The 72,089-nt window shown below is 36.0% G+C and overlaps 2 protein-coding genes and 1 long non-coding RNA gene across 4 annotated transcripts; 2 read left to right on the forward strand and 1 right to left on the reverse strand.

The window, feature by feature from the left end:
* Nucleotides 1-1,130: 1,130 nt before the first annotated feature.
* LOC123885644 lies at nucleotides 1,131-6,369 on the forward strand. 2 transcript variants are annotated; one of them, XM_045934937.1, is made up of 6 exons: nucleotides 1,131-1,581; nucleotides 2,613-2,744; nucleotides 2,841-2,899; nucleotides 2,991-4,946; nucleotides 5,348-5,471; nucleotides 5,559-6,369. In XM_045934937.1, the coding sequence occupies exons 2-6, from the start codon at nucleotides 2,636-2,638 to the stop codon at nucleotides 6,230-6,232; spliced, it is 2,922 nt and encodes a 973-aa protein (XP_045790893.1). In that variant the 5' UTR covers nucleotides 1,131-1,581; nucleotides 2,613-2,635; the 3' UTR covers nucleotides 6,233-6,369. The 2 variants fall into 2 exon arrangements, with proteins under 2 accessions (XP_045790893.1, XP_045790894.1); XM_045934938.1 differs by having other exon boundaries at nucleotides 1,579-2,161.
* A 2,154-nt stretch (nucleotides 6,370-8,523) lies between these two features.
* Nucleotides 8,524-14,839, forward strand: LOC123887499. Its single transcript, XR_006801523.1, has 10 exons — nucleotides 8,524-8,605; nucleotides 8,864-8,964; nucleotides 9,154-9,230; nucleotides 9,673-9,755; nucleotides 10,584-10,665; nucleotides 11,037-11,511; nucleotides 11,603-11,752; nucleotides 13,239-13,354; nucleotides 13,815-13,879; nucleotides 14,513-14,839. It is a non-coding gene; the product is annotated as an uncharacterized LOC123887499 (long non-coding RNA).
* Nucleotides 14,840-45,144: 30,305 nt separating this feature from the next.
* LOC123885013 (transcription repressor MYB6-like) lies at nucleotides 45,145-49,712 on the reverse strand. Its single transcript, XM_045934245.1, has 3 exons — nucleotides 49,520-49,712; nucleotides 49,244-49,373; nucleotides 45,145-46,081 (listed from the first exon to the last, which is right to left on the reverse strand). Exons 1-3 carry the CDS (start codon nucleotides 49,698-49,700, stop codon nucleotides 45,370-45,372), a joined length of 1,023 nt encoding a protein of 340 aa, XP_045790201.1. The 5' UTR covers nucleotides 49,701-49,712; the 3' UTR covers nucleotides 45,145-45,369.
* Between the last annotated feature and the right edge of the window lie 22,377 nt (nucleotides 49,713-72,089).

Below are 72,089 nucleotides of genomic sequence, written 5' to 3' on the forward strand. Positions count from 1 at the left end.
TAACGTGTACTTGTGTTATATTTTTAGCAATCCACTTTGTCTAGTATTTATATCCCAAAGAGAAATAGACGTTGCATATGACCGTTGATGAAGATAAGATTGTCTGCTTGCATTTGTCTTGACATGAGTTTGAATGTCATCCAAAACTGAATAAGAGTTTCAGTAACTTTGACTTGATGTAGAGAAGACTTTCCATTTTAAGCTAAGAGACCAGACAAATCACGTTCCTTCCTTAAGACTAGGGATAATGTAAGAAGGCTATTCTGAACCACTTGAGAGGTCGCTTTCTTTATTGGTAAAAGTGTTGATGCAGTGATTCAACCTTCATGATCAAGTCTTCACAAGAATTAAGATCAATCCAGAGATTTATTATCCTCCGACTTATCAAGTCCTGAGGTTTCCATCCTCTTAGACTAACAACTTCTGACGTTGATATCCTCTGAGCTTTATGAACCTCTGAATGGTCATCTTCTGGCATATGTTCAGAACTTATCTTCAAACTAATTCTGCATACTTACAAATAAATTTTTAGTATCTCCAATTGTACATTTAATATTTTGTTATCATCAAAACTTTAATAATCACAGGGGAACAATTAAATCTCAATTTTGTTCCAACATAGGTGAGTCTTTGAGTCTGAACGTGGCGTTAGATTGGATAGAAGAGATGGGATTAACGAATGTTATTTTTGAATCTGACTCTCAATCTATCATTAGAGCTATAATAGAGAAGAGGGAAGTTAGAAAGAACTGAGGTTTTGTGGTCCGCCATTGCATTGCGTTTGTTGAGGCTAACCCTAATTTGAACTTCTCTTAGACGAGAAGAGGTGGTAACCAAGCTGCAAATGAATTAGCTAGGTGGGCTGAATTTGAGCCCAATCAAAATTGGCCCAATAATTTTCCTTCTTGTATCCTCCTTTATATCCAAAAAGATATAGGAAATTTTCTCTCTTAGTTGTTTAATAAGATTGGTTTTTACTCAAAAAACAAAAAAAAAACATCTGTGAGTTTTTTCTTTTTAATGCGGTCTATGAGCTTATTTGAAAGATGAAGAATTCGAAAGGACATTCCACGTGTCTTCTAACAATTGGCGAACCAACTAACCAAATACAAGGAAAGAGGTGACGTCATGAAGCTCCTCGGTTCACTTTTTTCTTCATTTGGAATTTGAATTCTCATCCCTCTCTCTAGAGAGACGTTGTAAACTCTCCTATTTTAATAATCCAAACAATCCTATAAATTTTCAAATAAAAGCGTTTTTAAATTATTTTATTTATTTTTAAATTATTATTATTCAACCAAAGTTCTCATTTTATTTCTCTCTGTCTCCGTTCATAAATGTTTCAAACGGTCTCTCTCTCTCTCTCTCTCTCTCTCTCTCTAGATTTTCCCATTTTTCTTGATTCAATTTCTGATTCTTTTCAACTTCGAACATAAATTCCTTAACTACGTTGTTGTCTTTCACTTTGAAAAGGAAAAAAGAACAAAATCAAAAGACAATGTTTTTTTGGTGGGTGCTATATGCTTCTCCCTCTCTTTCACTCTACTCAAATTCGTAGCTGACCCATCTCATTCTTTCAACGTAAGTGTTCATTCTAATGCTAAAGTTTCAATCTTTTCTTCTTTTCCTTTAATGGGTTCTTTCTGTTTGGTTCTTTCCTTTCAGATTTCGTTTTCATTTGGTTACTTTATTGGTGCCACATTGCCATCATTTGTGTTATTTTTAGTGTTCTGTTGAAGTTTCTGTGTTTTGTTTTTTTGGGTTTTTTTCATTAGTTGTTTATAATTAGATTCATTTGGTTGAGAAGTAATGATTGTGTATAAGCATGATTTGTTTTCTACATATCTTTGTTTGATCATCAATATTGTATTTTACTTAGTTGCCCCTTTTCCCTTTTTTTTTTTTCAGTAGAATTACTAAATGTTTGATTTCAGCTTAAATTTATAGTATGGATCTTTAGATTTGGGTACTTGATTAGTGAAATTAGTGGCTGTGTGTATTTGGATTTATTTGGAATGTAACAACACTATCTTAATGTGAGATTTAATTGCTTATGTTGGAGAGTCCGGAGAAGCTCGAGAGAATCGGACTCACACTTGATATATCTCAACAGGTGTCAAAATCAATTTTTCTCCCAAACCTACACTAAGTGAATTTTAAGGTGGATCTTAGGGTTTTTCCAGTAGTACTAGTATTTCTTTTGTTAATTGAATGTTTTTGATTTAGATTGCACTAGTTTCCTTGGTTTACTTAGAAATGTTTATTTCTATGTTACCCTTTGATTTAATATTCCCCTATTAAGTTTCTAAAATTTCAAGTAGTGGTGTTTGAGTAACTCTATGATTTCTATATCTGTGATTAAATTTCGGGCAAAATGTGCTTTTCGTCCCTGTAATGTAGGTGAATTTGGGTTTTCGGCCCTGAAAAAAAGAATCCTTACAAGTTTCCCCTAATATCAGATACCATATTACAGGGACGAAAAACACATCTTTTCTTTAGTGATGTTTAAGTAACTCTGTGACTTCTTTACCTGTGATTAAATTTCAAATGAGGTATAATAATTCGTTGCTTGACTAACAATGTTAATTTTTCTTCCTTGATCCATTTTTAAGGTATACTGAATTCTACTTTGAAAATGGGAGTTGAAAAAGAAGGGACTAAAAGTGGAGGTAGTTTTTTCCATTTGTTTGATTGGACCTCGAAATCGCGCAAGAAATTATTTGCATCTAAGTCAGATTTACCAGGTACATATACTTCTTGTGTAGGACATGCAATAGTTTTTCTATTGTTCATTTCATTTTATCTTTTGCTCTTGCTGAATTTTTCTCATCATTTCGCAGAGTCTTTGAAACATGAAAGAAAAGCCAATCACAATGTCGCAATGAGACATCCATATCTGGTAGCAATATCGCTATATCTTCATACTCAAATGTTTATATATATAATTTTTGTTATGAAATTTGCTAATTATTACTTGTTTAATTGTTCAGGTCGATGAAGACGAAAATGGTGTAGGGGAATATGTTAGAGGAAGTTGTGATAATAGTTATGCTTCATCTGTTACAAGTGATGACACATGTGGAACACGAGCTCCTAATGTAGTTGCAAGGCTCATGGGATTAGATTCTTTGCCTTCTTCCGGTTTCTCTGATCCTTACTCGACGCCATATTTTGAAACAAGATCCCTTCAAGATTCTCAGTTTCTATATTCTGGAAAGTTGGTTGAAAAAGTTGATGGATCGTCTAGCAACTTCGTGGAGCCAAAGCCTCAAAAGGTTATTACAAGACCAATTGAAAAGTTTCAAAGAGAAGTGTTACCTCCGAAATCGGCTAAATCGATTCCTGTTACACACCATAAACTTTTGTCCCCTATTAAGAATCCCGGCTTTGTTCCATCCAACAATGCTGCATATATAATGGAGGCTGCAGCGAGAATTATTGAACCTGGATCTTCCCAAGCAAAGGCTAAAACACATATGGCGGCATCATCGACAGTCTCACTGAGGGTAAAAGATGTTAGAGATAAGTTGGATTCTTCGCAGAAGGTACCTCTAATTACGACATCTTCCGTGGCTTTTAGGACTCGAGAGCTAAAAGAAAAAAGAGATATTTCTCAAAGAACAAGCAGGGTTTCAGAACGTTCTCAAAGGTCATCAGTCGAGTCGAATGCTGCAAAGTATTTAAAGGGACAGTCTTTGAACAGAAGCTGGAATGGAACTCCGGAAACATCTGTGAAGTCTCCTACAAATGCAGAAGAAGACTTTTCTTTGAAGAATAAAGGGAAGTCTGTTTTGTCTGCCGAGACATCTGTGAAGTCTCCTACACATGCAGAAGAAGACTTTTCTTTGAAGAATAAAGGGAAGTCTGTTTCGTCTGCGGAAACATCTGTAAAGTCTCCAACACATGCAGAAGAAGACTCTACTTTGAAGAATAAAGGGAAGTCTGTTTCGCTTGCAATCCAAGCAAAGGTAAATGTTCAAAGAAGGGAAGGTTTGAGTTCGACAGGTGGCAGAAACTTGATGGGCCAAAAAGAGCATGTCGACATCAAATCGAATCAGCCACTCCCTAAGGCAAATGCTCAGAAGAATTTGCATCGGAAATCTTCTGGCCAGAATTCTTCTAATGTTCTGAGGCAGAATAATCTGAAACAGAACCATTCAAATGATAATAACGACAGATTAGCACCATCTAAGCCATTGGTTTCCAATTCACAAGGAAGAAAAGTTACGACTGGAGATTCCCCTTACGGACGACACAGAAGCTCCAGTAGTAAATCTACTGCAAAATCTAAAGTTGGATCGAGAAAGTCAGCTGTGGAGGTGACAGATAGCGAAAACGAAATTCTATACACCAGCACAAACAATTTTCCAAGAAAGAAAAGGACTACGGACAAAGATTGGAACGATAGAGTTGTCGATAATTTGTTCATCGACAAAACTCCAAAGTCTGTTAAGTCGAATCTATCAAGTAATAAACAATATGGTTGGTCTGAAGAAGTGAAAAAGAAAGACATGGATGTAGTTTCCTTCACATTTACTACACCATTAACAAGGAGCAGCAGCAATCCAGGTTCTGAGACACCTCGACAAGATGGAAAGAATACTAATGAACTTTCATTAGATCAACGCATCAAAAGAGTGTTGCTAGACGCAGACAATACAAGGTCTCCAATAGGATACAATGTAATTGGTGGTGACGCCTTAGGTATTCTTCTAGAACAGAAGTTGAAGGAATTGAATCAATTGACAAGTGGAGTTGAAACCTCTTCCATTACTGCACCAAAGTCAAATGATCAAGTAACCAACTTCAATATAGTTAACCTCAATCCAAGATCGGAGCAGAAGAAAGACCAAGATATGTCATTTACAGAAAGTTTAAGTGGTAGCCGTGGTTCTGACATGTCCTTCACCAATCTTCCAGAATCATCCTTGAAACATAAATCATGGGTATGTCGCAATCTTTTCAATTTTTGGTTGCCTAATTTATATATAAGTCATTATCTCGATCGGATCCTTGATAGCTTAGTTTTCTACATCTCCCCCCTGCTGCACTATTCTCGATCATTTGATTAGTCTAACGGTTGAAATGATAGAAGCACTATTTTGTGTTAGAATTAGCACTTTCTAAGTTTATGCAAATGTCATGTTTAAATTGAACCGAATTTGAGTTTAGTCAACAACAATTTTTTTACAGTATGTAATGTGAAACAGAATTTGCACAGCTATTAAAATCATGATTGCTAAAAGTACCATTGAAAAACCGCAACTTGTTGAATAAAATTGGTGGCATATTTTTAACTATGTTTTTCTTCCATTGAGTGAGTCATTAAACTTAAAAATGTTTGCAGGGTGATGAGATGGAACCATTGTCATTCAATTGCCGACAACCAAGTCCAATCTCAGTTCTTGAGCCTTCTTTTTCGATCGAAAGCTGTGAATCTTCGATAAGCGCAGACGTTACTAGTACAGAAGGTAGTCATGCTTGAAAAGGGACTGTAAATTTTTTTGTTATTTAATTTAATGACAGAAGCGATAATTTTGTACTGTCTATACTTTCAGGAAGCAAAATGTTTTCGTCTCTTCAAGCCCAAGAAATTCATGGCTTTAATTTTTCAAGGAAGTTCTATCCAACTGAATGTGATGCAGAATTATCTGACTCAGCTTCTTCAACATCAACTAGGACTATGATGAAGAAGCAGAATAGTACATTTTCTGTGATGAAGTTCGGTAGATCATCAAGTACATGGGAGCTAGACTATGTGAAAGAGATACTATGTAATGTTGAGTTGATGTATATCGATTTTTCACTCGGTCGATCTCACGAAGTTGTTAACTCTCATCTCTTCAACCAGTTGGAAAGCCGAAAGGGAGGTTTCAAGAGTGACGATGAATCAAGAATAGAAAGGAAAGTTATATTTGATTGTGTGAGTGAATGTTTGGATTTGAGATGCAAAAGTTATGTAGGAGGAGGGTATAAAATGTGGATTAAAGGGTTTGAAATAGTGAAAAGAAAAGATTGGTTAGCAAATGATGTGTACAAGGAAATTTTGGGTTGGAAAGGGATGAGAGATTCAATGGTTGATGAACTTGTGGACAAGGATATGAGTAGTCAATATGGAAAGTGGTTGGAGTTGGATTATGAGGTTGATGCTTATGAATTTGGTGAAGAAGTTGCTGATCAAATATTTAATTCTTTGGTTGATGATGTTGTCTATGATATGTTGCAATTTTAAACACTTTGATGGTTGATTTTGAAGTTGTTTGATTGAAATGATTAAGTCATTGTTGTTCTCTTATTGATTCATTCATGGAAGTTGGATTATCAAGTCTTTATAAATATATAGTTTTTTGTTCTTGGTGATTGAACAAAGATCATGTTTAAAAAATTTGACCCTTTCCCTTACTTTGATAGTGGGCTTTCCATAGGCCTAATGAGGCCTAGTGAACCGCTAAAAAATTTAGGCCCCTCATAATAATATATCAGTATAAATATATGACTCAAATAAATTATCAAAAAATGAACAATTTTATTAACATATGAGTAGAAACTTCAAAAAAAATTAGGTCATCGTATTAATGAGTATAAATATGAGTAGAAACATATGTCTCATAGAAATCACAAAAATAATTAGGTCATCGTATCTATAATATGTAATAAGTCAGACATATTTTCCTTTCTCTCTCATCTCCTCATTCAACCTCATTCCTCACATTTAATGTTTCTTTTGCAAAATTTATTTAGTATTACTATAAGTGGACGAACATGTTAATTGATTCAACATTTAATAGTAGATTTGTAATAAGCTAGACTTATTTGTCTTTCTCTCTCATAGAAAATACTCTTCTCTCAGCAACTCTGCTCTCTCCTTGATTTAATATTAAATGCATTAATGTCTAATAATGACAGTTTAATGTGCCACGCTCCGGTTCAAACATTTCCAACTACAACCCACCGTGCAAAATTTTCATGATATTATCACTTGCTTCAGATCGTCATTCTCAACATCAAGTTTAAGGTTGATTTTTCAAAACTATTTCTTCTGCCGCCGTCCTCCTCCACACGCATAAAACACCATCCTCCTCGCATCTTCTCTTTCTCTCACCGTTGTCTGCCTTGCGTCGTCTTCGTCATAAAATGTTCATCCTCCTCACGCGTCTCAGCTCCATCGTCGTCCTCGCATCTTCTCCCTTCTCTCGCCGTTTTCCGCCTTGCATCGTTATGGTATTGTCCTAGCTCTGATTGCTCTAATTTTGTTTTGATGAATAATGAAATTTTCGATGCAAATTCTTTGGGTTTTTTATTGCTCTGATTTCGTTTTAATGAATAATGAAATTTATCATTTTGCATTTAGTTCCTGATTTAGTTTTGATTTGATTTTCATTTAATATTATGTTCAATTGAACAAGTGAGAGAGATTTGCCACATTTGGGGAAGACCTATTTTTCCCCCTTTTTCTCTTTTCAAATTATACATAGACATGAATATACATAGACATCAATTTAGACATGAAGGTACATAGACATGAATGATACATAGACAATTAAGCATTGATTAAGCATTTTACCATGTTTTTCCAATCTCTGAAGGTGGATATACATGAATGGGATGCATCATGCTGCTTCAAAACACTCTTCTGAAACAGAGATTCCACCGCAGGTTCCGGGGAGTGCAGGCAAGTTTGTTTTCTCCTTCCTTCTTTTCTTTTTTTGAGGTTTATTAGAATTAGAATAAATAAGTCTTATGTTTTTTTAAAAATATATTGGTTTGTAATTTATTGATTAGAAATGAAATTTGATTTGATCATTTTGCTGATACATTTCATGGTACAGTAATGTTATTTGAGGAACATATACATTTTTAATCTATATATGTAGACTATATATTGACCGACAACCACAAATAATTGGACTTTTTCACACAATTTGAAATGATCTTTGACCATATTCACATTTAGAAGCTTACCATGCCATGATCTACAAGTTGTGATTAATAGTATATAGTTTAATATATGATTTTAATTTTGTCTAATACAATTTTCTTCTCAATGACTCCACTATACATTTAAAGATGTATTAGCATTAGAACTTGACCTTCTCTATGACATATTGAACTGAAGGAATACAAGGGTTGTGAGATATGAAAATACACTGATTTGTATAGCAGACTTTGTTTTCTCTAATTTGCCACAATCTAAATATTTGTCTAATTTGTTATGTTGACATGTTTGGTATATGTTAGTCGAATGTGTATTTGCAGGGATTGTATTTGAGGATTTTCTACATATGAAAAAGAATTCCAAAGCTTTTTTTTTTCCATCAAGTGAATTCTAAGAGCTATAGTTACAACAACATATTATAATCAACATTATGATAACAAAACAATCTCCATCAATAACACTTTTATATAGTGCTGGTTTTGATGGACACATGAGTTCTTCTTTTGATGGATATATCCAAATTTTGATGTTTAGTTGATATTTTGATGCTTATGTTCTTCTTTGCTTATTGGGGTTTATGTTTTCATTGCAGCAAAATGAAATACTTATGATTCCTTAACATGCTCAAAGAAAATATGAAAGTTCTTCTATTTTGTTTACAAAATTGAGGTAATGCAGGTTTTTTTTAGTCTTAATGAAAAAGAAGGCTGCTTTAAAAGTTTCATTTTCTCAACCAAGAAGTTTAGTTTTTTGTTTCATGAAGAAACTCTCGAGCATGGGCCTATTGTTGAACTAATTATTTTCTTTTTATATTACTCTTTCTCATGTGGTTTGAAATGTAAATAGTTTATAACCAAAAGGTGGTATGATAGAGTCGGTAGACACTAGATTGTACCTAATCAATTTCTTCATTGTCAATAAATATAGATAGTTGGATGAACGTGCACAAAAAAGAATGGGCTGCATGCTGCTTCAAAATCCTCTTATGAAACAAAGATTTCGCCGCATGATCCAGAGAATGCAGGCATGTTTGTTTTCTCATTCCTTCTTTTCTTTATTTAAGGTTTATTATTTAGAATTAGAATAAATGAATCTTATTTTTAAATATATTGATTTGTAGATTAATGATTACAAATAAAATTTGATTTGATATTTTATTTTAATTTATGAAATTCTCTTTTGAAACATAATAGTGTGGTTGTGTTTACAAATTCCAGGTTTAATCTACATATTGTGTTTTACTATCTGATCCAATAGACAAGGGAACATAATTGCTTGATTATTGAAAGAATAGGTATGATTATAATGATTGTTCATTCAAATTTATGTATATCTTTGTGTATCGGTGTATTTGGATTATGAATCATTGAGATTTTATAGTTCTTTTGTTGTTACTATTTTTTTTTTTATGTAAATATCTCAGTGTCCATCTTAAAATCATGTTACTTGAGAAAGATGGACATTTTTAATAATCTATATATGTAGACTGACATTTTTAATCTATATATGTAGACTATGAGGATGTAAGTTGAGTAAATGGCATAGTGAATATGATATTTTTAGCAGTTGAAATACAACATAAGAATTCAGATGTTTCTTCCATTGATTTGTTTTTTCTAATTTGCCACATGCTATATATTTGAACTTATTACCCCATTATGGTATGCTTGAAAGTCATCCTTTAGAAGACTTTGAATTTCGATCATCAACATCTCTGATATTTGCATTTTACGCAGTCATCTCTCTGATTGGCACGAAGAAAGCTAAGCAATATCGTGAGATGGTAAGTCGCTAAGAGAATCTGCTCAAGATGGTCATGGTGAGTGACAAATCGATGAAACTAATTACATTATGAATCGGAAAGCTATAAGATTGATAAAAGAAGGTATGATTAGAAAAATAGGAAACTAAGAATGTTATTTGCAAGTTTTTTCTTTAAATTATAGTTTGGTTTTGAAAGAACCTCCAATTACTTTCTTAATTGGCTATCATTGTTTAATTGAAAATTGATTCAAATTCCATGAGTGGTGGTCTTAATTGGCATAACTTGATTTCTCACCCTTACAATCTTTAGCTATAGAGGGGTTTCGTTCTTCTTTTCATCTATCAATAGTTTTATTGAAACTTTGATTTTTGTTAGTTGTTCAACTTATGTAACTCACATAGATGGTGGGATAAGGTTTAATTATTGTTTTTGCAAAATGCCGAGTGCCATGTATGATTAATTTTTTATCCACGTATTTCTAAAATGCACATTTTGTGTCAATGTATGATTGTTTTCGTCTTTATTGTTTAGGATTTTTATGATATTTTTTTTTATGGAATTATATGTGGATGGCATCCAATGGATTGTAACTAATTTCAACGGGATGAACTGATTTTGTGATCAAATGATTTTATCATTGGTTATAAAATTTGTTTTCAAACTGTCACCGCTAGGCACTTGCTCTTGGCGACCGATTGACCACGACTTTGCAGAATATTTATTTTATCTATTTAACCTGCTCGCTCAAGTTGTAGCCCAAGTATAGTGACGTAAATGATTAATAAATTTCATATTATTTTTTGTTCCTTCATATACTTATATGCTTTTTTTTCCTTTACTTGGTTAATATGTTTTCTGAATTCTTAGCTGATCTAAATGCAGAGTTCACTTCAGAAAATCAGGGAATGTCAGCAGATGTTATCCTAAAGCATTTTTGGCAACAGAAGAAGAACTTCTTGCTCTGGTAAAGAAGCAATCACAGCACAAACCACAACTAGCTTCTCCTTTTCCTTGCCGTTGTCACCTTGCTCCGTCTTATTCCTCAAATCGTGATAATCACAGAGCAGTCGCTGTTGTCCTTGCTATATCGGACGGTACAAAAAGTGACAATCGATGTTTTCGCTTTCATTTTTATATTGTTGTTGTTCTTCAGTTTTTGTTTATGTGAAGTATGAAAGAAACTGGGTTCTTGCCTTTGTTCTTGATTTTTTTGTTTCATGCATTTGTTTTTATTCTTTCAACCACAATCTTTTTAGTTCTTGCCACTCTAATTTCAGTTTTACGAGTGTTTGGAGAATGATTGTAATGTGATGTTAAATGGATTGTTTTTTACAGTATGTGTAGTGAAGGGAAATTAGTGGATGGTGCAGCAAGGGGCTGATGGTTAGGAATGAGGTGGAAACAAAATTATTCAAGAACACAGGGGAATAGAGTTACAAGTTGAGGCATTATGTTTGAGGATACTTTTATAAGACAATTAAGGGAAGACCATTTGAGGATTATGTTTTTTTTTTTTACGGGAAATGCTATTTAGCCTTTCATGCTCACATCTCAATTTATCGTAATTTGATTTAATTACTCATATTGATTAAGCTAAACTTATTTTGTTTATTTGATGTTGTCTTGATGGTATTGCAACTTGCTATTTTGATTATGCATAATGCTGTCACACTCACTATTTTGCCTCTTCAAAAGAAATCCAAACTGCACTCCATCCTAAAAAATTGATTAGGTATGCACATGGTGGCCGAATTCAATTATTTTAGAGGATCGTCTTTCACCTTCTCTACTAGATATGTAAATCATCGGGGTATTATTTCTATTATTATATTTCTCTTTCATTTCCCTTAACAGACTTCTAAATGTGATTTCTATCTTCATTAATGGAGTTCACTATGCAGGTCCCAACTATAAATATTCAGAACATACTAACATTGTTTGCTCTGAATTTTATAACTCACTCTCAAAAGGCTCCCGTACTCCCTTCCAATAATTTTCTGGAGGATTTTGATGAGGATAACAACGGAGTCGTCTATCCTATCAAGAACCAGGTGACAAGTTTTCTAAGTTGACGTGTTTCTTTTTTGTTACCGACTCTAGAGTTTTTTCCTGAATTTGTTCATTGTTTATGGGTCTTTAAACTAAGGGGGTGAACATGTAGTATGTGCAAAATGATTGAAAGTCAAATATTTCATTTATGGTATATATTGCCTCTCTGGTATTGTTTGTGCACCAATGGATTTTGCACCTCAAATAGTTGAAGGAATGTCTTGAGTGGCCTAGGATTAATTGTAAAAAGGTGGTTACAGAAATAGTATTAGTACGGGAAAGGTGTATGGCACTTAAAATGGTATATATGGCATCTCTGATTTTTTATGTGCTTTAATTTATGACGCACATCAATTTTTCTCTTCTCTCACTCTTTTTACTTTCTATCACTCCTTCTTCTAAATTTTCCGACGGCAGCCTCCCAAACCCTAAACTATTTTGTTCTCCTCCCTATACATGAATGGGATTCATCATGCTGCTTCAAAACTATTTTGGTATATATGGCCTCTCTGGTTTTTTATGTGCTTTAATCTATGATGCACCTCAAATGCTTGGGTTGGTCCCATGGCTTTTTATATTAAAGAATATTAGAAAAGTCTGCATGGCTGACAATAAAGTTCAAACAATGTCATGGTTTTGCTACATGATTTTCCTACTTGCCTAACATACTAATAATTTCTTTGCTATCTATCTATAAATATGAATAAGTCAGACCTATTCCCCTTTCTCTCCCTTCAAAAATGTTGGCCTATCAGTAACTCTGCTCTCTCCTTCATTTGGTCATCAATGTCAGTATTGCATTTACTCCTTATTAAAAGTCCAGCTATTACATTACTCACCACAAAATCTAATGGAAAAATAAAAGTCCCTTATTTTGAATTTTCTTCTTTCTGTACACACATTCTCAAAACCCTATTATCCTGCTTCAGTGCTTCTCACGCCGTCTCCCTTCTCATGCCGTCTTTCTCAAATGATCTCCTTCTCTTGCCATTGTCCGCTTACACCATATTTGTCCTCAAATCGTCGTAGTCTTCAAATTGCAACACCATACTCCTCTTCACGCAGCACAGAACCGTCAAGCAATCTCACATCGTCCCCTTCTCTCATGGTTGATCGCCTTCCGCTATCTTCAATCTCAGATTGTTGTAATCCCAAAGTGTCTTTGCCCTCACTCTGCCGACGATACAAACAAAATAGGTGACCATGTTTTCGTTATTATTAATTTTGATATCGCGATTTATTGCAGGTAGGAACTGAAAGGTAACATGTATGTATTGGGGGAGTTCCTAGAGTTTATCGCGATTTATAATTCTAAAGACAAGCATGCTTGAACTTTTCTATTTTAACTATATTTTTAGTAGTTAATTTTTCAACTTCATTCTATATTTGTTTGATGTTTTGTTTTGTGGGACTTTTAGTTTCATGTCTGATAATGCATTTAAAGTGGTTCAAATTGTCTTGGTGATACCTGCTGCAATTTTTGGATAGGTGAGTGGTGTGTTGGAGAAACCTTCCTCAAGCCATCAAAATCAGTGGTGTGTTGAAGAAACCTTCCTTAAGCCATCAAAATCATTTTTGAGCTTTACTATGCGGTTGAGTCTGAGGTATTCATGCTAAAAACTCATTTGGGATTGTTTTCTTTTACATTCACATGTATAGTGCTAAAAGAAGTTCTCTTTTATAATCCAAAATTTGACCATTTCATCTATTCATTTAAGGTCATTGAATTTTTTCTATTCATTTATGCAAATTTATTCAAACATAATTGAAGCGGTGCGTTCAATTTGTTTTCCTTTTAGAACTTTTGTTTATGTATGTATCCATTAAATCTTTGGGCTATAACCATTTATATGGTTATTTGCAATCTTTTCAAAATGGCTATGATTGTGCTTGATGATATTTCAGATGAAAAAGCCAAGGATATTATGGTCTTTTCTACCAACAACTATGCTGCTTTTATTTGGATGTATAATATTTTAGAGGATATGCTTGATTTGAATCATATGGCTTTATGGTTTTATTTTGTGTGTTTTGCATTCATGACTTTTGTTATTATATATTCAGATTTACCAATGACTAAGAAGTAGGAAAGCTTCACTTCATCGGTTCTTGGAGAAAAGGAAGAATAGGTAAGCCATATCTCTCAATCAAATGATGAAAATCTTAATGTATTTGATTGTTTGATCTTTTGTCAATAAAATTCACGTATTGAAAATAAAAAAACTCAAATCTCAAGACAGTTAGAAATAAAGTCTAGAATCTAGATGGGCTTTTTAGTAAAGATCAATGATATAAACACTAGACACAACACTAACACGAACATGTCGATGCTGGTAATAATAATTTGAAGAAAATAATTAAATATAATTACATGGACACTTGACACATGTCAGACAACAGACACAGATTCGACTAGAAGTGTTAGTGCTACACAGATTAAGATAAGTGGTTTTGTAGGATTGAATTTGATATTGAACCTATCGTGACATAAGAGCTTATCCTATATTCATCGGGGTTTGTGAAGTTGGGTTAGTCTCAAACCTAAGTAGAGTGATAGATTATAACAGTCTCAAGCTATATATGACTGTGTTTCTACAGAATTGTTGCTAGGGCACCATATCAAACAACTTATCCAGCAATAATCATTAATAAGACAATTGATAAATCCATGGCATGGCTCTCCCTGACACCGTAATTACAACACAAATCTGAGGGTAACTCCACCTCAGTGTTATTTTAACTAATTTTGTTTTGTTGGACAGACTCCAACATTATACAGGCTTCTCTGCTACCCTTTTGTTGTTTCTCTATGAAGTGGATCAATTAGATCAGATGTGTGTTTCTCTATTTTTGTAAGACTGAGTCCTATGCTCAAAAATATCTATACATATTTGTGAATGTTGTGGTGCGTCCTTATTAGTACCATATTTAAGAGTGTATTTCTGATTGACCCCAAAAACAATGTACTTATAGTTATTTACACTCATTATATGTGAGTGACTCTATTTAGTATTATTGTTATAGTAAATGTCCTCAATATCATTCTTCTGATATTAATTGCTTCATCAACATGAGTTTTATATTTTCGCTCTCATAACTAGGATTGTTCATGATTCGACTTAAGAAGGAAGATCAAACCGAGTTGAACCATTATAACAATTTGGTAAAACCGAGTTGAATTGGTATAAGAATTAGGTACATTGATTTTGAGTTTTTTGGTATTAACCTTCTTTTTAAATTATAGCTACCAAACAATAGTACAATTAATATCATAATAATTATTTGAGCATTATAAATTCACTATAATATATCTTTTGTGTAGGTGAAGTTTCGGATTGAAAGTTATTATTTGAATTGTGTTAAGTTATTTTTATAATTAAACTTAATTTAAATGTATATTTGATCTCTATATTTTCATCAAAGTAAAATTTACGTTCTCCGTTCTAAAATTGATATTTTGGTCCAAAATTAAATTTTATTTGGAATTATAAGTCATTGTTTATTTATACGCATTTTAATTTGTATGCAAATTAAAAGCTAACATTTTTAAAGACAAAACTATTCGGTGTGACTTATTAAACATTTTTTTATTTGATAATTATAAAAAAATTAATATTAAAATGTTTATTTTTGTAGTTTTATTTTTACCCGTGCTTGGCACGGGTCCGGATACTAGTTATTATGATGAGTATAAAGATAAATTATATATAAATAGTAGAAGAGTTTAATTTGTAATCTATAACAATAGATAAAAAGGATGCAAGAGTTTGGGCTGGATTTTTATTAATACCTATTTTACCATCATTTATTTGGTTGGTTATCAAACTACACACCTAATGGTAACTGATGGTTTCTCTTCCAACCCCCCTCAATTCTTTTCTACCCCTTGAATTTCTGTTTTTGTCCTTGGGGGTACTGCGGTTTATACGAACCGAAATAATATGACATGCTGATAAATTTCGGTAACCACTTACCGAAATCTGGGACATTTCGGTTCGCAGGTACCGAAACAATTATTTCGGTAAACTGCTACCGAAAATGGCCTAATTCCAGCGACCAGCGTACCGAAATCTATCACATTTCGGTTCGCAAGTACCGAACAAGCTGACGTTCGTTTTCTGTGTACCGAAAACGCTAATGTTCGGTTCGCAGTTACCGAAATGGTCTAATATTTGGCTTCGGTGAATATAAACCGAAGTTTTTTCGGCAAAAACGTTTCAAACCGCAAGGGGCAAAATTGGATTTTTAGGGGGTATAAAAGAAATGAGGGGGGTCGGGAGAGAAAATATCATGGTAACTGCATACCACAATTGTGCTACAAGCCTATAATGACACAGAGTCGATTACTATAATTGTGAAACCAAATGTGACTCTTTTGGTTTCAAATTCCACTCCTGCCATTCTTTTCAATCGACATCATAAGATCCTCTAACAAAATAAACTGACCGTAAGAAGGGAGAGACAAAGAGGGGAAGTTGTTGCTGATGAAAGACGTGGTGATGAAAAATTCTGGTTGATGCACCACATTTTGAATTTTGCACAAGTTACTTGGGTCAGTATCTTTTTTTTTTCCATTTGATTTACTATTTTTTTAGTGTTAGTTTTTAAAAGCCTACTTCTTTTCTCAAACCTGAATTTTTTTTTCTTTACCTCTATTCTCTTACACTATTTATCTAATTTCACTGAATTTTATTTAGCATCTTTTTCCAATTTTTATTTTTTAAACTTAACTATATATTACTTATTTCACGTATGTATACATATTGCTCTGCCGCTCAATGCAACCCGGTCCAATTCTTTTTAGAAAAAATACATTTTGATATACTACAATTCATTTAAGTAATTATTATTAATAATGAAATATTAAATATTTAAATAAACAAAAATAAGAAATTATGAACACCACAAACATTTTAGCAAAACTATTAATTTTGTAATCATACATTCACTACACACTTTCATGACAAAGAAAAATGCATGATCAATATGATATGATAAAGAAATTTAGTAGTATGCACGCTCAAAATATCGTTTTTTTTAACAATAATAACAATTTATTCTTTAAATAATCTAATCTAATAAAATAAAGCAATTTGTAATTTAAGATTTACTCATCAATTTTGACACTAATTAATTTACTAATGATTTTCTTTTTGTTCTTTGATTTACTTCTTCTTTATTTAAAAGATGCCATTTTATAATTTCACTTTAGTCTATCCTTTTAATTTCTTACTAGCGGCCAAACAGACGCGGACGCGTCTGTTTGTGTGATCCGCATTTTCTATTCTATTAACGTAAATAAATTGTAAACTAACCACACACTTTTTCAAGGATAAAATTTTGTGCTATCCAAATATTTTTTATGATGCAGACAAAAAAAATAGATGGTCATATATGGTTGTTCACAATAAAAAAATCAACAGTTGATTAAAACTCCAATAATAAAAAGTTCGTAAAATATATTAATCTTAAGAGACGAAAATTAATTTTTTTCCTCATAGATAACCAAACAATTCCCCATATTCACACAAAAGATCAATTCATAAATAAACAAATAATATAACAACTAAAACATGAATGAATTAATTATTAAAAAGAAAATATTTATATACACACCAAACAATTATTAACAATTATTTACATATTAAAGGTTCAATTAGTTACAATTTACCAATTATTATTGTTGGGTTTTTGTATATTGGCTACATTTTGCAAAAACATCCTTTAGCCAAATGTTGAGACATATGTGCTGACCCCAAGTGTTGTGACAAATGTTGGTACACTTTGGAACAACACCTGTCTGTGTATCTGTGCGCGCTAGCTAGCGGGTTTTAATTTCTACTCAATCTTTTGAAGATTTGATTGAAGAATTGTTTCAAGGTTTCTTACAGAGGAAGGCGCACGTGTTTAATGTGTTTCAGGAGGCAGCCAAACCCTAGTTATATTTTCTAAAGGAATTATATTTTTGGAAAATATATTTTTGCGTTTCAAAAATATAACTATTATTTTCAAAAATATATCACTGCTGCCGCAATTCTAGAAGCCCTAATTTTGTCTTGAAGCCCAAGCCGTTCTACTACTATAAATACGAAGGCAAGCATATGGTTTCAAGCATCTAAAATCGTGTCTTACAAAGCGTGTGTTTTTAGGGATTTTAGAGTGTTAATTGTGAGCCTTTATTGTGTCTCATTGATGCAAGCTTAGGACCTGAGTGTTATTGAGTTGTAAGTGTGAACTTCTCCTAAGCTTTGAAGTACGGAGATAGTTCTAGTGTGTTGTGTGGTTTGCTCGCAAGCTTTTAAGCAAGAGTGAATCCTAGTTTCATAGAAGTGTGTCTCCACCTGTTGTAATCGTTGAGGTTTATAACAACGCTGTCTGTGTTGTTAAGGTGGGAATTGGGACGGGGTCTCATATCTAGGAGTTCCTAGGTAGAAGTGTCATTGGGTAGTGATTAAGTGAGAAGTTGTAAACGGGTGAGTTTAGCTTCGAAGTAATACTGCTGATAGTGGACTTCATTCCTGGATTGGTATCCCCCAGAGTAGGCTTTAGGCTGAACTGGGTTAACAACTCTTGTGTGTTATTTACTTTACTGTTTGTATTGTTTTATGTTATTTGCTCTGTTTATAGACAAGTGTTGGCGCACCGGTAACAACATCTGTCTACAACAGATAAGTGTTGACACACCTTGATCAACACCTGTCCACTGTGTGCCAGGAATTTCAATTGGCATCAGAGCAGGCACCCTGTTCTGAATTTTAGGGTGAGCTCCAGGGAAACCATTTCTGGCAAGGATGAACAAAGAAGGAGGGTTTGTCACCAGACCACCTCTTCTGGTTGGTGCTTCAAACTATGACTATTGGAAGTCCCGCATGATGGCCTTCCTAAAACAAATTGATAGCAAGACATGGAAGGCAGTTCTGAGAGGGTGGACTCCACCTGTGATGATGGACAAAGATGGTAAACCAACTCTTGAGTTGAAATCTGCTGAAGAATGGTCCAAAGAAGAGGATGAGCTTGCTCTTGCAAACTCAAAAGCATTATATGCACTATATAATGGCGTTGACAAGCACATATTCAGACTCATCAAGAAGTGTGTTTCTGCTAAGGAAGCTTGGACAATTCTTGAGACTGTTCATGAAGGTACCTCTAAAGTGAAGCTGTCAAAGCTACAACTCCTAACCACTAAGTTTGAGAATCTAAGAATGAATGATGATGAAACTATTCAGGATTTTCACATGACCATACTTGATTTTGATAATCAATTTGATGCCTTGGGTGAAAAGATATCTGAAGAAAAGCTGGTAAGAAAAATGCTTAGGTCTTTACCTAAGAAGTTTGACATGAAAGTCACAACTATAGAAGAAGCAAAGGATATCACAGATATGAAGCTGGATGAACTGGTTGGTTCATTACAAACCTATGAGGTAGCTACAAATGAAAAAATGGATAAGAAAAACAAAAGCATTGCTTTTGTCTCAAATGCTGAGGAAGAAGATCAACAGAGTGACACAGAGTCTGAAAACAGCATCTCTGATGCAATGGTTCTTTTGGGAAAACAATTTAATAAGGTGCTAAAGAGAATGGACAAACGGTCTAAGACAGGTGCAGCTGACACTGGTCGCAACACTTACAGGAATTTCAGAAAACCTGTAACAGATGAGAAATCAGCTCCAAATAAAGGTGTTCAATGCCATGAATGTGAGGGGTATGGTCACATTAGAAGTGAATGTGGAACCTTCCTGAAGAAACAGAAGAAGGGGTTAACTGTAACTTGGTCAGATGAAGATTCTGAAGGAGAAGATACTACAAAGGCTATACATGCATTGACAAGTGTATGTACATCTGACACTGAATCATGTGAGGATGAACTGACCTTTGATGAACTTGCTGAATCATATAAAAAACTGTGTCTGAAGAGTGAAGAAGTCTGCAGAGTCTCTGAAGAGCAAAAAGAAACAATTACTAAGTTGCAAACTGAGAGAGCTGCCAATCTGTCAAGAATCTCTGAATTTAGTAGTAAATGGGAAGAAAGTTTAAAGATCATCGAGGAACAGAAGGCAACTATCATCAACTTAGAAGCAGACAAGATCAAACAACTGACTGAGATAGCCCATCTGAATGAAGAGGTAACTGAATTAAACTCTCATCTTGAGAATTTAAAGAAGCATGTTCTTAGGCTATTCAAAGGAAGTGATCTAGATGAAATCCTGGAAACTTTGCCTACTCCTAGCAGATCCAAAACAGGCATTGGGTATGAATATAAAAATGTTAATAGAATTATGGATTACAACAAAGAAGGGAAATATATGCCTGAGATAAGTAAACAACCTTCTCCAAAAATGCATGACAGGATGTCGCCACACCTGGCTCCTAGACAGCAGAGATAAGTGTTACCACATGTGGCACCACATCAGCAAAGATGGCAGAGACCTAGATTTATACCTAGACCCAGAAGCAGGTACCACTCATGGAGATGTCATCACTGTGGAAGAAAGGGGCACATAAGGCCCTACTGCTACAAATTGTATGGGTATCCAAGTGAAATTCTTCAAGAGTCTGAACCATCCATTACTAAAACAAGGATGGAATGGAAACAAAAGGATGATACAACCAATATCAAGGAGTATACAGCTGAAAGCAGTGGGAAAAGTTTGATTGCCCATACGTCTCTCAGAGCCTCATCAAAAGAAGATTGGTACTTTGATAGTGGTTGTTCCAGACACATGACTGGTGTTGAAAAGTATTTGAAGGAGGTAAAATCCTATGCCACAAGTTTTGTGACATTTGGAGATGGAGCAAAGGGGGAAATTAAAGGTATTGGAAGACTGATTGACCATGGTCTACCAAAACTTGAAAATGTTCTCCTTGTAAAAGGGCTAACTGCCAATCTAATCAGTATAAGCCAACTATGTGATCAAGGCATGAAAGTCAACTTTACAAAAAATGAATGTCTTGTCAGCAATAATGGAGGAGACATCCTTATGAGGGGTGTTAGATCAAAGGACAACTGCTACCTGTGGATCCCTCTTGAAGAAGCTAATGTATCTACATGTCTCTTAACTAAAAATGAAGAGGTTAAGCTGTGGCATCAAAAATTAGGACACCTTAACCTGAAGAGCATGAAGAGAGTCATATCTGAAGAAGCTATCAGAGGACTACCAAGTTTACAGATACAGGAAGGCAACATCTGTGGTGAATGTCAGATTGGGAAGCAAACCAAAGTGTCGCACCAGAAGTTGCAACACTTGTCCACTTCTAGAGTTCTTGAGTTACTACATATGGATCTGATGGGGCCCATACAAGTTAAGAGTCTTGGAGGTAAGAAATATGTTCTTGTTGTTGTTGATGACTTCTCTAGATATACTTGGGTCAATTTCATTAGGGAAAAATCTGAGACTTTTGAAGAATTCAAAAATCTTTGCTTACAACTTCAAAAGGAGAAAGATTGTAGTATTGTAAGAATCAGAAGTGACCATGGTAAGGAGTTTGAAAACTCTAAATTTGCTGATTTTTGTGCTGCTGAAGGAATAGCTCATGAATTTTCTTCACCAATTACACCTCAACAAAATTGTGTGGTTGAAAGAAAGAACAGAACCTTACAAGAATCTGCTAGAGTGATGTTGCATGCCAAAAATGTTCCTTACAAGTTCTGGGCTGAAGCCATGAATACAGCATGTTACATTCACAATAGAGTAACATTAAGAAAAGGTACTGCTACAACACTGTATGAACTATGGAAGAATAGGAAGCCTACTGTAAAATATTTCCATGTGTTTGGGTCAAAATGTTACATTTTGGCAGATAGAGAACCTAGGAGAAAATTGGACCCCAAAAGTGATGAGGGGATATTTTTAGGTTACTCAACCAACAACAGAGCCTACAGAGTTTTTAACTCCAGAACAAGAACTATGATGGAATCAATAAATGTTGTTGTTGATGATAGTGATACAACAAGCGCAGATCCAGCTGAAGAGACAGATGTCATCACACCTGTCCCAACACTAGATGATGATCAAACTGAACCTGAACCTGATCAACATTCTGAATCTACTTCAGAGGCTCCTAGACCAAACAAGGGACCATCTACTAGAACACAGAAGAATCATCCTCTGGAACTTGTCATTGGAAATCCAAATCAAGGAATTGCAACAAGAAGATCAAAAGAAGCAATCTCCAACTCTTGCTTCATATCCAAGATTGAACCAAAGAATGTTAAAGAAGCTTTGACTGATGAATACTGGATCAATGCTATGCAGGAGGAACTAACTCAGTTCAAAAGAAGTGAGGTATGGGATCTAGTACCTAGACCAGATGGTATAAATGTTATTGGTACAAAGTGGGTCTACAAGAACAAAACTGATGAAAACAGTGACATTACTAGAAATAAAGCCAGACTTGTAGCACAAGGATACACCCAGATAGAAGGAGTAGATTTTGATGAGACTTTTGCTCCAGTAGCCCGCTTGGAGTCCATAAGATTGCTCTTAGCTGTGGCATGCATCTTAAAATTCAAGTTATATCAAATGGATGTAAAGAGTGCATTCCTAAATGACTATCTAAATGAAGAGGTATATGTTGAACAACCAAAAGGGTTTGTAGATCCAAGTTTTCCTAACCATGTCTACAAACTAAAGAAAGCTCTCTATGGATTGAAACAAGCCCCTAGAGCATGGTATGAAAGATTGACTGAATTCCTTGTCAGCCATGGATACAAGAAAGGTGGCAATGATAAAACCTTGTTTGTAAGAGAGGAGAAAGGGAAGCTAATGATAGCTCAGATATATGTGGATGATATTGTATTTGGAGGAATGTCGCGACAAATGGTGGAACATTTTGTGCATCAAATGCAATCTGATTTTGAAATGAGTCTTGTAGGTGAACTAACTTATTTCTTAGGTCTTCAAGTCAAACAAATGGAAGACACCATATTTATCTCTCAGGAAAAATATGCAAGAAACATTGTGAAGAAATTTGGAATGGAAGGTGGTAGTCACAAAAGGACACCTGCACCTACACATTTGAAGCTTACCAAAGATGAGAAAGGGATTGATGTGGATCAAAGTCTCTACAGAAGTATGATTGGAAGCTTGTTATATCTCACAGCTAGCAGACCTGATATCATGTTTGCAGTAGGTGTTTGTGCTAGATATCAATCTGAGCCTAAGATGAGCCATCTGACTCAAGTAAAGAGAATCTTCAAATATGTCAATGGAACATGTGGCTATGGAATTTTATACTCTCATGGTAATGATTCTACACTAGTTGGCTATTGTGATGCAGATTGGGCAGGAAGTGCTGATGATAGAAAAAGCACCTCTGGTGCATGTTTCTTCTTGGGAAGCAATCTAGTATCTTGGTTTAGTAAGAAGCAGAATAGTGTGTCTCTATCCACAGCTGAGGCAGAGTATATAGCAGCTGGTAGTAGCTGCTCTCAATTGTTATGGATGAGACAAATGTTGAAGGAGTATAGTGTTGAGCAAGATGTCATGACACTCTACTGTGATAATCTGAGTGCTATAAATATCTCTAAAAATCCTATCCAGCATAGTAGGACCAAGCACATTGATATACGACATCATTTTATAAGAGAACTTGTGGAAGAAAAAATTGTTACACTTGAACACATTGCATCTGAAGAACAGTTGGCAGATATTTTTACAAAGGCTTTAGATGCGAATCAATTTGAAAATTTGAGAGGCAAACTTGGAATTTGCCTTTTTGAAGACAAATAGCAGTTACAGCATGTAATGCGTGTAACTACCTCCAATCCGCCTCTTCACTTAAAGTTACACGCTAATCAAGGGAGTTTTCATTCAACCATAATCATTACTTTTCTTCCATTCTCTCTCTCACGCTCAAAATCTCTCCAACTTCCTCATCAACATTTCTCTAATCTTTACTTCTCTCAGAAAATTTTACTCAATAATCATGTCTGACTCTGCAAAATCTTCACCAACCAAGACCAATGATGTTCCATCGCTACAACAAATGGTGATAGATGCTATTCCTCTCAACACCATACCTCCCACAAGTCCAACGATGAGGAGAAAATCAACTGCAAAGAAGGATAAATCATCACGAACAAGTACAAATCCTTCATCTCCTGCTTCAATTAAAGGTTCAAAGCGTAAAAGCAAGAAAGCGAAAGGTGAATCGAGTAAGGCGTTTACAATGTCTGAGCTTCACATTGATCCACTTTCATCGAGTGGTGCTGCAACGCCTGTCGCTAATCCTACAGTTGAGAATGTTGATACATCTGGTAAGACTTCTGTTAATTTAGGTCTTAATTTACCAAAATCTGATAAAACCCTAGGTGTAGAGACCCCTGCTATATCTGGAAATTTGGGGAAAAGTATTCATAACTCCCCTGTTGCTGTTGATGCTAATATTGGTGCTTCTACTGAGACCAATAATGATGTTGCTGATGAGTCCATTAAGAAAACTGCTCCTGAGACTCATGTTGCGCCAAGTGCTGCAACACATGGCGCTGCGCCAAATGTGGTGCCAGATGTTACCACATCCTTGGAACAAGAAAATCTGGTGGACTATTCTGAGTCTGATGAGAGTCCCCAACCTAAGGATGCTGATAAAGAGATTGCTGCTGATAAGGTTGTAAATGAAAATCCTGAGGTTATAATTGTCAATGAAACAACTGTGAGTGACAAGTCTATTCCTGCAAATTCTGAGGCTAGTGTGGCTAGGAGGACTAGAAGTAGGGCTGGTAAAGGTGTAGAGACTGCCAACACACCTGTCCAAACACCCAAACCATCTAGGGCTGGAAAAAGTACTGGTAGATGTTGGAACAAAATTGATTTAAAAATGTTTGCCCCTAAATCTATAAAGGTTTTGATGATAACAAAGTATTAATTAACAATTGGAAGGACTAAAAATTTATTTTAAGTGCGCAGATATAAGCATCATATAAGCTCTGAGTGAAGCTCAGAGGATGTGAATTCAGAAGTTCACAAGCGCTCAGAAGATGTTGGACTTCAGAAGATGCAACCTTCAGATGATGAAGTCTTCAGAACTTCTTGAGTGACTAAAGCTTCATCAACCTCTGAAGATCTTTTGGACATCTGTGAAGATTCCCTTTGCAAGTCAACTCTTCTACCAATGAAGAAAAGGACCTTTCAAGCCTGATCAGTTCAGCTACTCTTGTTTTGTCTGTCCTCTTTTGAGAACGTGGGTCTTCAGACTTGTTAGCTGAATAAGGAAAGTCTTCTCTGCTGTAGTCAAAGTACCTGAAACTCTTTCTTAGTTTTGGATACAACCAAACTGCATCAAGACAGACTGCTTGAAGACAAAAGATTATCAACTCCAACGGTTCTTTTTACAACGGCTCTTTTCTAGTGGTATATATATACTAGAAGAATCAGCTACAACAACATATACATTATTAAGGATTGAACGTGCGTTGAACAACCTCTGAACTTTGTGATATACAAGCTCTGAACCGCTATCAAGTGTTTTTGCACTTTAGTCAAATACTTTGTACTCTCTGTATTTGTTCTCTTTAGGTTCATCTAAGAGCAATTGTATATTTTCATATACTTTACTATTACTTGAGAAAGCTTAAGCTTGTGTGCTTAAGTGTGAAGTCTTAAGCTTGTGTGCTTGAGCATTGTTGAGAAGTCTCTTGCTTGTGTGCTTGAGCAGGTGTAATCTTGTGTGATTATAGTGAACTCCCTTGGAAGTGCAAGGGGACTGGACTACTCTCATTTTGTGAGAGGAACCAGTATAAATTGCTTGTGTGATCTCTCTCTCTCTCTCTATCTTGTTATTATTTGTGTTATTTATCCGCTGCTAACTTAGTTGAGTTAAGAACTTGAAAAAGTTTTAACTTAGCTAAAACACAATTCAACCCCCCCTTCTTGTGTTTTCACACCTTCAATTGGTATCAGAGCTCTGGTCTGTTACTTTCACTTAACAGTGAGACAGTAAAGATCTTGTGAGAACACTATGTCTGGAGGAGACGATAGTAGCACTAGAACAACCGGTGAAGCCGGTGAGGCCAGTGGTGCTGGTGGTGGTCCAAGAAATGCTTTTGGTTTTGACTACTTAAGTAATGAATCACATGAACATAGTGGCAATAGAAAAGCCCCTATATTCAATGGTGATGCATCATTATTTGAGTGGTGGAAGGAAAGATTGTATAGCAATATTACTGCTATTGATCATGAGTTGTGGGATTTGGTTGAGCTGGGAGTAACTTTTGAAAACTTAAATGAACATGGAAGATTGTCCATTGAGCATAGAAAGTTACTCACACCAGCTAACTTAAAGACTTACACTAAGCATCATAGAGTAAAGGACATTGTTGTTGGTGCTATTAGACATGAGGATTATGTCAGAATAGAGAACAAGTCTACTGCTAAATCTATCTTTGATTCTATGTGTGCTACCTATGATGGTAATGAAAAGGTTCAAGAGGCTAAAGCTAGTCTTTTGATAAGGCAATATGAACTATTCACTATGCAACAAGATGAAAACATTGAGACTATGTTTACAAGGTTTCAAATCCTTGTATCTGGTCTTAAAGCTCTTAAGAGAAGTTATTCCACCTATGACCATGTTCAGAAGATTCTGAGAAGTCTTCCTATTGCTTGGAGACCCAAGGTCACTGCAATAGAGGAAGCTCAAAATCTCAAGACTCTGAGTCTTGAAGCTCTGATAAGCAATCTCAGAAGCCATGAGATGGTTCTGGATGCTGACTCAGAAACTAAGAAGAAGTCCAAGTCAGTGGCTTTACAGTCAACTAGGACTACTTCTAAGGCTCTTAAGACTCAGCTTCTTGATATTGAAGAAGAATCTTCTGCTGATGGTCAAGAGGATGAGATGAATGAGGATGAGTTTGCTTTATTCACCAAGTTTCAGCAATGGAACAGATTTAACAAAAGAAATTTCAGAGGTAACAGCTCCAGAAATTTTGTCAGCAAAAAGGATGATCAGAAGAACTGCTTCAACTGTAAGAAGCCAGGACACTTTATTGCTGATTGTCCAGAAATGTCTGCTAAAGACAAAAGCAAAAGATACAGCTCAAAGAAGCAACAATTCAAGAGTAAATTGAGAAAGAGTCTGATGGCTACCTTTGAAGAGCTATCATCTGAGGAAGAAGTTGAGGAAGAAGAAGAGGCAAATCTAGCCCTGATGGCTTCAACTGACTCAGATGCAGACTCAGACGATGAATCAGAATCAGATTCAGAAGTAACTGATGAGGTATTTTCTGACTGCTCTAAATCTCAACTTATAACTGCACTTAACAAGGTCATTGAGAAACATCTCAGAGTGTTAAGTAAACAAAAAGTTTTACAAGAAAAGCTTAACACTCTGACTGAACAAGCAGAACATTTTCAAGGTCTATATCAAGAAACTCTGAATAGAGTAAATGACTTTGAAAAGGGTTGTGCTGTTTGTCACAAACCTATTGATGAGCAGGAAATAGCTCTTCAACAGTTTGTGCATCTCAACCTTGGTAAGAGCAAAGCTGCTAATCTTGTTTATAATGTCATGAGACATAGAGGAGAGGGACTTGGCTATGAATATGGTAGAACATATTCAAAGCTGAAGACCTCTGCCAAAAAGGTTGGAAAATCTTGGGTTTATTATGTTGTTCCACAAAGTAAAGAGGGAAAGAATCTTGGTAGTGTTGAAAATGACAAAGATGATCTGAGTAATTTAGAAGCTGACAGCTCAGAGGAACCCAGTTCCTCAGGATTTGGAGAAAGAAGTTCAGAAGATAGAAGTTGTTCAGAACCTGAGAACATCAGTTCAGAAGTTCTGAAAGCTTCAATATCTGAGACTTCAAATTCTGGATCCAAAGGAACTTCAGTACCTGAAGCTAGTCAATCTAAAAGATCAGAAGTTTTTAAAAGAAAAAATTCTAAATCTCAGATGGAGTACAAGACTCAGATTATTTATGATTCTAGAGTCAGTAGATATAATCAATCAGAACATGGGATTGGTGATAAATACAAACCCTGGAATCATAAACAATCCAAATCCTGGAATAATAACAGATTTCAAAAGAAAAGGTTTCAAAAAGGTCATTATTCCAAACCAAGATTTTTCTCTAACACTAGACAACATAGTAAGCATGTATGGACTAACAAGCGTGGACCCAGAAGATGGGTACCAAGAGCTGAAATAATGTATCATTCAGATTTACCAACTAGGAAAGGATATGTCCTACCTAGAGTGTGGAAACAAGTCTTATGCAAAGGAAGAAGGGCTTATGTCCTAGACCAATGGCTGACAAGTTCTCAAGTTAACAATCAGAACTTGATAAATGAAGAGGAAGAATACTGGGATGACTTTATCATTAACCTTGATGAAGAGTTCTATCGCAATGATTAAAGTTGTTTCTCATACAGCCTGCCACTCAAAGAAGTATCATGAAACACTCATGGTATCTGGATAGTGGATGTTCAAGGCATATGACTGGTGACAAACAACTATTTTCCAAGCTGACTATGAAAGAAGGAGGATCTGTTGGCTTTGGAGGTAATCAAAAGGGAAAGATAATAGGTACAGGTACAGTAGGTAATTCTTCCCTATCCATTAATGATGTTTGGTTAGTTGATGGACTCAAACATAACCTATTGAGCATAAGTCAATTTTGCGACAATGGTTATGTAGTTGTCTTTAATAAGGAATCATGTACTGTGTCTAAACAATCTGATAACTCCATGGTATTCAAAGGTCTGAGAAAGAATAATGTTTATAAAATTAATCTTTCTGACTTGAATGAACAAAAAGTGTTGTGTCTTTTGACCTTGAGTGAAGAAAAATGGATCTGGCATAAGAGGTTAGGCCATGCTAACTGGAGGTTAATCTCTAAGCTTAGCAAGCTTGACCTTGTCAGAGGTTTACCAAAAATCAAATATCACTCAAACACACTTTGTGGTTCATGTCAAAAAGGAAAGATTACAAAATCATCTTTTAAACCTAAGAACATTGTTTCTACCTCAAGACCATTGGAACTTCTTCACATTGATCTTTTTGGGCCAGTTCACACTGCCTCTATCAATGGAAAGAAGTATGAATTAGTAATTGTTGATGATTACAGTAGATGGACTTGGGTAAAATTCCTAAGAACAAAAGATGAAGCTTATGATGAGTTTAGCATCTTCTGCAAACAAATTCAAAATGAAAAAGGCTACACTATTTTAAAAGTTAGAAGTGATCATGGTGGAGAATTTGAAAATGAACCTTTTGAAAACTTTTGTGAAAAATATGGCATTCTGCATGAATTCTCTTCTCCTAGAACTCCTCAACAAAATGGGGTTGTAGAAAGGAAGAATAGAACTCTGCAAGAAATGGCCAGAACCATGATGCATGAAACAAATGTAGCAAAGTTTTTATGGGCAGAAGCTGTAAACACAGCATGTTATGTTCAAAATAGAATCTATATCAGATCTAAGTTGAACAAAACTGCTTATGAATTGTTCAAAGGAAGAAAACCTGATATTTCTTATTTTCATCAGTTTGGATGTACGTGTTACATCTTAAATAACAAAGTCCATCTAAAGAAATTTGATGCTAGAGGTTATAAGGGTATTTTTATAGGATACTCTGAACGCTCAAAAGCATACAGACTGTATATTTCTGAAACACACACTGTGGAAGAAAGTATGCATGTCAAATTTGATGACAAAGAGCCTGACCAAGTGTCAGAGCTTGTGGAAGGTTTGTCTAGATTTCAGGTATCAGAGGATCAATATTCAGATATTCCAAACTACTCAGAACATCCATTCTCTGAAGAACCTCTGAATATAATAGTTCCTACAGACTCTGAACAACAAAGAACTGAAGCAACTGCTGAACCTGATGTTGATGAGTCTGAAGATGATGAGCCCCCAAGAAATACTTTCAAATACAAATCATCACATCCAGAGGAACTGATATTAGGCAACAAGGATAGTCCAAGGAAGACAAGATCTCAACTGAGAAATGAGGAATCATTAGTTGGTCTTATCTCAATGATGGAACCTTCAAAGATTGATGAAGCTCTGAAAGATGATGCTTGGATTGTAGCAATGCAAGAAGAGCTGAATCAATTTCAAAGAAATGATGTCTGGACTCTAGTGCCCAAACCTTCACACAAGAACATTATTGGAACAAAATGGGTATTCAGAAACAAGCTGAATGAACAAGGTGAAGTGGTAAGAAACAAGGCTAGATTGGTTGCACAAGGTTATAGTCAACAAGAGGGGATTGACTATACTGAAACCTTTGCACCAGTTGCTAGGCTTGAAGCAATCAGGTTACTTCTATCTTATGCAGTTAATCATGGAATAACCCTGTATCAGATGGATGTTAAAAGTGCCTTCTTAAATGGTTTTATTTCTGAAGAAGTGTATGTTAAGCAACCTCCTGGTTTTGAAGATGTCTCAAACCCAGAACATGTTTTTAAATTGAAGAAATCACTGTATGGTCTGAAACAAGCTCCAAGAGCTTGGTATGATAGACTCAGTAATTTCCTTCTTGAAAAGGGTTTTGAAAAAGGGAAGGTTGACTGCACACTCTTTAGAAAAACAACCAAAGAAGACATTTTAATCATTCAAATTTATGTTGATGATATTATCTTTGGTTCAACTAATGCTTCTTTGTGCAAGAATTTTTCTAAGATAATGCAGGATGAATTTGAAATGAGCATGATGGGAGAATTGAAATTCTTTCTTGGAATTCAAATCAATCAGAAGAAGGAAGGAACTTATGTTCATCAATCAAAATATACCAAGGAACTTCTGAAGAAATTCAATCTAGATGACTGCAAGATAATGAACACTCCTATGCATTCAACTACCAACATGAGCAAGTCAGATGATGAAGGAAAAGTAGATCAAAAGGTCTACAGAGGTATGATTGGTTCCTTACTCTATCTGACAGCCTCTAGACCAGATATTTTATTCAGTGTATGCTTATGTGCAAGATTCCAGTCAGATCCTAGAGAATCTCATCTTACAGCTGTAAAGAGAATCTTTAGGTATCTGAAAGGAACAACTAATCTTGGACTTCTCTATAAGAAATCCAATGATTATGTGCTAAATGGATTCTGTGATGCTGACTATGCTGGAGATAAAATTGAAAGAAAATCCACAAGTGGCAATTGTCAATTTGTTGGTGAAAACCTTATCTCCTGGGCTAGTAAGAGACAAACTACTATAGCTTTGTCTACAGCAGAAGCAGAATACATTTCAGCAGCTAAGTGTTGTACACAACTACTCTGGTTAAAATATCAGTTAGAAGATTATCAGGTAAGCAGTAACAATATTCCTTTATATTGTGACAATACTGCAGCCATTCATTTATCTAAAAATCCTATCCTACACTCTAGAGCCAAACATATTGAAATTAAACACCATTTTATCAGAGATTATGTTCAGAGAGGCATTATAGATATTAAGTTTGTTGATACTGAAAATCAATGGGCTGACATATTTACTAAAGCCTTACCTGTTGAAAGATTTGATTTTATAAAGAAACATCTGAACATGTTTTCAATCTCTGAATGAAAATTCTTTTGGGCTTTTAAAGTGTAAGAGGTTATGTATATCAGAACTTATGATTCAGATCATCTGAAACACAAGCTCTGAAGTACCTAACTCTGATAGAGAATTTTTAAATATCTCAGAGGCTCTGAACTATTTAAGTGGGAAACGTTTAGTATTCACTGCTGAACAGTTGTCCATTAAAATAGCAGTTACCGAGTAAATTTCTGCACGTGGTCTACGTGTGTCAGGTAGTGGGTGGTTAATGATGATTTTTGGTATTCAACTTTCTGTCAATTAGCGTAACTTCCCAAATTTGCTATTTTCATGTTAATTGTACTCATTTAAATAAACTTACACAATACACTTGCACACTATTCACCTTCACAACCTACACTTTCATATTCTCTCTAAACCTCCAACACACTTTCTTTCTCTCTCTCGTTAGTTTTCCAAACCCAACCCTAATCTCCAACAATGGCCGGACCTTCGTCATCTTCTTCAACAAAGATTCCACCGTTTATGTTCAAGAATCTTCAGATTGTTGGGAACGAGATGGAGTTTCCTGAATCTGAACTCTGCTTTCTGTCTGAGAAGATTGTGGACTTCGATAGTTTGTCTGCCAATGGTTTTGAAGTTAAGCAGTACTTTACATCACAAGGATGGGATAAGTATTTCGACATGCTTAACGGTCCTATCTACCTAGACTTGCTTAAGAAATTTTGGATGAAAGCAAGAGTGTTTGATAAACATGAAGCAAAGAAGGAAGAAATTGCTGCTATTGAGAGGGATCCTAGTCTGAAGGGTAAAACTAGGAAGGAAATGGGCTTGCTGGAATTTACAGGTGTTCAGATTAGGTCTAACATCTGTGGGATGAATATGGCTTTCTCACCAATTCATTTCAATGCTCTCCTTGGTCTACCTAACTCTGGGATAGAGTTAGATGCTTTTGAAAAGGATACCAGATATAGAGATGATCTTCTGCATCTCATCTGCACTGACTTTAAGCTGAAAGGGAAAGTCAAAGGATTGACTGACGAGTGCAGAGTGATGTTCAAGATAATCCTTGCTTCTATCAGTCCAAGAGTTGGAGGGACTGATACAATCTCCTGGACGCATCGTCATTTGTTATATTTCCTTCTGACAAGGAAGAGAGTTAATCTTGGAGATTACTTTTTTGAACGGATTTGTGAAGCAATTTTTGCAAGTAAGACTCAGAGGAAAACTACTATAGTTTATCCCAGGTTGTTGTCAGACCTTCTATATCAAGGTCACGTGGTTCAGAACCTGCAGAAGTTCCACCCAGAATTGGTTCAGAAGAAGTTTTATCCTGAGATTCTGAATGCTAGTTTTCTATCCAAGATGCGTTTGATTGCATCTAAGCCTGTTGCTCCTCCTCAAGAATTCTCTGTTAGGCTTGAAGATCGTCTGTACATTGAAGGCTACCCTGTTATTTCTGAAGCTGATGCTGAGCATGTAATTCAGGACTACTTAGAAGTGCTCAGAGGAGAAGGTTTTATTGTTGATAGGAGTATGGTTCCAAAGGCTCCTGCAAACCAGTATAACCCTTTGAAATTCTGGTACACAGTAGACAATTGTTGTCCACGATGTGCCGACACTTGTCGCAACACTTGTCTTAGCAGTAAGAACAATAAAACAGAGCATTAAAAACATATACTGAAAAGCATAAACGACACACATAATTGTTAACCCAGTTCAGCCTAACAGCCTAATCTGGGGGATACCAATCCAGGAGGAAATTCACTATCAGTAGTATTAATTCGGAGCTAAACTCCCCCGTTTACAACTCCTCACTTAATCCCTACCCAATGACACTTCTACCTAGGAACTCCTAGATATGAGACCCCGTCTCACTCCCCTCAACCTTACAACCAGTAAGGATTTCAATAACAACAGAATGGAGACACTCTCCTTGACAAAGATGAAGAAACGCTTCAATAACATCACCACCTAGCCAACGACTAAGTTCACAATTTGGAGTTGCTTAAAAGCTTCCTCCAATTAGAATACTCAACTCATTACCTACAGGTTTCTGAGTGAGGACATAGTGACCATCTCACAATCCGAGTGGTTCACTTTACACCAACTCTCCTAGAGAGTGGCTTAAAGACACGAAACTCTTAAAAGACTACATCTTTGATATTCTATTTTAGCTTCAAGTTTCGGTTCATAATAAGGGTTAGCAGCACCCTTTATATAGCACAGCCTCGTGGGCTTTTCACAATGCTTCAGCTCCAAGAAATCTTCTAGATGCAAAATATATATTTTTACCAAATCTTTCTTTGCATCAAATATTCCTCCCATAAATATATTTGTTGTAAATATATTTTAAAATTAAATCTTCTAATCTTCTTGAAGCACAAAGATTTATTTGAAATAAATCTTTTATATTTTCTGCAGCAATCTTCACAAGATATATTTTTGAAAATAATAGTTCTATTTTTGAAACACGAAAATATATTTTCCAAAAATATAATTCCTTTGGAAAATAGAACTAGGGTTCAGCTGCCTTCTGAAACACATTGATCACGTGTGCCTTGTTGTATAAGAAACCACGAAATAATTCTTCAAACAGATCTTCAAAAGATTGAGTAGAAAATAATAACATCTAGCTGGCGCGCGCAGAACAGAGTCAGGTGTTGTTCCAAAGTGTAACAACATTTGTCACAACACTTGGGGTCAGCACATTTGTCACAACACTTGGGGTCAGCACATTTGTCTCAACACTTGGGGTCAGCACATTTGTCTCAACACTTGGCTAAAATATGTTTTCGCAAAATGTAGCCAATATACAAAAACCCAACACCCTTCTAGGAAGCAAAAGAGAAAGGCTGTAGCTCAAGATGATCTACCTAAGCCAGATCTTTTGGCTCAAAAGAAAGTTAAAGTTGAACAATCTATGGCTGAGCAAAGGACTAAGAGAAAACATGAAGAATCTGCTACCAAGGCTACTGAAGAAGCTTCAAAAGAGCCTGTTGTTGTTGAAGTATCCAGCTCATCTGAAGAGACTGAGTCAGAAGATGAGACTGAATCTGATGAAGAGACTCTGGCTGCACGTTTGAGGAAAAGACCTGCTCCTACTCCTAAAGGTAAAGGTAAGTCTACTAAGTGTGTCTTTAATGCAAAAGAGATTGGAATAGGTTACACCAAACCTCTCAGAACTGTTTTACCAGCCTCTGAAACTCCAACCTCTGATAACCCCCTATCAGAATTAGAAAAACATCTTAGTCCAGATCCTCTGAATAACCAAACCTTCACCCAGAAACCTTCATCACCTCCAAAACCTAAATCACCTCAACCTCAACCACAAAAAGAAACACCTATCATATCACCATCTGAACCTACATCACACACTCCAAACCCTGACAAAGCTTCTCCCACTAAACAACCATCTCCAATTCTGTCATCTGAACCTGCATCCCCACAACATCAAAATCCTGAACCATCTAACCCTGAACCAACAGATAATCCAATTCCTGAAACAATTCCTGAACCTCAACCAAGTGCTGAATATGCTTCTCCTAAGCGTAATCATACTTGTGCCCCCAAGCCTTCAGAGGCAGAAGTTGTCATTATTGACAATCCTGCTAATGAATCAACCAATATCTCTACCATTCCCAATCCTTCACCCTCATCATCTAACCCATTCAATAATCTATCCACTCAATTGCATAAAGACTTGGTTAGATTATCTTTGCTAAAGGACAGGTTTCTAGTTTGTCCTTCTGATGTGGATTTGGAAGTTTCAAGCATTAAGGCAAGGATTTGCAATGCTTTGGATGGTGCTGCTGAGGAAATTAAGGCTGTGGTTGGAAGAAGAGACTTGGATGTGATAAGCTTCATGAGGGAAAGTCTGGCTAGGGCTGAATTGAAAAGGTTAACCACTTTTAATCATGCTGAATCTGAACGTGCTAAGCTGGAAGCACTTGCTGCTGCTGAACAACGTCTGAACGCTTTCAAAGTCATCTGGATAGACTCCAAGCTGTTTCAGAGTCTTGAAGCTCAGAGGTCTGAGTCTGAAAGGTTAGAAGAAGCTACTGCAAGAGTTGCCCAGTTGGCAAATGAGTTGCAACCCGAGGACTTTTCAGAGGATGATGTGCTTGCTTTTGAGAATCAAGAGGATGTGCTGATGATTGACTATCCAGAGGAAGGTGAACCCTCTGATAAAGGCAAGGCACCTTTGGTTGAAGAACAAGTGCCTTTGGTTCAAGATCAAGCTCCTGTGGTGGTTAATCAGTTGCAGATTTTTCAAGAAGCCCTGAGGGAACAGCAGGAAGGTTTGGAAAGGCAAAGAGCTGCTCACCAAACATTGGAAACCAAGGTGGATGGTTTAGTTTCCAATGTGGGATCGCTGAATGACAAATTTGACCAACTCTTAGCTTTCCTTAAGAAACCCTAGGATTCTATGCACTTATTTTAAGATGTTTTCGTTTTAAGCTGTTTTTGTTTTCTTGTTATCTTCTGAACAATCTTATTTTAAGATGTTTTGTTTTCTTGTTATGTGGTTTGTTATTTTTTTTTGTGCTAACCTTCTTTGATAAATAAGAACATAAGAACACCAGATGCTTTTAAACGAAAATTTTTATTAATGATCTAACAATGTTGAGTACATTGGTAAAAAAGAAAAAGAAAAAGACAACCTAATCCTAATCAGATGGATAAAACTCAGAAGAAATCTCTGATTTCTCCTCAGCATCATCTGATGATATTTCTATGGGATCTGGGTTTTGCTCTTCTTCTTCTTCTTCTTGTTCTTCTTCTGGAACATAGCCAGCCAAGAACTCAACATAGTCAGCATCATCTTCATTCTCTTCAGCTTCAGAATCTGATGAGATGATTATTATCTCAGCATCTTGTGGTTTCTTGTTGTCTTCTTTATCTTTCTCATTTTTTTCGCGTTGTTCGTCTTCTTTCTTTCTCCTAAACTCTGCAATGCGTGAACTAAACCTTCTCATTCTTCCTAATCTCTCTTGATTTACTCGTTTTCTCTTGTTTTTACTTGAAGAAGGCATGTTAACTCGTTCACCTTTTTATAACCTTTTAAGCGCGTTGTTTTCTGTCTTTGAAATAAATTCACCTTTGTAACAACCACTCTTCTTCTTTGACTGTCTTGGTTATATAAATTTTTTTTTACTTTTTGATAATGACAAAAGGGGGAGTAGTTACGCATTAATTGATAAGTGATAAGTTTCAAAACTGAAACCACGCCTTTTATCTCGCTTTTATCCGTTAAGTTAAAAGTTGTTACTTTTAAGTTGTTTTACGTATTTCAAGGTGGAGACTAAGTTAGTTGAAACTGAAATAAATTTCATAAGTAAGGATAAGTTAAGAGTGCAATTTTAACTTAGCCTTATGAGACTTAGGGGGAGAGCTTGCAAACCTCTCACTCTGAAGAAAGATATGAAATTTGTTTTATTTCAAACCATCTTAATCTTATACTAAATTAAAATATCATGGATAAAACATAAAGTTCAGACTTTATGGAGTATCAATCTTAGGGGGAGCTTGCAAACCTCATAAACCTAAGAGAAACATGATAAGTTAATTTAACAACAATTGTCAATTAATACTGATGTTTGTCATCATCAAAAAGGGGGAGATTGTTGGAACAAAATTGCTTTAAAAATGTTTGCCCCTAAATCTATAAAGGTTTTGATGATAACAAAGTATTAATTAACAATTGGAAGGACTAAAAATTTATTTTAAGTGCGCAGATATAAGCATCATATAAGCTCTGAGTGAAGCTCAGAGGATGTGAATTCAGAAGTTCACAAGCGCTCAGAAGATGTTGGACTTCAGAAGATGCAACCTTCAGATGATGAAGTCTTCAGAACTTCTTGAGTGACTAAAGCTTCATCAACCTCTGAAGATCTTTTGGACATCTGTGAAGATTCCCTTTGCAAGTCAACTCTTCTACCAATGAAGAAAAGGACCTTTCAAGCCTGATCAGTTCAGCTACTCTTGTTTTGTCTGTCCTCTTTTGAGAACGTGGGTCTTCAGACTTGTTAGCTGAATAAGGAAAGTCTTCTCTGCTGTAGTCAAAGTACCTGAAACTCTTTCTTAGTTTTGGATACAACCAAACTGCATCAAGACAGACTGCTTGAAGACAAAAGATTATCAACTCCAACGGTTCTTTTTACAACGGCTCTTTTCTAGTGGTATATATATACTAGAAGAATCAGCTACAACAACATATACATTATTAAGGATTGAACGTGCGTTGAACAACCTCTGAACTTTGTGATATACAAGCTCTGAACCGCTATCAAGTGTTTTTGCACTTTAGTCAAATACTTTGTACTCTCTGTATTTGTTCTCTTTAGGTTCATCTAAGAGCAATTGTATATTTTCATATACTTTACTATTACTTGAGAAAACTTAAGCTTGTGTGCTTAAGTGTGAAGTCTTAAGCTTGTGTGCTTGAGCATTGTTGAGAAGTCTCTTGCTTGTGTGCTTGAGCAGGTGTAATCTTGTGTGATTATAGTGAACTCCCTTGGAAGTGCAAGGGGACTGGACTACTCTCGTTTTGTGAGAGGAACCAGTATAAATTGCTTGTGTGATCTCTCTCTCTCTCTATCTTGTTATTATTTGTGTTATTTATCCGCTGCTAACTTAGTTGAGTTAAGAACTTGAAAAAGTTTTAACTTAGCTAAAACACAATTCAACCCCCCCTTCTTGTGTTTTCACACCTTCAGTAGAAAGCCCCTATATGGACCTCCAAAACCTGTGAGTAAGGTGGTTCCTAGAACTGAGGAAAAGGAAAAAGCTAGGAAAAGGAAAGCTCCACCAACCAGTGACTCTGACTTTGAGCCAGAGACAGATGTTGCTGCATCTGGCAGCACATCTAGAAAGAGTATATGAAGAAAAAAAGTCCCCCAATCTGTCCCCTATGCTCCTTTGGATAATGTGTCATTTCATCTGGAAAATGGGTCTGCTAGATGGAAGTTTGTGTATCACAGGAGGTTAGCTCTGGAAAGGAATCTAAAAGATGATATCCTTCAATGCCAAAGTATTGTTGAAGCTATTGAGTATGCAGGTTTGATGAAAACTGTGGTTGGTTTGGACAAGTGCTATGACAGGCTTGTCAAAGAATTTTTGATTAATGTGGCTGACAACTGTAATGATCCAGCAAGTCCTGAATATAGGCAGGTATTTGTTCGTGGGAAATGTGTTAAGTTCTCACCAACTGTGATCAATCAATATTTGCAAAGAAATTCTGATGAAGTGGCTGCTCTAAAAGTCACAGACAATGAGGTCTCTAAGGTCCTCACAGGTGGCAGGATTAAGGTATGGCCAAGCAAGGCAAAATTGGCTGCAACTTCTCTCTCTCCATTTTATGCTGTTTTGAATAGGATAGCTGCACACAATTGGGTCCCTACAACCCATTCAGGTGATGTAGCCAGAGGATTGGGAAAGTTCATTTATGCTGTGGGTACAAAAGCAAAATTTGATTATGGGTCCTATTTCTTTCAAGAAACCTTAAGCCATGCCCTGACATATGCTGTTGAGAAGCCAGTTACTCTTCCCACTCTATTATGTAATATCATCCTTGAGCAACACCCAGATATTCTGAGAAGCACTGATGTTCCTTGTAAAAGGAAAGGGGTGTTGGCCATTGAGCAAAGGCTGCTTGAAGGAACAAATGTTGCAGTAGGTGTTGGCACATCTGTCCAAGTTGGGGTACTCACTAGGAAGCAGATGATTGCAGATCTGACTGAAGCAAGCAGAGCTCTTGAGGCCAGAAAACTGAAAATAGATCGTGTGATTGAGGCCCTCAAGGCTGAGGAAGCTGCTGAGACTGCTGAGGGTGAGCCTGATGGACAAGAAGGTGAGGAAACTAGTGGCACTGATAATGACACTGAGGATTTGGAGGAGGACTCTGATGAAAGTTCTTCTATATGATCTCTGATGTTCTCTTATTTTTTTCTGATGTACTTTTGGTATTTCTCTTTTGTTCCTTTTATGGGCAAGGCCCTGGATTTCTAGCACCTGTGTGTGCATTATGGTCTGTAATAATTGCACCCTGATACTTCTATTGTCTGCTACTCTGTGTTTTGATATGCATCTTGTTTGTCAAAATTATGGCTAAAAAGGGGGAGTGTGGTGTGTGTGTGTGTGACAAGTGTGTGGACAGATGTTCTTACATCTGGTGACTGTTTCTGTGCTGATGATCTATGCTCGTATTGAGGGGGAGTGTGAGTAATATGCATGTGTTGAGGGGGAGTAGTGAATATTCTTTCTCTATCTGATGTTTGTATGCATGAATTCAGGGGGAGTGTGAGTGATAGTATCTCTTGATCGCCTGAATATATTTGATGACAAATGTTGTGCCAAGTGTTATGGCACCTGACTAATGAGTCCACTATCCACTATGACTGAGAATTTATTTTTCTCAGATGTTTTATGGGAATTTATTCTTCCTGTTGTTCTTATGATGAATGGATACGCGTTACACTATTAGGAGTTTATTTCTCCCTTGTGTTGTTCCATGAGGCTAGTTGTGATTATTCCGCTGTTGCATTGCATCTGATGCTACTTGACTATCTTGGAAGTAGTTTTATTGTGTGTTACTTTCTTTCCTAGTTGTGTGATCATGTTGACTCGAAGGAAAGGTAATACTGTATCTCTCTATATACTGGTCTAATATTGTTTTAGCCAAAATTTGCCAAAGGGGGAGATTGTTGGGTTTTTGTATGTTGGCTACATTTTGCAAAAACATCCTTTAGCCAAATGTTGAGACATATGTGCTGATCCCAAGTGTTGTGACAAATGTTGGTACACTTTGGAACAACACCTGTCTGTGTATCTGTGCGCGCCAGCTAGCGGGTTTTAATTTCTACTCAATCTTTTGAAGATTTGATTGAAGAATTGTTTCAAGGTTTCTTACAGAGGAAGGCGCACGTGTTTAATGTGTTTCAGGAGGCAGCCAAACCCTAGTTATATTCTCTAAAGGAATTATATTTTTGGAAAATATATTTTTGCGTTTCAAAAATATAACTATTATTTTCAAAAATATATCACTGCTGCCGCAATTCTAGAAGCCCTAATTTTGTCTTGAAGCCCAAGTCGTTCTACTACTATAAATACGAAGGCAAGCATATGGTTTCAAGCATCTAAAATCGTGTCTTACAAAGCGTGTGTTTTTAGGGATTTTAGAGTGTTAATTGTGAGCCTTTCTTGTGTCTCATTGATGCAAGCTTAGGACCTGAGTGTTATTGAGTTGTAAGTGTGAACTTCTCCTAAGCTTTGAAGTACGGAGATTGTTCTAGTGTGTTGTGTGGTTTGCTCGCAAGCTTTTAAGCAAGAGTGAATCCTAGTTTCATAGGAGTGTGTCTCCACCTGTTGTAATCGTTGAGGTTTATAACAACGCTGTCTGTGTTGTTAAGGTGGGAATTGGGACGGGGTCTCATATCTAGGAGTTCCTAAGTAGAAGTGTCATTGGGTAGTGATTAAGTGAGAAGTTGTAAACGGGTGAGTTTAGCTTCGAAGTAATACTGCTGATAGTGGACTTCATTCCTGGATTGGTATCCCCCAGAGTAGGCTTTAGGCTGAACTAGGTTAACAACTCTTGTGTGTTATTTACTTTACTGTTTGTATTGTTTTATGTTATTTTCTCTGTTTATAGACAAGTGTTGGCGCACCGGTAACAACATCTGTCTATAACAGACAAGTGTTGACACACCTTGAACAACACCTGTCCACTGTGTGCCAGGAATTTCAATTATTAACAATTAAACTCCACAACAAACAGCTTCGTGGGGAAATTATCGAGCCAGACACAATGCTGCGAGAAATTTTCAAAGTAATGCCAGAATGACAACATGTCAATTACCTCCCCCAACATCATGCAGACATTGCAATGCAAGGTTATTTTACCATGAATCATGTGCCATGTGTTGTAATGGTGGAAATGTGTCATTTTCAATAGTTAGTGCTCCTACAGAATTGCTACAACTATTTTTAGATGGTTCTGCCGACAGAATTCATTTTAGGCAACATATTAGAAGTTACAATCACGTGTTTCCATTCACTTCAATTGGTGTACATGTCGATGAAAGTATACTTTCAACTGGTCGTGGAATATACACATTTCGTGCTCAGGGCTCTTTTTATCACAACATAGGAGGTTTTTATCCAAATGAAGGTAGCAGACCGAGGTCCTGTCAAGAAAAAATATCTTCTTTTAGTTTTACTTTTATCAACAAACTTACATAAATCATGTTGCTATGATTTTTTTTTTCTTCAACGTTACTTTACCTATGGTGCGAACTAATACACGTATATTACAATTTTTATTTTGAGGGAATGTGAAAATGCACAAATTAGTTTAAATAAAAATCAAACTTATAATAAACCATTGTTTACAATTTATTTACATTAATATAATAGAAAACGCGAATCACACAAACAGGCTGTTTGGCCGCTAGTGAGGCAAAGAGTTTAATTTGTAATAGAGTATAATGATTATAATAATATTATTTTATAAAAATTTGATATAAAAAGACACAATTACCCCTTATTTAAAGAGGTGTCAAAAATGAAAAAAAATACAAAAGGTAGAAAAGGCATTTTATATTTTATATGTATTTTTCTTTTAATATGTTTATTTATTATATATGTTTACATTACATGATGGTTTGTTTCTTCATTTTGCTAAGTTTATGTTTTGTTTGACCTTTAAAGTTTTCAGAATTAATTTTAAAAGTGTAAAATTAATTTTAACATATTTGATTGTTTTTAGAATTGAATTCACCTCTAGAATTAATTCTAACTTTAAACTATAATTTATATTTTTGAATTTAAACGTAATTTTTTCATTAAAATTTATTGTCCAATCTACTTTTACACAAATGTATCCAAATAAACACTTTATATTCAACTCACTTTTAACTAAAAACTAATTCATTTAGAAAGCAAAAAAAAAAAAACTAATTCATTTCAAATAATTGCTTCTTCAATTGTTGACTCTCGTTCATGTCACTGTGCTATAATGGAAAATAACTTTTCCGGGAAAAATTTTCGATTATTTTCGGAAAAAAAGTTCCCGATTTTTGGGGGAAATTTTTTCGATTTAAGATAAAAACAATTCCGGAGTTTTTTCTGGAAAAAAGTTTCCGATCTTTTTTCGGGAAAAAATTTCCGATATTTTATTCGGATATTTTCCGGAAAAAAGTTTCCGATATTTTATTCGGGAAAAAATTGTAGTTTTTTTTTTTTTTTAAAAAAGTTCCCGATTTTTCGGGGGAAAAAGTTATCGATTTTTTAGGAAAAATTTATTTGAATTTGGACTATGAGAAATTTGGATATAAAATTTGGTTGTGATCATCTACCAATATTGTTGATACAAATAAGAGTGAGAAAGAGAAAATTATATAATGCTGATAGTACACCATAATATCATGTATCACATCCACTCCATTCCATCCAATACATAAAAGATGTTGTGCATTGATCTATTAAAGTCTACCACCCTAGAATCCGCCTCATTTGAAAAGGGTGATAAATTCGGATGGAAATGTCTCACTCAATATGTGGACACACTAAAGTCCCACGTTTGCAAGTCCTTTAGTACCTAACAAAATAAATAGGCCTTTACTCAAAAAAAAAAAAAAAAAAAACAAAATAAATAGGCCTATTGAGTTAATGCCGTTTAACATTTTATGCGATGAAGTTCGGTAGATCATCAAGTACATGGGAGCTAGACTATGTGAAAGAGATACTATGTAATGTTGAGTTGATGTATATCAATTTTTCACTCGGTCGATCTCACGAAGTTGTTAACTCTCATCTCTTCAACCAGTTGGAAAGCCGAAAGAGAGGTTTCAAGAGTGACGATGAATCAAGAATAGAAAGGAAAGTTATATTTGATTGTGTGAGTGAATGTTTGGATTTAAGATGCAAAAGTTATGTAGGAGGAGGGTATAAAATGTGGATTAAAGGGTTTGAAATAGTGAAAAGAAAAGATTGTACTCTTTGATATACTAATAAAATCATCGCTTCTGCAATTCTTTTTAGACGTACCCTTAATTATAAGGGGAATCACGAGAAATTACTTGTGTTCAATGTTCATTTACTTTCTGCATTTTAATTTTCTTTCATATAACTTTTAAAACTGCCCTTACACTTTACTTTAAACCAGAAAATTAAAAAGGAAAAAGAACTTACATAAAATAAGAAAAATCTAGCAAGTCTAATTCACCCCTTTTCGTAGATTGCTTTGTAAACTTACAATATCAACAATACACTATATATTTATTTTATTTTATTTTACGCAACACACCATTTATATAAGAAATAAGGCCTATAAATAAACGTTAATTACTTTTTTTTTTTTATGCAACTGAGCCAATATAAAATAACCGTAACTGTAGTTACTAAGTTTCATATGGTAAAAAGAACGATGTATCTGAATTAGGAGAAGTCATCAAAGATTGTCAACAGTTGCACAATACTTTTTTCAAAAACTCAAAGGTCGAGTATATAATTAGGAGACAAGCCAATGTGGTCGCTCATGTTTTAGCACGGGCAGCCCCATCCCTAGCTAGTTTCCATATTTTCACTGATACACCTATTTGTATTCACAACATTATTATTAATGAAATGCTTTAAACGTCTTTCCGTCAAAAAATTATAATAATCGTAATTGATTAGCCTATATCAAATAATCGTAATTGTTGAGCAAATGGAAGTGGCGGTTCTTGAATCATGATAATGCCATTTGGACCGAGTTGCTGCGTCACAGGTATGGTCACTTACCTTCTCCGCTATTGGGCTGTCATGATATTATAGCAGGTCGTAATTCATCCTTATGGTGGCGTGATATCATCGGTTCGGGGAAAAGCTGTAGTTCTAGTAGGTTTAAGTCCAACATCGGTTGTTGTGTTGGTAATGGTAATGATAATGATATAGAATTCTGGAATTTCAAATGGTTTGGGTCTCAAGCATTGTGTGATTTGTTTCCTGATTTGTATGTTCATGAGGCGGACAAATATGCAAAGGTGGCTGAGCGTTTAGATGGAGTTGGCTTGCTCCGTTGGATGAGAATGATGAGCAGCAGCTTTTGAAACATGAAGGGCTGTTTTCTGGTTTTTCTTTCCAGTTGACCGCTCTAGACCATTGGCGTTGAATACCAGACATTAACGGTATTTTTTCGGTGAAATCCAGCTATGCTAGTTTATTATCTTCAAGGCAGGCCGAAACTTTGGATAACAAGGTGTTAGATGCTATACAATGGTTATGGAGAACGGATATACCATCTAAAATTAGTTTTTTTGGGTGGAGGCTAATTTTAAACAAATTACCAACAAGGGTCCCTTTTCATCGGAGAGGTATAATATTTAATCCCCATGATCTGCCATGTGTTTTTTGTTTCCAGAATAATTAGGATAGTGCACACATTTTCTTCTCGTGCCATTTTAGTAATGGAGTATGGAACAAAGTTTTATCTTGGTTTCAAAACTCTCTTCCTTTGGGAGCGGCAGGAATCGACCATTTGGGACGTATTCGTCATTTGGTTTGGTTGGCCACCACTTGGAATTTATGGAAAGTCCGAAACAACGTTATTTTCAACGGTGACATTATGGATGCGTCAGCGCTTTTGGAAGAGATTAAGCTTACTTCTTGGTTATGGTTCTCCCGTCGGTTTGTCGTAAAACTTGTATTGCTTTTTCTAGTCGGTGTTTAGATCCGTTGTCGTGTATCCATAACTCTTGAGTTACTTGTTCTTTGTTGTAAGGGTTTGAGTACCCCTTATATTATAATATAATATCATTTGATTATAAAAAAAAAATATCAAAAAGTAAATTTTGCAACTTTACATATATAATAACATAATGCTCCAACTTAATTTCATGGTTGGATACATTTAGAAGTAAAACAAATCACGGTCTCTTTGACCTTAGCTCACTTAATAATGATATTATATTATATATGCAGGAATCAGAGTTCAAATCTCAGACTACTTAAAAAAATAACTGACCTGATGATCTTATTTTATATTATATATACTATATATATATACTATACTATATGACATTGATTAAACTTCTACACACAACAAAATCACATAAACAATTACATTTCCAACAATTCAAACAATTTATTAGTTACTAATAAAAACCATTCATGATTTCACCAATACCTGTACCCCACAAGCAACTCTTCATTTTTTCTTCTTCACAAAAATCCCAATCAGACAATTGATCATAATCTGTGGCAGAATTCCCTGATGAACAACAATTGTACAACTCTCCACATTCTCCATTAGATGATTCTCCCCAAATAATGTCACTTTTCATTTCCTTATTTTTTTCCATTATTTCCACATGCATATTCTTATAATCATATTCATTAATACCCTTTTCATTATTCTCATGATGTGTAACATAACTCCTCATCCCATTTTCAAACATGGTACGAAGTTTCATAATTTCATCATCAAGCCATTTATATGGTCCTAAACCTTCATCAATAGCTAATTCATTAATCTTGCTAGGGTATGATAAAATTGAATTATTTATATTATTATTATTATTATTACCCTCCATTTCATAAAAAACATTATTCATTGAAATTTCTTCAACTTCTTTAGGCATAATTGGTTCAAGGGACATGTTATTGTTCTCTTCTATTTTTGGATTAATTTTTTTCCCTTGAAATAATTTTTTGGATGTAGATGCCATGTCAAGCGGTGGTAGTGGTGGTGGAGACTCATTTATAGATCTCATGAAGCAGTAAATTTTTCTTCTTAAATGAGAGTTCCAGTAATTCTTTATCTCATTATCTGTTCGTCCAGGTAAATGTGATGCTATCACAGACCACCTATACATATACAACCAAACAATTTCTCAATTTCTTAGTTAAAAGACATAAAATTGAGTAAAAAGAAGTTAAAAGACATAAAATGATCATTAGAATAAAAAAAAAATTCATACAAATTATTAATTTCTCAGTATTTAGTGTGTGAATTTTGTCGTTAAATTATTTAAAATAAAAATATATAATTTAAATATTTTTTGGGTCAAGTCTTCCTTTAGTTAATATTTACTATGATAACGATGGCATTTATTTAGACAAATAACTATATACCCCAATTCTTAAAAATTTGGTACAGTGGTTGAACAATAGAAGTACCACATGCTATGAATTGGTCCATCTAGACCTTACATTAGTGTATAATTTATTGTGGTGTGAAACTACATAACGGCTACATCATGTAAAAGTTTTATATTTTGTAGATTTTATATATTAGGTAAACACTCTCATATTTATCCCTACCCTAAGCCTAGTTTATGGAAAAATATTTGTCGGGAAAGATCAATCATTTAGAACAATCTAAATTATTTTTGAGAGATTAATCTCTATAGTTATACATGGAAGATATTTTTTCTTAAAAAAAAAAAAACTTTTTTGACGAAAAAAAAAACTTGTTTTTCTCTATGTTTTGTTAAATATACATGTATCATCTATTTATTCAATTCTATCATACCTTGAGTAAAAAAAAATTCTATCATACCTTTACTATGTAGTACAATTATATCTTCTTCTAATTCAATAAATTTCTATTTTCCATATGAATAATGAATGATGATTTTGTAAAATAATAAATAATTTTTCTTTTTTATACAATATTAATCGTATTTCTTAGTTTATGTAAATTGTCATAGTAGTCAGCAAATTAATATTTGAGATGAAAGTAGTAAAATTTAAATTAAAAAATAACATAAAAAATTAGTCCAAACCTAAAAGAAATAATAAATTAACATAAATATATTTCAGAAATAATATCAATATAATACTAGTTAAAATTTCCTTATCTACTATGCATGTACCAACAAAACTTAAATTTTTCCTTTTTATATTCAAGATCTATGGAGTACAAGATAACTAAAAATTTCATTTGTCAAGAAAACAAAGATAGAGAAAATATTTATTTGTATATACCCCATCTTATCTTATAAATATATATAGTTTGTCAATTATGTGACCCTACTCGATTTGAAAATAGTGTCAAGACTCAAGACCATTGTAACCATTTACAATGGTCTATTGAAACAATATTCAACACCAAAAAAACAGTGCAATGGGTGTTTAATAAAGAGTTGAATGTGACATGGATGAGAGAGAGGTTGAAACAATTTAACAGAGTTGAATCTGCAAATGGGGGACACGTGGCAAGTTCTTGTGGTTTTGAAGCAGGCGCGTGTGCAACACGCGCTATAGGGTGAGAGTGGGCGTTTCGTTCACGCGGAGAGAGAAGGAAATGTGATAAGATCCAGCCACGTGGCTGGCTGTGATTGGTTGGTTGGATTTTTTTATCTATTTAATACTTTGAACTCAATTATTTCGTTGCAAATTATTTTTTTTTTTTTATTTTTTCACCAAAATTCATGATTTTTTTTTTGTCTATAAATAGAGACTTGGTTCATTTGATTTGGACACATGAAAAAAAATCGATTTTTTCACTATATTCATCTTTTATTATCTTTCTATTAGTCTTAATCTTGAAGTATTAGTTTTTTTTTTTGTGAAATGGATCCCAATAATCATTTAAACAGCCAAAATTCTTCTAATTATCCCAACAATTATCAAAATCCGAACAATTACCAAAATCCCAACAATTTTCAAAATCCAAATCAATTTTTCAACCAATCGTTAAGTGTTAATTATTTTCATTTAATTTTAATCGATAATTGTAATTTTATGTAATCATAAAAACAAAAATTAAAATTTAAATAAGAATATGAAATAGAAAGTGGTGGGGTAGAGAAAGTGGTGGGGTATGATGTTGAATAGAAAAACCATTGGAGAGGTTAAAAGTTGAATGTGTGTTGAATGATTAGGTGGAAGAAAGAGAAAATGATGTGGAGTGAAAAAGTGGGTGTTGAATGTGTTTTGGTGTTGAAACCATTGTGGGTATTCTACACAAACCCAAAGGACCATTTACGAGGGAATTCAACTTGCTTTTCATGCACTATTACATTTTTATTGTTTTATTTGTCGTTTTCCAAACAATGAGCAATTACAATGGTTATTTTTGGTTTCCTGACTCTCATGTTACCTCCATGGGAGGTAATGATGTTTGAGCTATATTTAGGGACTAAATATGAGCATAATTTTTGGCCAAAATTTTAACTTTGGTTTGTTAGACTATTTTTATTATAAATTGGTAAATGTTTAACTTGTATTATCAAGACGGCCTTTCTTTTATGAATTCTTTAACAAATATCTTTAATACACTCTTTTGCAAAATCCTTTTAATAAAAGTGTTCAAATATACTAACCTAACCAATTAATTAATACCACGTTGTTCAGTTGACAAGACATTACATTATATATATGCAGGAGGTCGGGGTTCGAACTCTGATCATCCCACTTATCCATCCACCTTAAGAGTGTAATTTCTAGTCATAAGACTATTTGACAAAAAAATATTACGAAATAGTAGTAATTCCAATAAAAAGATTATTGATAATACTCCTTTTTTTTTACTTTCACCACTAGTTTAATCTGGTTCGGATGTCGGTAATGACATCATATAGTGTCAGCCCTATTCCGATCGCAGTTGCGGAAGATCGAACCATGATTCTCCCTACCAAATTCAGCGCTAATCATGATTGAACCAATTAATATTAGTGATAATACTCCTTTTTGTCCCACAATGACATATACATTTATAAAAAATTGTCCCACAGTGAATGTCACTTTCAATTTATAATGTAATATTAATAATTAGTACTTTTTTATTAGTTGCACCATTTAATTAATATTATTTGTATAATTTTTTATTCAATATTGCTTACTTCATATTTCTTGTTTTTAATTTATGATGATACAGACAAATACACGTATGCTTTAATTTGTTAATTTTTTTTTCATTTATAATATTTCTTTAATATGTGTGAAACGGCCAAATAAATATAACTCATTCATCATATATTGTGAGACAATGGAGTAAAAATTAAGGACAGGACAAAGCAGCACCTATTTCCAAGAACAGCATGTAACTTGACAATGATTTCTTCCTCATGAGGAGCTATGTTGCCTCTCTTCACATCTGCTCTCAAATAATTTATCCATCTCAATCTGCAACTCTTCCCACACCTTAACAAACCTTCATATATCACACATTACAAAATTCAATATTAAATAAACTAAACCAACATCATGAAATCATTAAATAATTCACACACAAAATAATTCACAGAAAAATCTAAAAAGTAAATTTTTTCTTATGATTAAGACTGGAGTAGTACGTACCTGCTTTCTTAGGCAAAAATCGCCAAGACCCTTCACCATTTTGTTTGATGTAATCGGTCAAGATCTTATCTTCTTCAGCAGTCCATCTTCCTTTCTTCAATCCAATTTTCTCACAACAAGGAGCTCTTCCCATATTGGTTACATACACTAATATGGCTATGGTAGAGTACTCTTGTTGCATGGAGAAATATGGTTAACACTGTAGCATATATATAGAGGGTGAGTGAGATAGACATGTGAATCTGGTAATTATTTGTCAGTGAAAAACCTGCCTTTGCAGTAGTTAAAGTACACTATTTGGTTACTGCTCTTACTTTAGCTTCATGTACTCTAGGTGGCTTATTGGTGGAGTATTAATTTGAGTTATTATGATTTACCTATAGTTAAAAATTACTCCATGTGCTACCACAATAAATGAGGAACTTATTACCATTTTACATTAGAAAAATATATATTTTGTCTTTATATGCACAAGTAAATAAGTTATGACTATGCATAAATTTGTTAATGGATTAAGTGCATTCATTTTATCTACAAAATAATAATAAAAAAGTGCATTCATTTCTGATGCAAAATCAGACAGTCTGATCTCAAAATAGTGATCGTCTGATCTTGATCAAACAATCCTGATTTAGCTGACTGTAGTGCACCCAATGGTGTTGACTATCCACCCAATGAATGTCTTTGTTTTTCGCAATTGGATCAATATATGTTATATTACATTTTATTTGATCTAACGGTGAAATTTATTGATTCAATAATGAAAATGAATTTGTACATGGTGTAAAACATGTTTCACTTGTGTACCATAGAGTTGATCACCCATATAAATAAAACAGATATATAATGAGAACATCTCCAATAAGGGTATCTAAAAGAGTTTCATAGACTAATGATATGATACATTAACTTTTTTTATCATTGGAGTTCCATGACGTGACACAGAAGGTATCAAAATTGATGATACCGGTACCTTAAATAAGGTACCATATCATCGATTTAATGATATTATTATTTTTATTTTTGGTATATAAATCCAATTTAATAACTTCCATATATGTCAAAATATTGTCGTTTGTCATTAATATATGATACTCAAAAAGTGGTATCATCATTGCAGTAAAATGTTAATGAGTTGCATAAATATTACATGATATTGTAGGAACCGCTTGTTAGTAATGTATGATACCCAAAATGATATCACCATTGGAGATGCTATGATACTTTTATTAAATTACATTGATTAACTACACCAAGTAAAAAATAATAACCAAAAAAAAAATATAGTATTCATTTGACTACACAATTAAAAAAGGAACTTGTATTTGGGGTACGGTATTGAGCGGATTCGGTCGGATTTTGTCGGGTGTCGGTTTATATGGGTTACGGGTTGGTCGTTTGATTTATTCGGGTTAACACATCAATAAAAAATAGTCACACACATATAAAATAATAAAATATTTTCACTTTAAGTTAACTTGTTAGTAAACATCGTCGAGAGATTAAACCAATGATATGACAAAAGCATATAATTTAACTTTACAATAATATAGACTATCTTGAGTCTGGTGTGTAAATAACTTGTAGTGTTTTTTTTTAAAGAAACCATGCTTCAATACTTACGATAAGACATAAAAGACTCGTGATTTTACAACTTCGGTCAGCTTTGGTTAAAGATATATTTAAATTTTCAAAATCGAACCCGACCATGTTTAACCGATTTTACCCGATATTTGTTACTTATAGACCCGATAACCCATATAAACTTGAGGTTCGATTCTCTCTGGCGCCAATTTAGGTGGGCTAATTTAGCTTTTTTTTATAAAAAAACCCATATAAACCCGTCCGATACACCCAACTTAATCTCCGCTAAAGTGGATTTGTTAGTTACAATATTTTTGCACACCCCTACTTATATTGAAAGTTCAAAAAGTAATTTGTAACTTCAAAGTTGTAAAAGTAATTTATTTATTATAGAATGAAGGAAGTATTCAAAATTTTAACTATGAGATGTGTTGCTTCTCTTCTCATATGTATATAATGTCTCAAAATTCAACTTTATCTATTTTATGGACAGGAGTTAAAGAATGATATTTCACAGTACAGAAGCGCTAGGTTAGCAAAACGCTAAACCTAATGGATAAAGACAAGCCGCAAACACAAACTTGTCAAAATAGGGTTTCGGAGTCCACCGAAAGTTGAGATAAAACTCGAATATTTTTATTGAATAAAAAAAAACTGTCTTCAAGGCTACAATAATTTAGCTTAAATAGGAGTGAAAAATAAAATTAACAAATCTCCTAAAAGATTGTAAAAATAAAAATAACAAACCTAGCTAAATAAAAATTACAAATCTACCTAAAATATAAAAATAACTAACCTAGGTGAAATATAAAAATAAGGAATCAACCTAAAATATAATAAAACTAAATCTAACTAAAATAATAAAATACAGAAGAAATCCTCCTACATCAGACTCCTCTACCTCAAAAGAACTCGACCCCGAGTTCTCGTCTTGATAAAGAGCTTCCTTTGCAGGTTGACTCCTCCAATGAACAAGAGACCACCCTCCTGGATCCCATTGAATTAAGTGAGAGGACATGTCTCGTGTCAACACATCCAAATAACCACCGGGGTTCCATTGCTCAAAGATAGAACACAGAATTTGAAATTTATCGCAAAAGGGTATTTGACCCAACTCAGTCAACATGTTTGAGCTAGTGCCTAAACCATAAGATTTAAGGTAAAATCCGAATTGAACCCGATCTATAAGCAAATCCTTGAGTTCAATGTGACGGCTGTGATGCGACGGTTTTGCTGAGATGGAAGTCGCCGCCTGCATCATAGTGTCCGGAGGTTCTAGTGGCGGTGAGGTTGTTGCCAGATTTCGCACAAATACATCTGGCTTAAACGGAGCCGCCACAGGTAGGTCGACATCAAGTTGTGGATCGCCAGACTTGCACAAGACAATTTTTTTTATCCTAGTTGGATTCTCTTCACCTCCCTCTTCGGACACAACTTTCTCATCCTCAGAACTCGAGTCATCAGTAGATGGGTTGTTGCGGTTGTTGTCGCCGTTTCTGTTGTTGTTATTGTTTCTATTGCTGTTGTAGTTTCGGTTGTTGTTGGATAACGCTGTCACCTGTGTTGTCAGAGTTGTGATGGCCGCGGTTAAAGCCGTCATGGCACCGTAAAACTCTGCTTTCGTCACCGGTTGATCTCCCATCTGATCACGTTAGAAAAGAACAGGAGAAACCTGCTCTGATACCAACTGACGCAGTACAGAAGCGCTAGGTTAGCAAAACGCTAAACCTAATGGATAAAGACAAGCCGCAAACAGAAACTTGTCAAAATAGGGTTTCGGAGTCCACCGAAAGTTGAGATAAAACTCGAATATTTTTATTGAATCAAAAAAAACTGTCTTCAAGGCTACAATAATTTAGCTTAAATAGGAGTGAAAAATAAAATTAACAAATCTCCTAAAAGATTGTAAAAATAAAAATAACAAACCTAGCTAAATAAAAATTACAAATCTACCTAAAATATAAAAATAACTAACCTAGGTGAAATATAAAAATAAGGAATCAACCTAAAATATAATAAAACTAAATCTAACTAAAATAATAAAATACAGAAGAAATCCTCCTACATCACTCTCGCTTATTTAATATTTTTAGGATTGATACTCCCTCCGGTCCTTATTATAAGGAACACTTTGGAAAAAAATTTGGTCCTTTTTATAAGAAACTTTGACCAATTTTCAAATGTTCTAAATGTTCAATTTCACTTATGCCCTTATTTATTATGAAAGAGAATTTAAAAATAAGTAAGTTAGTTGAACAAAAAGTAATTAAATAAGGGTAAATATGAAATAAATTTAAATTTATAAGAGTATTAAATGAAAATAACTGTGTTAAATGTGTTTCCTTGATCTGTGTGATTGGGGGCTCAAACTCCCACCAGAAAATGAAACTTTCTTTTGATAATAGTATTATGTGTTTTTTAAGCTCCCATGACTTGGTTCACTCATCACAAATTTAATTGTTCAATTTTCAACATTTTACTACCATTAATTTTCTTTCACTCTTCAATTAAATTTTTTATATAGTATCTCTTAAATTTACTCTTCTTCTCTTCTTAGAGGACAATTGTAATTTATTCAAACTTTTATATATATTTTGTTACTATAATTATATATTTTGTAGAAGTTGGTAAATTTTTCATTAGTCAACAAAATATATACACTACCCTTTTCTATTTTTTTGTTGTCCCTTAGTACGTATAAGATCATTTTCAAAATTCAGCCTACATTAATAATTTCTTTACGAAAATATCTCTGTATTTAAAATATAATTGAAAAAACTTAAATTGTATTTCTCTTTTCAAAATTTAACATATATACATTAATGATTTTCTTACTAAAATACCTCTACGATTTTGACAAATTTATTATTACAATTATTTATCTTGATACCCATAAATTTTTGGAAGGGGTATTTTCTAGCCCCCACCAATGAAAATTTCTGGATCTACCGGTGGCTGAATCCTAGAAGAACTTGAACCGGTGCATGGTCAATGTGCACCGGTGCAAGCGCCCAAATTTACTGAAAATATATTTTGATTTTGTTTCAAAATATATTATATATGTTCCTAGTTTTAAAGGTTATATTTTTCTATAAATAGTTGTTTTATTCATAGAAAAAGAAGAGTGAAAGGTAGAATAAGGATTTGCCACCAACACAAAGGTTAGGATTTTAGAGAGAAACAAGGGGTTCTCTTTTGGTATAATTCTAGGGTTGGACAAAAAGTTATTCAATTCACCTTGGAAACACTATCAAATTGAGTCTCTTGATCACGAAAAATTCAGGATAAGGGTAGAGTTAGATTTGAAGACTAATTTTTGTAACACTCTTTTGAAAATCTTGTGTAAGGTTACTTTATTTGATTAGTGGAACGGAGAACTACTCTCTCCCCCATAATAGATCATCTTTAGACCGAATCAGATAAATAAACTATTGTGTTTTTCTTGTTCTCTTTCTCCTTTGCGTTGGTTATTTTTCGTTTAGATTATTATTATCTCTATTCCTCATTTAATTTTGGTTGCTTGATTTATCAAATTTTCATTAGTATAATTTTAATCGAATTCACAACATAATTATTAGGTAATTTTCAATCAAATTTTATTGAGTTTAATTGTTGTGCACCGTCGGTGTAATTTTGTTTTACACATGTATCTAATGACGTGTTGCCACATCATTCCGTGAATGTGACACATCATGTATTTTTAATTACCATACATGATGTGTCGGTATATTATTGAACGCATGTGCAAAATAACTTTAGACCGACAATGCATATAAATTAAATTCAATTTTATTTACCTCACCTTTTATCAAAATTTATGAAATGAATCTGTCATTGGGAGGTAATCTGTATTTTTCTTTGGCACATTCAATTTACTGAATTAAGGACCAACTCAATAAAGAAAGATGAAGAATTAAGGACCAGCATATAAAAATCATTTGACTGATGGCTACGAGGTCCAAGGTATTTTGAAAGTCTTTTTCTTTGAGGACAAAATCAATCAATTCCTCTGTCCCAAAATATAAGAAAAAATTGGCCAACCAAAGTTTAATACTTAGTCCAAACTTTTAACCAAATACATCAACTTTCTTTAACCAATACTCCCTCCGGTCCTTTTTATAAGGAACACTTTGAAAAAATTACACAGACCAAGAAAACACATGGTAAATAGTTATTTTCATTTAATACTCTTATAAATTTAAACATATTCCATGTATACTCTTATTTAATTACTCTTAATTCACACTAATATACTTATTTTTAATATTCACTCTCATAATAAAAAATGGCATAAGTGAAATCAAACATTTAAAACATTTGAAAATTAGTCAAAGTTTCTTATAAAAATGACCAATTTTTTTTTTTTCTCAAAATGTTCCTTATAAAAAGAACCGGAGGGAGTATTCTTTATATTTTGGGACGGAAGAAGTAATAAATTTAGATGCCCACTCTATAGCTGCCTCTCTCATAACTTCTCTCTACTCAGATCTAAACGTGTGAGTTTAGGCATATTATGGAATTCAGAATTACCTATTTGCATGGTCTTTTTTAACCTTTTTTCTTTGATCTAAAACTATGCTTACGACAAAATTTTTTTACTTACAAGTTTATTTTATATGAATGAGTTAAATCCAATTCAATTTTTAAAAATGAGTGATTTCAATTTTCAAAATAGATTTTGTTTTTCTTCGACGTTTTTCCATTATTCCGTATGAGTGTGAAATTATTTGGTTGGTCATCTTGATGCGACATTGTTTGGTTTGACACCGTTTGGTTTTACACCGATCAACTTCAATCCTATACTGATTTTTTAATTTGAGTGATATTCAATTTATTTGCAGATTTCCCTCTTTTTAAATTTTTTTATCTACTTTATCTATTTGAATGAAGAAAAAGAAAATAAATGTGGATGTCTCAAGGGAAACTTTAATCATTTTTACAATAGGAAAATGTTAGGGCATATGTTATGGAGATAAATATAGAAATATTTTCTTGAAAATTGTATATTCAACCTTCTAAACATTAAATGGTAAAATTTGTCAAAAAAAAAAAAATTAGATGGTAAATTTTTATATTTAGGTGTCTTATCATGTGCCCTTAGGATACGTGTTAACATTATCCTTTTAATAAATATATTTTTTGAAGCAAGAGTTTCTTTTTTTTGTTCAAGAAAAGCATGAGTTTTAACTTTTAACTTTTACAGTGGATTTTATCCTAATTTTATTTAAATTGTTTATTTATGTCAAGCTAGAAATATCTTTCCATACACAATTTGTTGGAATGCCCACATATATGAGAACAACAATACAAAGATTCTACTGTAAAAATAAAAAAACAATACAAAGATTCTAGGTATTTGGATAAAAAATGTCTAAATATTTTTGGACAATATGATACTCATAGATAGAATTGTACTCCATGAGTCTAGGATACTAAAAATTACTATTTCCTACCCCATTAGTCAATGGATCGGGTATACGTTACTTTCCTAATTGGGCCATGGCCCATATATATGTCAGAGTAATAAATTGGAATTCATTTTAACGACATAAATTTAACCTACTGGCTACTGTCATTGATTTTTCCTTTTCACTAGTACTATATTTATTTTACCTATTGACATTTCAACGGGTAGAGTCAAGAGTGTTCTTACTAGGTTTTTTTTTTCTTCTTTGAAAGAGGTTGTGAAGTGAGAAAAAAAAGAAAATAAGAGAATATCAAGGAAAGAAATATGTGTCTCACTGTGTACCACGTATCTTTTTGCATTTGATCAAATGAATTACATGGTACCACATATTAAAATATTTTTTAAGCAATATGAGACTTACCAAGTCATTGTTACAATAGTTAGTTGATTCAGTGGTGATTGACGTTGGACTTAGTAGCTAGGGAGGATAACAGTTCGATCTCTTGCAACTACGATCGGGAAGAGGTGGAATCACTTAATGCTAAAATTAACTCCGAATCAGATTAGGCAGTCTAGTGCGTCGGATACTGTGATGAAAAAAATCCATTGTTTAGACTTTATTTTTCCTGACAAAACAATTTGTTTAACTTTATTAAGTGAAGTAATGTTTTAATTAAAAATTAATCTTAACCTTTAAATCCTTCTGAAAGTACAGTACTCTATTCCCATGCCATGAGTAGAAAATATTACATGTGCATGTTGTACCATATACCAACTGCATTCATTGTTTACTATGAGGGAGGAGAAGGATGTTAATGGGTGCCGGCCGACAAAATTTTCATTTATGTTCATTTTGTCAGTTGAAACAATTACTGCCACCAATCTGGCACAGTTATTGCGGCGCCTATGGTTACCTGGCATGTATACCCTAGATCAAGAAAGAAATGCAGATGTACAACGATTGACTTTGTTGGTTCAAGTATAAGGACTTGGATTGCATGCACTCAACATCCATGATGGTATATGCAGTCACCGAGATCCTTATCATTCGATCGAGATAAAACGGTTTATATTTATAGATTAGAATTTTTATATTTTAAAATATTAAACTGCATTTAAATTTGAATCGTTTGATTTTAGCTAAACGGCTATGATGTACTGGCTGCATCATAGCGACTGCAATGAATCATTTTCCCAAGTATAAGCGATAAGTCTCACATTGCTTAAAAAATATATTTGATACTGTACTATGTAAGAAAAATGACTCATATTTGATGTATCAAGATTTTGGATGTAGATCGATATAATATATTTTCTCTTGTAATTTTGTTAGAGGTTAGAACTTGAACCTTGAATATCTAACTCATTAATTCTTAAATGCTCCTATTTTGGATATGGTAGAGGTGTAAATTACACTTGAGCTTTGCCAATCTTTCCAACAAGTTTTATTTAGATATGAAAAATAGCATGAAAGGTTGTTATAGCCACCATTAGGGGGGATGAAGTGATGACGAATGCTCGTGTGGTATTATTGTCTATGAAAGATTGTTATGGGATCAAGTTTCAGGGCATTAAATGTGCAATCATACAGTCAAGTTTGAGGTTGTTATTGATCAAGCTCAGGGACGGATTCAAAAATCTATAAAATGAGGTCGGAATAATTAATAATTATAATAGTATTTAAACATACTCAATAAAAACTAAAAAATACATCACATTGTTTATCTAAATTGTACACAACATTGTATTATATCATAAAATTCATCAACAACTGAATTTGTATTAAAATTTTTAGCAATTCTTCTCTCGGTGTAAGTAATCACATAAGTAGTTTGAAATTCATTTTCTATCTTGTTTCTCAATCTATTTTTCACAATCTTCATAGCAGAAAATAATCTCTCACTTGTAGCAAACAATCAGAACTAACTTAATTGAATTTGGACTTTAGTAGTGTATAATATATATTATCAAAATATTTTAAAGTAAATTGTTACGATTACTATGTTGTGGGTACATGTTTTGCACCAAACGGTAGTTACTAATATTTAAACACATCTCTCAAATATCAATTTATGTACATATATATCTCTTTTTGGCTTGTTTAAAAAAAATATATATAAAAAACAAGTATATAAAAATAAATAAAAAATACGACAAGAGGGGGGGCTCAGCCCCTACTTGCCACCCCCCCCACCCCCCTTATGTCCGTCCCTGATCAAGCTCAAACATATGACTGACTCAAGGGTTAATCAGTTTAAGTTAAGGTTGTTAGAATTAGAGATACACAAATAGGAAAAGAGAAAGAGACGGCTAGGGTTTCAATAGAATACCAATAGCTTGACATTACAAAAGAGTTACTAGAGAATATATATAAAACCTAATGGACTCTAAACTAACAGACCCAATAACATAACCTATTATTTTATTATCTAACACCTACTCTCAAACTCATTATGCATCAACAAGAAGCATTATGAGTTTGTCAAACAAAATAGCAAAATAAAATAAACTTCTAACATCACCCCTCAAGCTAAAACTTACTAAGCTTTAAGCTTGTTACAAATTAGCCATGACAATAAATCAACCTAATTAAGATCATGATCAATTGAGAGCAGTCATTCGCAGTCACTACAGACATCATCAAAGAAGGGAGAAACAAATCAAATTAATCCAACATCCAATCTAGTCCGGTCCAAAGTCAACCAATCCAAATCGTACCAAATCAAACAAAAGAAGTGCAATAGGGAGAAGTGCAATGTAATCAGAAGAGAAGTGCAATAGGGGGAGAAGTGCAATACAATCAGAAGTGCAATAGGGAGAAGTGCAATGCAATCAGAAGAAGTTAGAGAGAAGTGCAATGCAATCAAAAGAGAAGTGCAATACAATAACAATAGGAGAAGTGCAATCGGAAGAAGCCGGATCAGAAGAAAAATTCAATAGAGGGAGAATTGCAATCAATCAACAAAGTGCAATCAATCAATGAAACAAAACCAAACCAAATAGAACTCAACCAAACTGAATCAAACAATACAAAACAAAACAAACTCAAATCAACCGAACTGCAGTCAAACAAACAAATGGGTTGTGTTCTGGTAAAAAACGAGGGGGTTTGTATTATTGATCAAATGGTGTGATTACACTCAGTTCAATCCCAACAACCCTGGGAGTTTGATAAGTCAGAAATCGATCCCTTTACAAATGAAAGTAAGGAGCTATTTATAGAGCTTCTAGTCTTCTTCTCCAAGCAAGGGCTCCTAAAAATCCGGTCTTCAGCGCCTTTTCCGGTGATGCAGCGTGAAAGTAGGAATAAAACCTTGGTCTCCAAGCCATGGCAGTTTCAAGGAGTTGGTTTCTTCATTCCTAAGTAATCGCTAAGGCAGAGGAGGATGAAGATATTTTGTTATCGTGTGTAAATCCATCCTATGGGCGGTATCCTTCATTGTCTACCTCGCCCAGGCCTTATATCGCCAAATGGACACTTAGAATTTAATTGTTTTGGGCCTGTTTCCTTTCTCATATTAATTGGGCTAGTTTGATTTTGCCTTTAAGCCCATTGCCCAGTCCACAGCCCCCCAAGCATGAGATCCGTAGGAATGAAATGCTTAAGTACAATTCGAATTTCCCTCCATAATTCTTGGCGCGCGGTATACCGCGTTTCTCTCCCACTCTCTGGTGCACGTTCTGACGTTCCTGGGCAACTCTCATTAACCGTTTCCCCACCTGATGCTGCCACTATGAGATTCTTCGTCTATAAAAGTGGGACTTTGATGAAACAATCAGTTCATCCCTTCTTACCTGCAAAGTTCTAAACTTTCCTTTCAGCGTTATGTCTCCCAAAAATCCTTCTTTCGAATGCGGTCAATCCCCGGCTTCCCCCGTCATTAAGCGGCTCCGGCGTATGTTGACCCTAGGCACGGAGGACTTGATGGATGATTTTGGCGAGTTCTCAGAGTTCGTCAAAGAGCTGAACGATTACTGCTGGAGGCTAACCAAGGAGGAGAAACGCTTTCTTGATAGCGTGTTACGTTTGGAGAAGGAACTGAAGGATAATGCGTCCTTTGTGATTGCTGTGGAAAATGTGAAGGAGTGCCATGCTGAAGTTACCGAAGCTGTCGACAGTCAGATAGAGATCACGAAAGAAACCATGGGTGTGCAGGAGGAGATCCTAGGGATATGCTTCAACGAGGAACGGAGAGTGGACGATCGTTTGGCGCTGCTGAACAAGGAGATGAAGCCGCTTGTGAAGAGGAAAAGGGCTCTTCAAGGCGAAATCAGGGACGATGTCGTTAAGCTGATTTCTAGGCGTCACTCCCTGGTGGACCTATTGGACAAGCAGAACGAACTGAGAGAGGATTTGAAGCCTATTGAAGAAAACATGGTGAAGGCGAAAAGGGTGAAACGGGCATTGGAGGAAATGCACCGTATCGCCGTTGCCGATGCTGGTGAATTGGGGAGCTCTACTATGCCGTGAAGTTTTTTGTTTGCTCATCTTTCCGTTTTGTACTTTTCTTTCCAGTATTTGTAGTTTGCTTATGTATTTTGGGATCTTTGTTGTTTTCATTCTGTTTCTTTGCTTCCGTTGTATTTTCTTTGCGACGAATTTGGATATTAAGCAATTTCTTTCCCTTACGTGTTGCTCTTCTGTTCCCTTTAGTACCGCCTTCCTTTGCGATCTTCGATAACTAAAATGGGTCAAGTTTTGACTCCTTGGAAACATAAAGTGGTATTTATCGAGACAGTCAAAACTTGATGGTTACGACCGTCCATGCACTTATTGTTGCCGTTAATAACGATGTTAAGGTTGAATATTGACTATAAATATCCCCTGTTAAAACTCGAATTTTCATCAATCTTGTTTTGAATCTTTATGATGGAAAATAATAATGCGAAAAAACCTGTTGCCGGAAGCGCTCCGCCTCAGCGAAGAAAGAAAAGGGGAGAGGTGTCTACTTCCAACTCCACTCGCTCCCGAAGGTCAAAGGATGTCAAAAAGGTGGAGGTTATCGTCCTTTCCTCGGATACCTCCGATTTCGGTAGTGGCGATGAGGATTACGTTTCGTTTCTGGAGACCTACGTTCCTCCTGAGCTTCGTGCTTCTTCGTCCAGTGAAGAAGAGGGGTCTCGGGTCACCGTGGAGTCCAAGATGACTTTCCCTGAGCCTGCGCCAAAAGATTCCGAGTCCGAGTGATAGGACTTTCAAGATTAGTTTTTCTTTGTAATTTTGCTTTCTGTCGTTGTACCTTTATCTTTCAAAATTAATAAAGACTTTTGGTCTAGGGCTGAATTCATTGTTCTTGTGTTTTGCTTTCTCCTTAATCTTGAATTTTTTCTCTTTTTGAGCGTTTTTCCTGTTAATTTATGTTATGCTCAAAAAAAAAAAAAAGCGAGGCTTGTACTTTTGGCGTGGTGATTCCAGAGGCGCATTGTGTTTCGAGGCGACTTCATGTTCGCCTTTTAGGGTGATAACTATTTGACGATAAATCTTCCAAAATTTATTCTCGGGATACACGCTTTTTGACGCGTGTTTAATCCGACGGCGCACTTGGTACTTATTACTTCGACTTCTGGACTTCAACCAAAACGAAAAGATTTCCCTCTTTATAAGTAGTATCTCCGTTTCTTCTTTCCCTTTACTTATTTCTTCTCGCGAATCAGTATTCTCTTTCGCATATCCTTCTTCGATCCAGCAAGCCTTTGTTCAACGATTAGGACGCTTCCAGTTTATTTCTTCAAGCTTTGTCAATTCCTTTGAGGTATTCTTTCTTTTATACCTTACTCCTTTTTGCCGATTTGGTCTGTCTTGAGTAGGAACCCTAGTTTTCTGATTAGGTTTGGATAAATGGTTATTTTGAGGGAGTTAGATGATAATGAGGAGAGGGTTCCTATTTCTTCTCCTAGTTATTTCGAATGGGCGCAACAGGTTCGCGCCCACTATACTAGGGCTAACGGCGTCCTTAATAGCCGAGGGTTTTACTCGGAATTATGGGGTTTTGATGTGGGGAGTAGTAGTAGTGATAGTGATAGCAGTAGTGATAGTGGTAATGACAGTGATTGTGTCATAATCTCCCCTTCCTCTTTCACAGGAAAGCGGAAGAATCCTTGTCGAGATCTGGTCGTTGCTGATTATACTCCAGTCACCATGGAAGTTCCTTCGAAGTATACTAGTGTGGAGATGGTGAGGAGCTTTAGGAAAGCCGTCAAACTTTCCGACTCTCGACATGAAGATTCTATTATTACCGAGCCTGTCAGAGAGGATGAGTTTGTATTTTCTAAGAATGACAAACCTCCGCATTATTTCTACCTTTATACTGGCGTGATCCAACCCCTCAATATTTGGCTGCCCTTTACCCCCTTTGAGGCGGAGATGTTGAAGGTTCTTAACGTCGCCCCTACCCAACTTCATCCCAACAGTTGGGCCTTTGTCAAAGCCTTCGAGGTGATGTGCTTAGGTTTCGAACTGGAGCCCTCAATTGGCGTCTTTTTCTCCTTCTACCACATTAAAAATTTGAAACCCCAAGCTTTAGTCTCCCTTAGTAGTCAACCTAACCGCCGCCTCCTGAGTTTGTACGCTTCCAACTTCAAGAATTTTAAGAACTCTTTCTTCCGGGTTCGCTGTGGCGATCAATTCCCGGATTTGATGTATGATGAGGTAGAAGATCCTTTATTTCCCTTCTACTGGACCAATAACCCTAGGCTTATCAAGGGGGCCGTTTTTGAGGCCTTGAGTGATTTTGAACAAGATACCGTCAGCTTCCTTGACTCATATGCTCTTATGGATACTGCCGATGTTCTTAGGTGTGAGGGTAATAGTGAAGCCCTGACAGAGTATTTACGTAAGTAACGCATTTGGTATTTTTCTACTTCTGTTTAATGTTGATCTCGCCTCGTTATTAACTCTTGTGTTTTTTTTTTTGTCTCTTTTTACTTTTGCAGAGAGAATGAGGACTATTTCTAATGAGGAGAGACTGGCATTCTTGGCTAAAGCTCGCCAGCAAAGAGCCAATCCTGTTGTCGCCGTGACTGATCCCCTGAAGAAGCTGCAAGTGGAGGAAGCTGCTATGAAGGAAGGGCGGAGCAAGAAGAAGCATGAGGGGCGTATCCGTGTTGAGATCCCGGGAAAGACGGCTTCTGGAGCAGAGGAGAACGAGGGTGTTGCTCCTCCTCCTCCTAAAAAGCAAAAAGTTGAGAAGATTACTCAGAAGGCTGGGGGCGCTGACAAGGGCAAAGGAGCGGCTTCCAGTTCTTCTCAGCCTCCCGCTCAAGACGCTGAAAATGCTGCGCCCCTTTCCTGGAGCTCCTTCGATCCTCTGGAGTTTATTGAGAGAGGAGTAACCATGGTGGGTGATATGACTCGCTTCACCAACACTTCGACGGAAGACCTGAGGAAGAAAGCCTTAGAGTATGAAGTCAAGGGTACTCTCCTCAATTATCTGTTGACAAACCGCCAGGAGCAAGAGGTTATGGAGGCGAGGCAAAAAGTGAAGATGGTTGATGACAACCTCGCTGATATTGAGAAGAAGTATTCTGAAACTAAGGCGAAGCTGGAGGATGATATTAAGAAGCTGAAGGAAGAACAGGAAGGCGAGGCGGAGAGGTTGAAGAAGGAATATGAGGATAAGCTGGCGAAGGTGAAGGAAAGTTATGCCGCCTCCGAGACCAAGCTGAAAGAGAATGCTGCTGCGCAAGATGAGGTGATTTCTAAGCTTTCTAAAGAGAAAGATGCAGCGGTGTTCTCCGTGGGGACCTTGGGCGAAGAGAAGGAGAGGTTGGAAACTGACGTGAGGGAGCTTCAATTGTATGCTGCCAATCAGTACGAGGAAGGTTTCGCCTATGCCCTTGAGCAGGTCAAGCTTCTTTTCCCAGACCTCGACGCCCCGCGCCTAGCTGAAGCTGATGCAATGAACCAGATTATTGAAGGAAAGCTTGTTCCCTATGTACCTCCCAGTGAATGATATGATCTTGTTTGTAATGATTTTTGTTCTTGCCCTTCTGTGGCTTTTTGTAACTATTTTGTATGCCCTGTTGTGGCTTTGAACAATTTGCCCCTTGGCTGGGTCCTTTATAAATTTCTTTATTCGCCTGATTTCTTCTCTTTATAACTTTATGGATTATTTTTGCATTACGTTGTGAGGTAACGCCTTCTGTTGTTCTCGTCTAGGAAACTTTGTCCTTGCACCTGTGACATTTTCTACTTTCTATAATAATTGTAAATTGATACAAATAACGTTATACCTGTTGTCTTTTGGCGTTATAATGAATCGCCTGCTTTGGTTGTGTATAAGCTTCTTCTGGCGGTGTTGATAATCTCGCCTTTTTAATTTTTCTTTTTCTGACGTACCCAACTCGTAAGACTTACAGGTAACGCCAAGGCTTTGCAACCTTTTTTAAAATTTTTTTTTTTTTTCTGACGTACCCAACTCGTAAGACTTACAGGTAACGCCAAGGCCTTTCAACCTTTTTTAATTTTGCTTTTTCTGATGTACCCAACTCGTAAGACTTACAGGTAACGCCAAGGCCTTTCAACCTTTTTTAATTTTGCTTTTTCTGACGTACCCAACTCGTAAGACTTACAGGTAACGCCAAGGCCTTTCAACCTTTTTTTAATTTTGCTTTTTCTGACGTACCCAACTCGTAAGACTTACAGGTAACGCCAAGGCCTTTCAACCTTTTTTTAATTTTGCTTTTTCTGACGTACCCAACTCGTAAGACTTACAGGTAACGCCAAGGCCTTTCAACCTTTTTTTAATTTTGCTTTTTCTGACGTACCCAACTCGTAAGACTTACAGGTAACGCCAAGGCCTTTCAACCTTTTTTTAATTTTGCTTTTTCTGACGTACCCAACTCGTAAGACTTACAGGTAACGCCAAGGCCTTTCAACCTTTTTTTAATTTTGCTTTTTCTGACGTACCCAACTCGTAAGACTTACAGGTAACGCCAAGGCCTTGCAACCTTTTTAATTTTTTCTTTTTCTGACGTACCCAACTCGTAGGTGACGCCAAGGCACTGTAACCCTTGTTTAATAATATTTTTTTTTTTTTTCTGACGTACCCAACTCGTAGGTGACGCCAAGGCACTGTAACCCTTGTTTATTTATTATTTTTTTTTCTGACGTACCCAACTCGTAGGTGACGCCAAGGCACTGTAACCCTTGTTTATTTATTATTTTTTTTTTTTTTTTTTTCTGACGTACCCAACTCGTAGGTGACGCCAAGGCACTGTAACCCTTGTTTTTGGTTCAGCGCTCACATCTGAGTTGATCTTTAAATAAAGATTCAGAGCTCAAGTTTGAGATAACCATTTTTGTTGGTTCAGAGCCCGTAACTTAATCAGGTTGACCTTTATTGACGCAAATATTTTGGGATATGCAGGAAGATATAAACTACTAGAATTTTGAAATTCAATGAGCCTCGATAAAAACCCCCGTTGAAACAGGGGAAAAGAGTGTCTCATTGTTTTTTATTCATTTATGAAAATGGTTCTTATACATCATTTAAAAATATTGCTAAAAGAAGAGAATGGTTTTACTTATTCTTCCACCGATAAAGTGATGCTCCGTGATTAGCTATAGTAGAACTTTAGGTTTGCTACGTTCCATGTCCTTGGGAGGATTTTTCCTTCCATGGTCTCTAGGCGATATGCTCCTCCTTCGAAAGCTTCTTGCACCCGAAAGGGGCCTTCCCAGTTTGCTGCGAACTTTCCTCCTTTATCCTTTCCCATAGGTCTTTTCAGCACCAGGTCGCCTTCTTGAAAACTCCTTTGTTTGACTCTCGTATTATAACGCCTAGCGGCTCTTTGCTTTATGGCGAATTCCCTGAAATGCGCTCTTTCTCTTCTTTCCTCGATCATGTCTAGGTTCTCTTCCAGAGCTCTGTCGTTCTCTTCCTGCGTCGTGGTTTCTCTGCGCCAACTAGGAGGATTTATTTCCACCGGGATCATCGCGTCCGAACCATAGACCATTGTAAATGGCGCTTCTCCTGTCGAGGATTGGGGAGTGGTGTGATACGACCAGAGGATGGGTGAGATGTGGGCTACCCAAGCTTCGCCTTTACTATCTAGCCTTCTTTTTAAGGCTCTTAGTATCACCTTATTTGCTGACTCTGCTTGTCCGTTAGCTTGTGGATGCTCCACTGATATAAAGGTGTTTTTTATTCCTTTGCTTTGACAGAATTCAACGACCTTTTCGCTGGCGAACTGTGTACCGTTGTCGGATACGATGTATTTGGGCAATCCAAATCTGCAGATGATTTTCTTCCAATAAAAGATTTTTACCTGTTCCGCCGAGATGCTGGATACCGGCTCTGCTTCAATCCATTTTGTAAAGTAGTCTACGGCGACGATGATCCATCGCGCTTGTTTATAGCCAACCGGAAATGGACCAACGATATCTACACCCCACATGAAAAAGGGCCAAGGGGATAACACTGACTTCAGTGGCTCCCCCGGAACGTGATGCAGGTTGGCGTGTCTTTGGCATTTGTCACAGTTTCTTACATACATGGCGGTATCATCATGTATATCTGGCCAATAAAATCCTGCTCTCAATATCTTTCCTGCTAATGCTCTTGAACCGATATGACTACCACATGATCCTTCGTGTACTTCATTCATGATGCGCTTGGCTTCTTCAGTACTGACGCATAAAAGGAGGGGGGACGCGAATCCTCTCTTATATAGCTTATCCCCTACCATTGAATACCATGCCGCCATTTTCCTCAATTTAAAAGCCTTTTCCCTTTCTTTCGGGAGCTCATCCTTTTGGAGGTACCGGATAATGGGCGATCTCCAGTCTTCTTCTTCTATTACCATCATTACCTCTTCCCCGTCGATGCTGGGAGTTTTTATGGTTTCTTGGATAACGGTTCTATGGCTTCCTGGTTTTTTGGTGCTCGCCAATTTTGACAATAGATCTGCTCTCATGTTTTGTTCGCGGGGAACGTAAATCAATTCGAACGAATCGAAATGCTTAGCTAGGTTTTGCACCTTCTCCACGTATTTGATTAACTGCGGCTCTTTCGTTTGAAACTTCCCTGATACTTGGTTGGTTACCAGCTGGGAATCACTCATGGCCTTTAGCTCTTTTACCTCCATATCGCTTGCCAACTTCATTCCTGCTATCAAAGCCTCGTATTCCGCTTGGTTGTTGCTAGCTTTGAAGGCGAAACGTAGCGATTGTTCTATCATCATGCCATCCGGTCCTTCCAGTACTATTCCGGCTCCACTTCCTCGCACATTGGAGGCCCCGTCAACTGAGAGTGTCCAAAACGCCGTTTTCTCTGTTGTTGGCGGAGTAGACATCTCCAATACAAAATCAGCTAGTCTTTGTGACTTAATGGCCCCTCTAGGTGAGAAGGTGATGTCAAATTCCGATAATTCCACGGACCACGCCACCATTCTTCCTGCCAAGTCTGGCTTTCGGAGGACATTCTTGATAGGGTAATCTGTTTTAACAATTACCTGGTGGCTTTGAAAATACTGCCTTAACTTTCTGGCTGTGACAACTACCGCGAGAGATAACCTCTCTATTCTTTGATACCTTGTTTCTGCTCCCCTTAAGATTCTACTTACAAAATATATAGGTTTTTCTTCGCCCTCTATTTCTTGAACTAGAGCTGAACTCAAAGCTCTATCCGAGACTGCGAGATATAGGTAAAGGGTGTTACCTGGTAATGGGCGTGTCAAGATGGGCGGTGATGCCAGGAACTCTTTTAGTTGTTTGAAGGCTTCTTCGCATTCTGGCGTCCAGGAAAATCTCTCATTTTTCCTAAGAGATGCGAAGAAGTGGAAACCCTTTTCGCCCGCACATGATAGGAATCTGGATAGTGCGGCTATTCTGCCTGTCAAGGTCTGTACTTCTTTCACGGATGTAGGGCTCCTCATGTCTATGATGGCTTGGCATTTTTCGGGGTTAGCCTCTATTCCTCTGCTGGTGAGCATAAACCCTAAGAATTTTCCGGCTTGTACCCCAAAGGAACACTTTGCTGGGTTTAGTCTCATGTTGTACTTTCTTACTGATCCCATGATGTCCAACAGATCATCATCATGGCGACTTCCCTCGGAAGTTTTTACTACCATGTCGTCGATATATACCTCTAAATTCTTCCCTATTTGCTCAGCAAAAACCCTGTCCATCAACCTTTGGTATGTTGCTCCCGCATTCTTCAGTCCAAAAGGCATGACGTTGTAAAAATAGTTGCAGGTATTCGACATAAAGGCTGTATGGCGGGCGTCGGAGGGGTTCATCTTTATTTGATTGTATCCGGAGTAGGCGTCCATAAAACTCAGCATCCTACACCCCGAGGCGCCATCAATTAACCTGTCTATGTTAGGTAGGGGATATGGATCTTTGGGACACGCCTTGTTTAAGTCTGTGAAGTCCACGCACATTCTCCACTTCCCGTTGGCCTTTTTCACCATGACGACATTTGCCAACCATGAGGGATATTTTATTTCTTCGATGAATCCTGCTTCCTTTAGTTTCTCTACTTCCTCTGCTATAGCGACTCGCCTTTCTTCTCCCACCTTCCTTTTTCTTTGGGAAACTGGTTTTGTGCTGGGTGATATTGAGAGTTTATGTGTTATCACCCCTTCGTCAATCCCTGGCATATCTGAAGGTTTCCATGCGAATAGGTCAGCGTTATCCTTCAAGATTTTGATGATTCGTCTCCTCTCCTCGCTGGGCAACGCTGTTCCCAAGCTAGTTGTCTGGTGAGGGTAATCGCCAATTTGAACCTGCTCCAGGTCTTCTATAGGGCTTACCCTTCGATCTTGGAATTCCTCCCTTGGATCCATATCTGCGCTCTCTATCATGTTTATGCCGCCTGGAATTGCGGCTTGTCTTCTTTCGAATTTTCCGCTTGCGCTGGAAGTTCGGTGTCGTATCTTTAAGCTGGACTCGTAGCACTTCTTGGCGAGAATCTGATCGCCCCGTACTGTTCCTACTCCCCCATTCTCGAGGGGGTATTTTATTGCTAGGTATAAAGTGGACATGGCCGCCCCTAATGCGTTAAAGGCGGGTCTTCCTATAATAATATTATAGGAGGTAAAAGGAGTTTTAACTACCAGATATCGCACTTTGATAGTTTTGGCGTTGCTGCCTTCTCCAAACGTGGTAAGAAGGGAGGCGTAACCCATTACGTCCACTTGTTCGCCAGAGAACCCAACCAGGGTTCCGGAGTATGGTTGCAATTGCTCTTCTGCTAATTGCATGGCCTTGAAAGCTTCCCAGTACATAATGTCCGCTGAACTCCCCGAATCTATCAGTACTCTTTTTACATCACAGTTCAAAATTTGGACTTGTATCACTAAGGGATCATCGTCATGGGGTGCTACCTCCAAACCATCCTTTGCTGTGAATGCCAAATCCGGTACGTCTAATGGCTGAGGTTGACTTATGAGGTATATCTCCGAGATGGCTCGGCGTACATACCTTTTCCTTGCTGAGCTTGATTCGCCCCCGCCTGAGAATCCCCCCGCTATTGTATTCACGGAGATTCTCCCCTTGGGAGGCTCTCTGTTTGGCCCAGGAGGGTCTCGTGGCTCCTGCCGGGGAACTTTTGGCACGACAACCCGCCCTTGGGCGGCGTCGTCAATAAATTTGCGAAGGTGTCCGCTTTTGATTAGTTCTTCGATCAAATCTCTTAGGCGGAAGCATTTCTCCGAGGAGTGACCTCTACACCTGTGATATGCGCACCAGGCGTTATCGTCCAGCCCCATGGGGATGTTACTGGTTCTCCTTGGGGGGAGGTTTGCCAAACCAGTGGCCAGAATCTCATTTAAGACGTAAACCTTTGAGGCGTTTAATGGCGTGAAGTCTTCATTGGCGGGATGATTCCTGAATTCTCTTCTGGGCGGTTGGCGGTAGGGTTTCCCATGGTGCCTCTGCCATGGGTCTCCTTGGTGGCCCCCCGATTTTGGTCGTGGGTGTTCGGGCGCTCTAGTGGCACGGCCCACGTATTCCTTCTCCTTAACGTCTCTTTGCCTTTTCTCGGCGTTACTTTCTTCGCCCTTGATATAACACTCCGCCCTCTTGTTCACCTCTTGCATCGACGAGGCTGGCTTTTGGGCTAAGGACTCATTGAAATGTCCCGCTCTTAGCCCATTGTGGAAGGCTGCCACAAACATCTCCTGATTTGGATTTGAGACTTTGATGGTGGCTTCGCTAAATCTGGCGAGGAAGTTACGCAATGACTCGCCAGGGTTTTGGCGGATGGAGAAAAGACTGGTTGATGTGACTTTCACGTGTTTCGATCCAGCGAACTGGTGAATAAATTTTTTATGAAAGTCAGCATAACTCTCAATTGAGTTTCTTGGAAGGTTCATGTACCAACGCAGGGCGACATCCTTGAAGGTGCCGGCTAGTAATTTACACTTTAGATGTTCCGGAGCATTGATTATGGCAGTTTGTGTCCCAATTGCCATCAGGTGCTCCCTTGGATCCGTCTTTCCGTCGAAGGTAGGAAGGTGAGGAACCTTGATTGTTTCCACCACTTGGGCATCCCACAGGTGCTGTGCTAAGGGTTGTACGTCCATGACGCCCTCTCCCTCCTCCTCCTCCAAAGTCAATTTCGCTTTCTCTTTCTCATTAGTTCTTTCGGCTTCTATGGCCGCAATCTGAGTTTGTAAGCGCCGAATCTCTACGACGGCGGCTTGCAGGGTGTTAACGTTAGAGTTGTCGTGGTTTTCGTGTTCTCCAGCCATGTGAAGATGTTTGATTTTTCGTCTAGTTGCTGTGATAGGCTGGGATCAAATGATTTTACCGCAGCCCCACGGTGGGCGCCAAAATGTTCTGGTAAAAAACGAGGGGGTTTGTATTATTGATCAAATGGTGTGATTACACTCAGTTCAATCCCAACAACCCTGGGAGTTTGATAAGTCAGAAATCGATCCCTTTACAAATGAAAGTAAGGAGCTATTTATAGAGCTTCTAGTCTTCTTCTCCAAGCAAGGGCTCCTAAAAATCCGGTCTTCAGCGCCTTTTCCGGTGATGCAGCGTGAAAGTAGGAATAAAACCTTGGTCTCCAAGCCATGGCAGTTTCAAGGAGTTGGTTTCTTCATTCCTAAGTAATCGCTAAGGCAGAGGAGGATGAAGATATTTTGTTATCGTGTGTAAATCCATCCTATGGGCGGTATCCTTCATTGTCTACCTCGCCCAGGCCTTATATCGCCAAATGGACACTTAGAATTTAATTGTTTTGGGCCTGTTTCCTTTCTCATATTAATTGGGCTAGTTTGATTTTGCCTTTAAGCCCATTGCCCAGTCCAGGTTGCAAAATAATAAATTGCATAAAGGGAATCTTTTCCAAATCGTCAACAAGGATTACTTCCAGGCTTCCAGCGACAAAGCCAATAAAGTTCACTATCCAACTAATGAACCAATATGTTGTAATCACTCCCACCAAGTGAACATATCCAATAATGACACTATCCAACAAATTAACAACACAACATATTCATGTTTTCGGTAATTAATTGAAAAATAATAGGTTCGGTTTATTTTATTTGGTAGTTTATTTTATTTTTGTATTTTGTTTGACAAACTCAAAATGTTTCTTGTTGATGCATAATGAGTTTGAGAGTAGG

Source organism: Trifolium pratense, linkage group LG5 (assembly GCF_020283565.1).
Source record: "Trifolium pratense cultivar HEN17-A07 linkage group LG5, ARS_RC_1.1, whole genome shotgun sequence".
Lineage (NCBI taxonomy): Eukaryota > Viridiplantae > Streptophyta > Magnoliopsida > Fabales > Fabaceae > Trifolium > Trifolium pratense.

Bases quoted from the DNA above. Each gene is read 5' to 3' on its own strand.
- LOC123885013 (XM_045934245.1), bottom strand. From the start codon at position 49,700: ATGCAACAAGAGTACTCTACCATAGCCATATTAGTGTATGTAACCAAT. The intron at 49,374-49,519 runs GTACGTACTACT...TGATATATGAAG, and splicing joins ATTTTTGCCTAAGAAAGCAG to GTTTGTTAAGGTGTGGGAAG. The intron at 46,082-49,243 runs GTGCTGCTTTGT...GTATATGTATAG, and splicing joins CATGCTGTTCTTGGAAATAG to GTGGTCTGTGATAGCATCAC.
- LOC123885644 (XM_045934937.1), top strand. From the start codon at position 2,636: ATGGGAGTTGAAAAAGAAGGGACTAAAAGTGGAGGTAGTTTTTTCCAT. The intron at 2,745-2,840 runs GTACATATACTT...ATCATTTCGCAG, and splicing joins ATCTAAGTCAGATTTACCAG to AGTCTTTGAAACATGAAAGA. The intron at 4,947-5,347 runs GTATGTCGCAAT...AAATGTTTGCAG, and splicing joins CCTTGAAACATAAATCATGG to GGTGATGAGATGGAACCATT.